Below are 72089 nucleotides of genomic sequence, written 5' to 3' on the forward strand. Positions count from 1 at the left end.
AGATCATGGCGTAAATTTTGAAATTGATTGTATGAATTAATACAAATTTGTACTAGGCGGATATACAGATGTCTCAATAAGATTCTTTACTGTAAATGGAAATATACCTTATTTAGGACTCCCCTCCTATATAAAAGGGACTCAATCATTTGTAAACACCATCAAATCATTGGCAAAGAATATACTACCTTACTTTTTCGTCCATTATTCATCATAATTGTTCTTTAGATTTATTGTTCTAGTCCGTCTCGAGATCACCAGGCTCGAGGTCAAGACTGCCTATCTACTAGTTTGATATCACTTATTTTCTTCATATAGACTTCATATTTCTTGATTAGTAATTGGTATTAAACTAAATTACGTATCTTTAAAACCACCATCAAATTTAATTGTTACTCGTATTTTTGAGGTAAACAGCTTGGCGCCCACCGTGGGGCTAAAGATAATAGTGATTATTTCATTACTAATTCTCATAACACACGTTATTTTTACACTTTTCTTGTCAAGAATTTTTTATTTTCAGGCTGAAATATGTCTAGCTCACAAAACACACATGTTCATAACAATGAAGGTCTTGGGTTCCACGGAGAAAATGACAACATAGTTTCTCCAAGGGTCGATGTACCACCAATAAATCCTGGGGAAGTGCCAAATGTAGAACCAGTGGATGTTAGTTCACACATAGCTTTGAATGAAGATCTAGGCGCAGACCCCGGAGCAAGTGTACGCAGGGAAGTCAGATCTGGTGGCCAGAGAACACAGGGTGTAGGAGATGGAGGAATCAACCTCCAAGTGATATCCGAGATGCTACAAGCTCAACAGATTCTCATTGCTTAACTTCAAAGTCAGAATAAAACTCCAAGTGTAGTCGAACTAGAGAATACTCGACTTACTAAACCGGTGCCAGAAAGATCAAACGAAAATGACTCGGGGACTGACCCCACTATTATGAGGATGATCGAGGAACTCACCAAGAGGATCAAGTTCGGGGAAAAGAAGATTGAGGATAATGACAAAAAGGTGGAGACTTATAACTCCCATGTTGATCAAATATCGGGGGCACCCCTAGTCTTGAAAGGTTTGGATGCAAAAAAGTTCATACAAAAGTCGTTCCCTCCGAGTGCGACTCTGATGCCCATCCCCAAGAAGTTCTGTATGCCTGATATACCAAAATATAACGGGACAATGGACCCTAACGAGCATATTACTTCATACACTTGTGGGATCAAAGGAAATGACTTGAATGATGACAATATCGGATCAGTATTGTTGAAGAAGATTGGGGAAACATTGTTGAAAGGAGCCATGATTTGGTATCACAACTTGACTCCGAACTCTATCAATTCATTTGCTATATTAGCAGACGCCTTCGTTAAAACAAACGTCGAGGCCATAAAGGTGAAAACAAGGAAATCGAATGTCTTTAAGATAAAACAGAGGAACAACAAGATGTTAAGGGAGTTCACGTCCAGGTTTCAGATGGAGCGAATGGAACTACCACCGGTCTTGGATGACTGGGCAGTACAAGCTTTTATGCAGGGTTTGAATGAAAGGAGTTCGATTGTGTCTCGACAATTAAAGCAGAATCTGATCGAGTAGCCAGATGTGACATGGTCGGACGTACATAACCATTACCAATCAAAGATTAGGGTCGAGAACGACTAGTTGGGAGCCCCCTCGGGCTCAGTTCATCCTAACATGTTGGAAGCTAAGCCCCCGAGGGATACAGACAGGGAATCAAGATCAAACAAGGAACGATATCAGCCATATATCGATAGGAGAAACAACGGTTTGGGTTGTAACGCTCCTCGGAATGATCGAAAAAACAATCGAGGTCAAAGCTCTTGGGGACTCATGAGTAAGAATGGGTTCGATAAACGTACCGACCTCGAAGAGCCACCTCGATTGTCGGAGTATAATTTCATCATAAATACATCGGGGATTGTGTCAGCTATTGGGAGAATCAAAGACACCAGGTAGCCCAAGCTTATACAAATTGATCCTTCTTAAAGGAATCCAAACTTGATTTGTAAGTATCATAGCACACATGGTCATAGAACCGAAGACGGTAGGCAGCTAAGAGAGGAGGTAGCTCGGTTGTTAAACGAGGGTCACCTTCGAGAATTTCTCAGCGATTAAGCTAAGAACCACTTCAGGGAGAGAGATGCAAGAAAAAATAAGCAGGAAGAACCACAACATGTAATCCATATGATCGTGGGCGATGTTGATGTCCCACAAGGACTTGTATTCAAACACACCAAGGTGTCAATCACAAGAGAAAAACGGCCCCGGAGCTATGTGCTCGAGGACATCCTATCATTCTATGACGAGGAAGCAGAAGGCATATCTCACCCGTACAATGATGCCCTGGTAATTTCTATTCTTTTAAATAAAATCCAGGTTAAACATGTTCTAGTGGATCCAGGTAGCTCAGCAAACATAATCAGATCGAGGGTCGTGGAGCAGCTCGGCCTACAAGATCAGATTATACCTGCATCTCGGGTCCTAAATGGCTTCAACATGGCAAGCGAAACAACAAATGGGGAGATAATCCTACCAATAAACGTAGTCGGGACCATACATGATACAAAATTCCATGTCATCTAAGGCGACATGAGGTATAATTCACTCCTCGAGAGACTATGGATACACAACATGAGGGCAGTACCTTCAACCCTTCATCAGATGATGAAGTTCCCAACATAAGACGAGATGAAAACTATTTACGTAGAGCAACACGCTGCAAAGGAGATGTTTGTAGTCGATAAAGTGACGCTGATACCAGAACCTTCGACCTCGGAAAAGTCGAACACTGAAGGTAAGCAAGTGGCCAAATAGCAATCACCGATCCTAGTCTCGATCGAGCCGGAAGAACAGGTAACCGAAGATGAAGAAGAGGATTTCCTTACTCCTCGAGCTTTCGTCATTCTCGAAGAGTCCGATGTAGCCAAGTCAACGGTCGAGGAACGGGAGTGGGTCATACTGATCGAATACATGCCCAAAAAAAAGGTATACCTGGGAACGGGATTAACCCCCGAACTCAGGAGAAAACTCATTCAATTTCTTATTGATAATATGGATTGCTTTTCTTGGTCCCATTTAGATATGACAGGGATTCCACCAGAAATAACAACACATCGGCTAAGCCTCGACCCCAGGTTCAAACTGGTCAAACAAAAAAGGAGGCCCCAGTCCGAGGTGAAGCATACATTCATAAAGGATAAGGTAACCAAACTCCTTAAAATAGGATCTATTCGGGAAGTAAAATATCCCGAATGGTTAGCCAACGTAGTTGTAGTTTCTAAAAAAGGAAACAAACTTAGAATGTGCGTAGATTATAAAGATTTAAACAAAGCATGCCCTAAGGATTCTTTTCCATTGCCTAACATCGATCGCATGATCAATTCCACGGCCGGCCATGAGAACCTAACCTTTCTCGATGCATACTCCAGGTATAATCAAATTCAGATGATCCCGGAGGACCAGGAGAAAACCTTGTTTATAACTAAGTCTGGAACATATTGTTATGATGTAATGCCCTTCAGGCTAAAAAATGTTGGAGCCACATATCAACGCCTAGTTAACAGGATGTTCGAGGAACATATAGGTAAAACAATGGAAGTTTACATTGACGATATGTTAGTTAAGTCCCTATGCACAGATGTTTATTTAACTCGTTTGCAGGAAACGTTCAAAATCTTGAGGAAGTATAACATGAAGCTTACCCAAAAAAATGTGCCTTCGGAGTTGGCTCGGGCAAGTTACTCGGCTTTATGGTATCTAATCGAGGAATCGAGATTAACCCAATAATATCAAGTCCATTAAAGATATCACCATCGTGGATAGTGTGAAAGTCGTACAAAGACTAACAGGACGAATAGCCGTCTTGGGTCGATTTATTTCGAGGTCATCAGATCAAAGTCATAGGTTCTTTTCCTTGCTCAAAAAGAAAAAAGGACTTCGCATGGACCTCGGAATGCCACCAACCCTTAGAAGAATTGAAGCGATACTTAGTAAGCCCACCTTTGCTTCACACCCCGAAGGTAGATGAAAAGCTTTATTTATATTTGGCAGTGTCCGAGATAGTGGTAAGTGGAGTACTAGTTCTAAAATAGCAAGGTACGTAATTCCCTGTTTACTATGTAAGTCGAACTCTGGGAGATGCTGAAACTAGATACCCTCACTTAGAAAAATTAGCACTTGCATTAATAAGCGCATCTAGAAAGTTAAAGCCATATTTTCAGTGTCATCCCATATGTGTATTAATCACTTATCCTCTCTGAAATGTCTTGCAAAAGCCCAAAATGTCGGGTTGATTGGCCAAGTAGGCAGTCAAACTTGGCGGGTACGATATCGAATATTAACCCCGAATGCCTATCAAGTCCCAAATCTTGGCTGACTTCGTGGCCTATTTTACAACTACTCTCGTACCCGAAGTGGAAAAAGAACTTCTGCTGGGATCGGGTACATCATCGGGGGTATGGACTCTTTTCACAAAAGGTGCCTCGAATGTGAAAGGGTCTGGGCTCGACATTATTTTGAAGCTACCAATAGGTAGTACTATTAGACAATCTATCAAAACTTCAAGATTGACTAATAATGAGGCCGAGTACGAGGCCATGATTGCAGGTCTCGAGCTAGCTAAGAGCTTGGGGGCAGAGGTCATCGAGGCCAAATGCGACTCTCTATTGATGGTGAACCAAGTAAACAAGAGTTTCGAGGTTTGAGAAGATAGAATGCAGAGGTACTTAAACAAATTATAGGTGACGTTGCACCACTTCAAGGAATGGACCTTGGATCATGTGTCTCGAGAGCAAAATAGTGAGGTCGATGTGCTTTCAAATCTGGGATCATCGGTCGAAGAAGACGACATTGTCGTAGGGACAGTCGTTCAGTTATTGAGATCTGTGGTCAAGGAAGGTCATGCCAAAATAAATTCCACGAGCTTGACTTGGGATTGGAGAAATAAGTATATAGATTATTTGAAAAATGGAAAGCTCACATCGGATCATAAAGAATCGAGGACTCTGCGAACCAAGGTTGCTAGGTTCACACTAGGTGGGGATGGAACATTATATAGGAGAACGTTCGATGGGCCATTAGCGGTATGTTTAGGGCTGGGGGATACCGATTATGTTCTACGAAAAATCCACGAAGGTACCTGTGGGAATCACTCTGGCACCGAGTTTTTGATTCACAAAATTATCAGAGCAGGGTATTATTGAGATAACATGGAAAAAAACACCAAGGAGTTTGTTAAAAAGTGTGACAAATGCCAAAGGTTCGCACCAATGATCCATCAGCCCGGAGAGCAACTACACTCAGTCTTGTCCTCGTGGCATTTCATGAAATAGGGAATGGACATAGTCGGCCCTCTACCGACGGCCCTAGGTAAAGCCAAATTCATTTTGTTTATGACTAATTATTTTTATAAATGGGTGGAAGCACAGACCTTCGAGAAGGTCGGATAAAAAGAAGTTATTGACTTCATTTGGGACCATATTGTGTGACGATTCTGGATACCTGCCAAAATTGTATGTGACAACGGCAAGCAATTCATCGGCAGCAAGGTAACAGAGTTCCTCAAAGCGCACAAAATAAAGAGGATTCTATCAACGCCATATCATTCGACAGTGACGGGCAGGCCGAGTCAACAAACAAAACCATCACTCAAAACTTAAAGAAGAGGTTGGACGATGCAAAAGGAAAGTGGAGAGAAGTTCTACCCAAGGTCCTTTAGGCATATCGAACAACATCAAAGTTTAGCACGGGGGATACTCCGTTCTCTTTAGTATATGGCTCCGAGGCCCTTATCTCTATCGAGGTCAGAGAACCCAGTGCCAGGTTTTGATATGCATCGAAGGAGTCAAATCACGAGGCTATGAGTACTAGCCTCGAGCTGTTAGATGAAAAACGAGAGGTAGGACTTGTTCGGATGGCTGCATAGAAGCAAAGAATCGAGAGATACTACAATAGAAGGACCAACCTTCGACACTTCGGAATTGGGGACTTAGTTCTACGGAAAGTCACCCTCAACACTTGAGACCCAAATGAAAGGGAAACGGGGCCTGAATTGGGAAGGACCGTACCGAGTCCTCGGAGTTGTTAGTAAAGGATCTTACAAACTTCGCACAATGGAAGGTGAACAATTTCCAAACAATTGAAATGTATCATTACGCAAACGATACTATTGCTAAGGTATGACTTTCTCTTTTTGTCCATTTGAATTTGAAACTAACCCATTGCAGGTGTTCGATCGAAGATATCGAAGGCACCTTTTTACATGAAGGCCTTAGGTTTTAAAGCATGCGTTGCACTCTTTTTCCCTTAGATCGGATTTTTTCCTAAATGGGTTTTACTTGCGAGTTTTTTAATGAGGCAACAACTATGTGCTACCTAAGGAGAACTCAATAGTATCCAAGGCTTCTTTTTAATCAACCTCGAATACTGGGGGCATCACCCTCGGAGGTTATATTTTCGAGGAAAATATTTCATGCCAAAGAGGGCCTCGACAGGAGAACTTTGTAATGGGCCAAACGGTCAGATAAACTGTGCCCATATAGAATAGTCGAGCCCTGACGGCAAAACATGTACGCATGTATCAATTATTCAAAGAAGCATTTTTTCTATATCAAAAAACTTTGTATCTCAAAGAATTCTACTATTACACGAGCTCTACACTTATAATTCTACGAGAAACGACCCAAGGGCCAGAATGCAAATACACCCCGAATACTCGGGGACTGTTATCGATAGTCAACACATCCGAGTCATCAAAAACTCGAACCAAAGAGGCATCCCCTCGATATAAAGGCCAAGGCCATCATACTCGGGGACTAAAAGTCTAACAAGTTCGAAAGGTTATCGGGAAACAAGTCCAAGAGATATACTCGAAGTCTACGACCATATTAAAGACTGCGGTCATATAAAGGCTACAACCATATTAAAGACTACAGTCATATAAAGGCTACGACCGAAATAATGCGGCACGGAGATGTCGACTCCCGCCATAAATTATAGGCCTTCAAACGCTTTGAAAAAATTGGTTAAATGTCACGACCCAAACCGAAGGGCCGCGACGGGCAACCAGTGCCTTACTCAACCGAGTACCAACGTAACATATCTTTCTTATCATGTTATCATGAGTAAATGAGCCAGAAAACCCGTCATGAGATAACAAGAATAAAACATAAAGGAATACTCAACATATGAAGACCCAACATGATATACAAACTAATATATGTGACATACGCCTATAAGGCCGACATGACCATTAGTAAACTCGAAACATAGGCCGACAAGGCCATACAATTATCCATACACCTGACATCTGTCTACAAGCCTCTAAGAGTACATCAACTCATAAAGGTCGGGATAGAGTCCCGCCATACCAATCAATATATATCCAAAGCATACTGACCAAATAGGCAACTCCGGAGCAAGTGGAGTACACCAACACCTTCGCTGAGCTGATAGCCTACTAGGAGGACTGTCAACCTATCAATCGGGACCTGCAGGCATGAAATGCAGCGTCCCCAGGCAAAAGGGACGTCAGTACGAATAAAGTACCGAGTATGTTAGGCAGGAAAGCATAAACAAGAACAGTAATGTAATGAGAGAGATAGAGGAGATACAACCTGTAACATCAGAGTGCCTCTGGGGGTTACTGATATGAAATTCATAATACATATATATACATAAACTTTTTAAAACATTCGCCTTTGTGGGCATCATCATCATCATATCGTACCCGGCCTCAAAGAGGACTCGGTAAAAGCGTACCTGATCATCATAAGGTTCGTTAGAATCGTACCCGGCCACGTGGAGCTCGATAAACCCAACTGATCAGTGGTTGCACAATAGGTGCCGTACCCGGCCAACTATAGAGCGGCTCGGTAGAGTAAAACAGATACTATATATAATGCATGCTAGACTCATGGAATCACCTTCTAAACCTTTTGGAGTGATTTAAGAGCACTATGGACATCCATACCCTCAATATGAACCTTAGTGGGATTTAAGGATCATACACACTTGTTTAGAACAACTTTATAAGGAAAGAAGACAACCTTAGTTGCTAGGAGTAGATCCATTATGAAGTAGCGTATTCATTTCACTTTAGATCATGCCAAAATAAAGAAGAAAGTGCCTTAACATACCTTAAACCCGTTGAGTCCCTAATCCTTTCCAAGCAACTCTTCAAACAAGTCAACTCAATCTATCATAGTATAAGGAGATTCAAAATCAGTGTTGAGCAAAGGCTAAGTCTATAACTTAAGCTAGTAGCTCGTTTACGTAAATTTGGGAAGCATATCCCTTGTAACAAGGGTCTCCTCTAATACCATATACCAACAACAATTACCAGAGCAATCCATCAATACATAATTATCAATATCAAGACACCATATAACAACAACAAGTCACAACTACATTACGACGAGCGGCAAGCTCCGATTGGAATCCGTATACCCCTTATCAATCCTTATAGACTTCTTACTTCAACATAAAAGTATCATTAACATGATAATAAAGTCATTAATCAATGATTCCAGCCTTATACCATATATTTATAACAACGAAAATAATCCACAACTTCAACTATCCTCAATTAGCAACTTTATTCACTAGTTCATGTCTAGCCCATCCATTTAACTTAATCAACATCAAGATACCCTTAGGCACAAGAAAGATCACAATATACATACCTTATACAGTAACTTCAAGTCAAAATCCAAGTTATATTCAGTTTACAACAACCCTTAATAGCAATACAACACCATAGAAGTGACTTAAGCTAATCCAAGTATTATCTTGTAGTTTATCATCCTAACAACTTAACCAACATACAAGCAAGCTTAAGAACAATTAGTAGGCTGTTATACTCACCTTAGACCGCAGAAACAACTTGGAATTTCATCCAAATACAGCCCACAACAATCCTCAATGACAACACAACCTCAAAGAGGTGTTGTTCTTCACTAGAACTAAGTTTTGATGTTGAAATATGGTGTAATCACTTTGGAATAACTTCAAACCCTTGTGGTATATGTTTAGGAAGGTTAGTAGAGGTTTGAAGACGAATTATAGTTGAAAAATGAGCAAAAATAGGCGTCCAAATCGTTTATAAATTGAAGTAGGTCAACCACCGCCTAAGTGGGTCCCATTGGGAGCTGCTTGCGCGGTCTCGCGAAAACGCAAATATCTCTCTACTCCGTATTGACGAACGGCTTAATGCGTTAGAAACTAGACTCGTAGACCTTCAATTTGGTAGGTAGAACACCCCATGATTCCAAGTATATTTGGAGAAATTCTCAGATACATTTGACCTAAATTTCAGCAAATTTATGAATGTAACTTGTGATGACCTTTGCCAACTCTTGTTCCACAACTTGCTTGCCTTCAAAATGTAGAAAATGAATATCATACGACTAAAATAACTCATAGAATAACCTCCTTATCATGTTAATAACCCTAACATGTGGTTGGAATTCTTCCAACATCGTAACATTTGATACCTTATGTCATGTAGTATGTACGATTGTGTCCTTGTATGAGCGCCTAGCGACTCATCTTCTCTTTTTCCTCCATCTTTTAGCCAATATCACTTTATGAACATATACATAATTATGACAAGTTGTCCCTCTAGGCATCTATAGGTGTACTGATGTCTTTCGCTTGGTACTTTATCGAACTTAAGACTATTTCTATCTCTTGTTTCATAGCCTTGTATATCTATCCTTATGGATTTACTACATCTAGGTAGGTTATACTATACCATAAAACTTACTTCGGTTTATTATTACTGAGGTTTGCTACCCAACTCCAGGTTACTCTCTTACTGCTTATCCTATATGTATAAATCTAAGTCTTTTAGTGCTTCCTCATTATTATTCATCTAAGAATAACAAACAAATCTCATCTCGAACTTTGGAACTTGTACCCATCTATTGTTTATTCACCTTAATGTTGATCTATAATCTATCACTGATAACTTGCAACCTCTTACGTAATACACTGTCACTAGGGCTCACATCTTATAGGGGAACATATGAAGTGATTTTCCTGATCCACCTAGGGATAATACTATACTTCAATAACCGTATTTCATTGCATCCTAACGCGATTCATCTTATGGGGGTATTCTAATCCCGTGCAATTAATAAAATCCCTTTCTCGTTAAATCATTACTCAATCAAAGGCCTAAGAATCATCCTCTTATCTATCATAGTTACACCCTTATTCTACAGCCAGGGCAGCATTCCATCTCTTCTAAATGCACCTAGTCTCAGACTCCTCTATGTTCATTCAGGCTGTACCGAGCTTTTTATTACATATGGAAATTATCAGCTCCCTTGTTTTGATGGGTTTAATCCCGAGGACATACATATTCTCGTCACCTTCTCACTCACCTTTTCATATCCTTACTCCTATCTACCTAAAACCTTGTTGCTCTATAATACTTTACCTTAGGACCTACACTGATCTATTTATACTACTCTCAACCTTCCTTTAACTTGATAGCACCATAAATTTCCTTTTGTGCCTTCTTAGTTGTCCTTAAATGTAAGCAATTACTTTTGCTGGTCGTTCTATCACTTGTTGCATGAATACTTGGCTTGTCTTTTTGCCCACGAATACTATAATTTCTTGTACCTCATATGATCTCAAACATCACCTTTGATGGCTTTTTTTTTACCATTCATTAGCCATGATAGGTGCCACTTTCTTATGGAGTGTATACAATATTGTAGTGAGACTGTTGTTACAGGATCATTTACTCTTTAGCTCACTATGCTTAGGTGGAAACCTTCTTCCTTATTTCCTCAGCTAGTCTTTCATTGTAGTACTTAGGGAGACCTTCTGGCTCTTGTAAATTTGCGAGCTTGATATATCGTACACCCGAAGGTAATTTTCGTTATTCTTACTCGCCCATAATAATCCTTAGTTACATAAATTTATGCCTTTGTGCTCGTAGGGTTACTTCTAAGCTCAAATTTTTATTGTCTCCTTAGTGGCACTCTCTCTTATTTTTATAAACCTTAAAAATGGTACCTTTAATTGCCTCAACTCCTATCTGAAATTTTTTCAAATGATTGCGATCTCGTATCTGCGAGACTGAATTCACTATGTTGCGGTTCACTACATTTATCTTGCATGATCTATTGATTTATCAATGACCTCCTGTCTAGCCATAACTGGGCACTTCCTGAATCAACTACTAATTACTCATTGGTCCATTCTCATATCTATCTATCTATATATATATATATATTCTGCATAATCCCTCTTGGGATATATCCTTTGTCTTAACTTATCTCTCGCCACTAGCTCCTGATGTATCAAGTGTCCATTCACACTTATTTATCAATAACATCCTGGCCGGAAACTTTTACTGCCTCTCCCTGGTGTCGTGCTTGTATAATGTTCTGGAGTTGCAACATATCTGTAGGAACTGAATAAATGCAACATCATCCCTTTCTCTTCTTTACCACATTCGTCCTTTACCATTCCATAGTTAACTGAACCGCTTAACTCCGACTTAATGCCATATCACACCATATTCCCCTCTTCAGGGGAGTACTAAGATTTAGTACTACGACGATCTACCTATAGTTGTTTTACCTCTTCATCTTTGGCGTCTTTTCACATTATCAATGAACCTTAATCACCTTATGGTAACCTTCTGTACCAGGGATAACTAAATTTCTTACGCACGAAGATGACACCTACGGTAACTGGCACACTTAGTCCCTTAAGATTAACTCTGCTCAGAGTGCTTGATTTAGGTAAGCGACTTCCTAAATAACCTTTAAAGGATATTCGTCTGTTGTCTATTCTATTATTGTTGGAGCACGATCTTTGAAATTCTCACGATGTCGACCATTATCAAATCCTCCGGTCCCTAATTCATGTTCGGTTTTATCTTGTTCACTAGCTCATACTGATTTTTATTACTCTGGGGTCTAACCTTTCCTCCTGGTAATCACGTTGAAGTCACCAACTCATTTCTCGAAATAAGAATATGACTTTATGGCTTATACTCTTTTATTGCCTTAAGGCTTGTCACCTCTTGTATTTTCCTTCACTTGACTATAGACTCTGTCATCGTGTCATATTTTGATTTACTGTTATCACCCCTATATCACATCTTACTCATGATGCTTTATTAATTTTCTTCTTATTCTCCGGATAATATTTTTTTGTCGATCACTTTATTCTAAAAACTTCAACAAAAAGTTCTTTCCCTTTAAGCTCCCTTAGCTTCATCTCACTGGCTCTTTGGAATGCCTAACATTCTTTTTTTTTTACTCGGGGCTAGTGTCATATTAAGGTAAATATTTGTCCCTTCTAGGATCACACTGCCTATCTTCTGAAATTTTTGAATATTCCAGTATTCGTATCTGATTGTACTACTCTAGAGTTCACTATCTGGGTGTCTTAGAAGGAGATCTATTACCACATTTGCACCATCTTTCGGAAACGTTAGTTAATGATAACAACCCATCCACAATTTTTGGGTTACTCTAACTCCAACTGGATCCTGATATCCCATCTTTCTCTTAAATAATATTTGTTAGCTCCAATAGAACATAACTGAGATGGGTGTGGCCAATTGTACTTACCTCTGTCATTGATGAAGGTACCAAAATACTTATATTTCTCTGCCTGATTTGAAAATATTGATAATCTTCATTATCTGGGTGCCTCGTACCCCTCTTCACCTTACTTCTTTTACTTGTTGAAACTTGTATCTAGCTTCTGAATCCCTCATAGATTTTCACCATATTCGTGAATAGATATCCTTGCCTTAAGGCTCCTTATTAAGAAGCATACACATCTTTGTACACACATGATCTGTTGAAAACCTCACATTTACTCATCATAAGCATGATGTGAAATCGAGTCCCTCTGACTCAACTCTTCCACATCCACATGCAATCTCTTACCAACTGTCGTTGTGGATGTAGGTATCATTACATTACGACTAAAGTCGAATTTAGGAGTTTGAATTCTTACAACTGAGCTCTACTGCACGATCTAGAGTAAAAAGAAAGAGTGACAGACCTAAATGACCTGTAGCCTCCTGCTTATAAGTGTGGTGCACAACACACCCATAAACTCTCTACTAGACACGGCTTGTAGACTCCTTAGGATAGAACTGCTCTGATACCACTTCTGTCACGACCCAAACCGAAGAGTCGCGACGGGCACCCAGTATCTTACTCAACCGAGTACCAACGTAACATATCTTTCTTATCATGTTATCATGAGTAAATGAGCCAGAAAACCCATCATAAGATAACAAGAATAAAACATAAGGGAATACTCAACATATGAAGACCCAACAAGATATACAAACTAATATATGTGACATACGGGCCTATAAGGCTGACATGACCATTAGTAAACTCGAAACATAGGCCGACAAGGCCATACAATTATCCATACACCTGACATCTGTCTACAAGCCTCTAAGAGTACATCAAATCATAAAGGTCGGGACAAGGTCCCGCCATACCAATCAATACATATCCAAAGCATACTGACCAAATAGGCAACTCCGGAGCAAGTGGAGTGCACCAACACCTTCGCTGAGCTGATAGCCTACTATGAGGACTGTCAACCTATCAATCGGGACCTGCGGGCATGAAATGCAGCGTCCCCAGGCAAAAGGGACGTCAGTACGAATAAAGTACCGAGTATGTTAGGCAGGAAAGCATAAACAAGAACAGTAATGTAATGAGAGAGATAGAGGAGATACAACCTGTAACATCAGAGTGCCTCTGGGGGTTACTGATATGAAATTCATAATACATATATATACATAAACTTTTTAAAACATTCGCCTTTGTGGGCATCATCATCATCATATCGTACCCGGCCTCAAAGAGGACTCGGTAAAAGCGTACCTGATCATCATAAGGTTCGTTAGAATCGTACCCGGCCACGTGGAGCTCGATAAACCCAACTGATCAGTGGTTGCACAATAGGTGCCGTACCCGGCCAACTATAGAGCGGCTCGGTAGAGTAAAACAGATACTATATATAATGCATGCTAGACTCATGGAATCACCTTCTAAACCTTTTGGAGTGACTTAAGAGCACTATGGACATCCATACCCTCAATATGAACCTTAGTGGGATTTAAGGATCATACACACTTGTTTAGAATAACTTTATAAGGAAAGAACAACATGGACAACCTTAGTTGCTAGGAGTAGATCCGTTATGAAGTAGCGTATTCATTTCACTTTAGATCATGCCAAAATAAAGAAGAAAGTGCCTTAACATACCTTAAACCCGTTGAGTCCCTAATCCCTTCCAAGCAACTCTTCAAACAAGTCAACTCAATCTATCATAGTATAAGGAGATTCAAAATCAGTGCTGAGCAAAGGCTAAGTCTATAACTTAAGCTAGTAGCTCGTTTACGTAAATTTGGGCAGCATATCCCTTGTAACAAGGGCCTCCTCCAATACCATATACCAACAACAATTACCAGAGCAATCCATCAATACATAATTATCAATATCAAGACACCATATAACAACAACAAGTCACAACTACATTACGATGAGCGGCAAGCTCCGATTGGAATCCATATACCCCTTATCAATCCTTATAGACTTCTTAATTCAACATAAAAGTATCATTAAAATGATAATGAAGTCATTAATCAATGATTCCAGCCTTATACCATATATTTATAACAACGAAAATAATCCACAACTTCAACGATCCTCAATTAGCAACTTTATTCACTAGTTCATGTCTAGCCCATCCATTTAACTTAATCAACATCAAGATAACCTTAGGCACAAGAAAGATCACAATATACATACCTTATACAGTAACTTCAAGTCAAAATCCAAGTTATATTCAGTTTACAACAACCCTTAATAGCAATACAACACCATAGAAGTGACTTAAGCTAATCCAAGTATTATCTTGTAGTTTATCATCCTAACAACTTAACCAACATACAAGCAAGCTTAAGCACAATTAGTAGGCTGTTATACTCACCTTAGACAGCAGCAACAACTTGCAATTTCATCCAAATACAGCCCACAACAATCATCAATGACAACACAACCTCAAAGAGGTGTTGTTCTTCACTAGAACTAAGTTTTGATGTTGAAATATGGTGTAATCACTTTGGAATCACTTCAAACCCTTGTGTTATATGTTTAGGAGGGTTAGGAGAGGTTTGGAAACGAATTTTAGTTGAAAAATGAGCAAAAATAGGCGTCCAAATCGTTTATAAATTGAAGTAGGTCAACCACCGCCTAAGTGGGTCCCATTGGGAGCTGCTTGCGCGGTCTCGCGAAAACGCGAATATTTGTCTACTCCGATGTCGTATTGATGAACGGCTTAATGATTTAGAAACTAGACACGTAGAACTTCAATTTGGTAGGTAGAACACCCCATGATTCCAAATATATTTGGAGAAATTCTCAGATACATTTGACCTAAATTTCAGCAAATTTATGAATGTAACTTGTGATGACCTTTGCCAACTCTTGTTCCACAACTTGTTTGCCTTCAAAATGTAGAAAATGAATATCATACGACTAAAATAACTCATAGAATAACCTTCTTATCATGTTAATAACCCTAGTCTTACCCCAAAGTACATGTTATAACATTCGAAACTTGTCGACTTTCGACGAAACTTATTTTCTTCAATTGGTTTAGCTTCTAAGATTTCCAACCCTCTTGGTACTCCTTATTCATGATCTTAAATATTTGTAACCTCCAAGGTAACATGATTAACTTACTTTATTTGCTTCCAAATAGAATCTTATTTCCGAGCTTACATCAATGACTTACGACGTACTCTCACGTATGAAAACTTGGGGTGTAACATTAAATTAGGCTACCCTCGGCAAAAGCAAACGTAAAGGGCTTCGATAAAATCAGCCCACGAACAATTTAAAGGCTTCGATAACATCAATCTTCGGGAAAACATCAAGAGGTATTCGATTATATTTACACAAATAAATTACAAATAAGGTACCGATCCGTTGAACCATTGAAAAACCCAACGGGTACAAAAAACATATGCTAAAGCATAGATAGATTTTCACTAAATCGTTTAGCCAAAAAGATGGAAAAATTGTAGCTGCTTTAGAGGCCATATTGGCCCAACCTAAAGAGCCCAAGGGCCAACCTAAAAGAGCCTAAGGGTCTATATAAAAGAGCCTAAGGGCCAAAATATATAGGGTTCGAGACTTTGCTCTCACGAGTCCCGACATCCCGAGCTAGCATCAAATCAATTTAAGCTTAGCTTGAGTATTAACAAAAACCTTAAGAAGTATTATATTGATCAATAGAAAACCTAAGGGTTTATTATGTTCTGAGTCCAAGCCAATATTCAGACTGATCATTAGAGTTATACAATCAAATTATTCACAAGTAAAGATGAAACGGAATTTAACACAAATCAAAGATGAAGCAAAGAGGTTCTTTATATTTATAAGAGATGTTTGCAAAATATATTTACAATGCCCATGAGGGGCCCTTGCACAAAAACATAAAAACAAAATAAAGGAACCTAAATCTACTGCGAGGCCACATCCTTGGGAGCTGCATCTTCGGGAGTCGCATCTTCAGGAACCTCCTCCTCGGGGACTTCATCTTCCCCCCCCCCCCCCGCTCTCGGAGCCACTAGCCGAATCCTTGTCATCAGAGAGCAAAGCAGCAGCTTCTTCCTCCAAAGTCTTTGCTTTTTAAATATCGGCTGAGTGGTCAAAGCCACGAGCGTGCACCTCCTCGAGGGTTTCTCTCCGGGACTTCTGCCTACTGTGGTCAAGAGAACATGATAACTTAACTTCGGCCACAGCGGAGATCTCCTTTGCCTGAGTATTAGCGGATTCGGCGTCAGCTCAGTATGAAGCACATCAGATTTGGCTTTTGCAAGCTCAGCGGCAGATTTAGCTTCGAGCTCCTCGATTTTGCAGCTTCGGGCCAGGCTTTCCTCCTTTACACTTTGAAGTTAGCGTTCAATCGAAGTCAACTTCTCCTGAAGTGTATCTTTCTCCTAGGCGAGACAGTCCATGTGTTGTTTCTACCCCAGGGTCTCAGCCTATTTCATCTTGAGCTCCTCTCGAAGCTGCTCCACCAACTCGCCCTTCTGCTGGATCTGCAAAGTTGAAATATTAGTCGCCAAATTGAGTAAATGTGTAACAGACCCACAAAGGCTATATTACCTTTTCAATAAGCTCGGTCTGTTCTTGACGACCCTTTGCCAACTCGAATTGGAGATCGCTGATCTCCCCTTTTTTTGATGTAGAGGATCTTAAGGTTGTCCCTCTCTTCCACGAGATTTTTGAGTTCGGCTTCGCATCGGGCAAGCTCAGCCCTAGATTTGGCAAATGTTTGTTGGTGAAGTGATACGACCTTCTCACAAAGAAAAGGAATTAGGCTTAGAAAGGTGAAAGTTAAATTCGAAGAATAGTTATGAAGACAAAACATACTTGTTTGAGAGGCTTTTCGGCCTCTTTAAAAATAAACGAGGCGTCATGTTTGGGGCCATCTTCGATCCCCGCGAGGTAATCCCAAAAAATATCACTCCCTTCATTGGTCGTTCCCATATCAGGAGTCCTCATGTCCTGGGCATCTCGGAATTGCCCCACGGAGAACACCGGGCCTTGCGGCAAATCATCCACATTGATTACCCTAAGTGATTCACTTGGGATATTGTCCTCTCTCTGAAGGGCCTCGGAATTAGTCTCTTCGAGCTCACCCACCAAGTGTCCCCCAAGACGAGGCACAATTTTTCCATCTGATGGCTCGGAGACTTTGCTCGAACTCCCCTCAAAGATTTCTTCAGTTCTACAATGAACCGTATCAGCCACCATCGGTTCGGCAGTCTTCGAAGCGTCAGTGCTTCCTCTTTTTTAAACTACCAACAGGCAGTCATCATCTTCATTCCGAAGGCGTCGTGCCATTTTCGGAGACAGGACCACAGTGTCGGCCTTAGGCTTTCGAGTCTTGCTTTTCTTTGGCTTCAAGGAATTTGCAGGCGACCCCCTCTTTCTTTTCTTTTCTTTGGAAGGTTTTAGGATCTCTTCTTCACCGGGCGGGGGCGGCCACATAGCAACAGCATCTCTGAGGCCTGCATAAAGATAAAGTAACTATTCCACTAAGAAACGTAAGTATGCAAACAAGGAGACTCACCATGGTTTTTAGCCTCCCGTCGACCTTTGGCCAAGTCACACCAGTTGCGCTCCGTGTATGAAGAAGTAGAGTCCAGTTTTCAGACCTAACCCTTAAGGTCTGGGACCGCACCGAGAAACCAAGCAACAGCTACACCATCGGAAAAGGATTAGGTCGAGAAAGAGTAAGAAAGGCGAAATATAAAATCACTATCGATGAACATGTACTTACGTTTCATGTTCCATTCCTCGGGGAATGGCATCCTCTCAGCAGGAATCAGGTCAGAGGTCCTGATTCGGACAAACTAGCTCATCCATCCTCGGTCCCGCATCGATGCTGGAGAAGAGAGATTTTGTGGATCGGCATTGCAAATTTATCAGGCCACCTCGATAAAGACGAGGGCTATATATCCTAATCAGATGGTCGAGGGTAAAAGGAATCCCCTCGACCTAGCTCGAGAAATATCTAATTAGATTGACATTGCGCCAGAATGAAGGATAGATATGGCCAAGCGTCACCTGGTATTGTTGGAAAAAATCAAGTATAACTGGATCTGTGGGACCCCAGAGATGGATCTGCAGGACCTAGCGTGAATGGGTAGGTATACACGCTTAAGTACCCTACCTTTTGAGTGGTAATGTCCTCTTCAGGGGAAGGGACCACCACGTCTTTGTTATCCTAGTAGCAGTATTTTTTCACCTGCTCGAGCTCACTTTCGGTTATCAAGCAGATGTATCGAGACATGGGCTCACATAGGCCTGGTGTTGACGCAGGTTTATCAATCTTGAAATCGGATGTTATTTCGCACGATAGGGGAAAGCATTCCTCTATACGAGGTGGCGCCACCGTTCTACTTCTGGCCGGCCGCTACGACAAAGAGGCTTTTTCTTTTTGGGGAACAGTTTTAGATGTTTTAGCCATTATGGTTTAGAAATCCAAGAGAAGAGAAAATGTTGAGGCTAAAGTAAGAACAAATTGAGAGAAGAGTGAACTCAGAGAAATTGAAGAAGCTAGTGAAATTTTAAGGGTGATTTGAGAAGTAAAGTTTGCAAAATTGTGAAGTTGGCCTATTTATAGAGGCCGCTTAAGCATGTTTGGGAAGCCAAATAGCCGACTGTCAATCTCCTCCAATTGATGGCCTTAGGAAACTATGCAGACTCAGCCTTTCAATCACTTTAATCGCTGACGTCAAGAGATTGACATCATGATTGAGGCATCGAAGGGTTGAGAATCAAATCGTTTCTTATCATTTTACTCTAAGAAATGTGGGGGCTATCTGTATACGGTGAAATCAGGTGCCCCCGATTTAGTAGGCTCGAGACATCGCACCGAGGGCAAAAGTTCGATAAAGACCAAGCTCAGGCTCAAAGGCAGAATAAGAAGCTTGAAGACCTAAGAGTTCGAGGAACCTCAGAGCCAAGTATGCCGACTCCGAGATAGTGTTGTTGTGAGTTTGTTACAGAAGGACAAGATTCTCGCCACGTCCCAAAGATCATGGCATAAATTTTGGAATTGATTTGTACGAATTAGTACAAATCCGTACTTGGTGGTGATACAGCTGCCTCAATAAGATTCTTTACTGTAAATGGAAATGCACCTTATTTAGGGCCCCCCTTCTATATAAAGGGGACCCCAATCATTTGTAAACATCATCGAATCATTGGCAAAGAATATACTATCTTACTTTTTCGTTCATTATTCATCAGAATTGTCCTTTAGCTTTATTATTCTTGCTTTATTGTTCTAGTCCGTATCGAGGTCACCAGGCTCGAGGTCAAGACTGACCTATCTACTGATTTGATCTTACTTATTTTCTTCATCTAGACTTCATATTTCTTGATTATTAATTGGTATTAAACTAAATCACGTATCTTTAAAACCACCATCAAATTTAATTGTTACTAGTATTTTCGAGGTAAACAGGTACAACTAGACCTCTCCATAACAATACTCTTATATAATAGCCATTAACTATAAAAGTCAAGTTTTCCTCAGAACCGATTTTTAAGTTATATTTTACCACTCTATAATAGCTTTTTACATATAACAGCAACAACCATATTTATAGCAGAACGCTCTTTGTAAAACTACCCCTCTATAACAACCATATAGAACCTTTGAGATTACTAATATTGATTCTAAAAAAATATGCACACAATTTTTTCCATTAAACAAAATTTCTATCTTGCATAAGATATAAGAGTTGAAGATTTACACATGATATCTTTTTTATTGGACAAATTTTCAAAAAATATTTAGGTAGAAAATTTAACTGTTAAGCTCTTAGACTGTCTTCAAGAAAAGCTATTGGATACCTTTTTATTGAAAATTTTAACACGAATCTTCGCCAATTCAAACGTTATATCGCTACTAAGAGAATTAAATCAACGAAACAAGCTATATTAGAAATTTCTTTCATCAATCTTGAAATAATTTATTTTTCTAGGTAGCTTTAAAATTTCTGCATTAGAGTTCAAATCTTTATACATTTAGTTATGAATTTATTAATAATGTATTAGCTTTCTTCAATATTTAACTAGTGAAATATTGCATCTTTTGAGATTTTAAATTTGAATATTTTTGTTATCTTTTATATGTAACATTTAAGAAGGAAAAATAATCAATTTTGGATAATTTTTATCTATAACAGCCAAAAAGTATTTAAACGTCAAATGATGTTATAGGTGTATACAGCCATTCACCATAAGAGCCAAAAAAATACCGGAATAAACGATGTCGTTATAGAGAGAGTTGACTGTACTTGAAAAACAGAATAGACAATAAATAAATAAATATGTGTAACCTAAAAAAATTGAAACAAGTAAATATGTTTTATGTTTACTTTGATTTGATTTATATGTTTAACAAACAATTTGGTAAGAGTTGAATTTTTTTAAATGTAAAAATCAAATTAAAGGAAACCACAAAAAACTCATTTTAAGTTTCTTTTTCTTTAACTAACGAAAACTAAATTAAATAACAACTCTCAAAATAAACGTGGTCACAAGGAACAATTAAAAAATTATTTCATGCGTTTCTTGTCAAATTTTTTGAAAAAGGAACAATGTTTTATTTCAAAGTTCAAAACCAAAATAAGAATATTAAAACTTTACAACTTCAAATTTTTAGTTTCTATATAGTATTAAATACGGAAAATGGTCTGATATATCCCTCTACTATTAAAAATTATTTAGAATTGTCCTCTGTTATACTATTGGCTCAAAAGAGCCCCTACCGTCATACTATTGAAACAAATATACCCCTAACTTGACGGAGTGCACACGTGGCATGCCCCATCCAAAGCTGTTGGTCCATCTCGTCTTGAATTAAAAGCGACGCCCATTAGCCAGTACCCATAACCCATCCCTCTTTTAATTTAACTAGTCTCTATTTCACGTAAAAATAGCACGGTATAGCCAGTTTTCGGACTGGTCATTCAAAAATAGCCAGCATTTACAAAGTCAATGAAAAATAGCCACTATTTTGCTGCAACAGAAACCGGTCCAGCATAATATACTGGAGTTCGGTGCACCTGTATATGAACTCCAGCATATTATGTTGGACCGGTATACTTTGCTGACTCCAGCAAGTATAGTTGTCCAGTATATTATACTGGACAATTATACTTGTTGGAACTCCAGCATATTATGCTGGAGTTCTAGTGTACTTATGCTGCAACTCCATCATATTATGTTGGAGTTCCAGCATACTTATCCTGGAACTCCAAATAATATGCTGGAGTTCAAGCATACTTATGCTGGAACTCCAGTATAATATACTGGCGTATTTTTCGGGCTTTGAACAGTGTTTTTGCTCAGATTTATCTTTACATGAAAAGTGGCTAAATTTCGATTACTTTTAAAACTGTGCTATTTTTGAACGATCAGTTGTAAATCTGGCTATTTTTGAATTTCTCCCCTATTTCGCGTGTCTCGCACGTGGGGCCTTAACTAAAAAGAGAACGATAAAATAATTAACCAACATAACTTGAATCTTAATAGATAGTGTGAGAATATTTGTTACTTGGATTTTAATTCTTTATATATCCCCAAATATCTACTTACGACATGAATTAAAAAAAAGATTAACAAAAAACCATCATGGTTGTAGGACGTGATTTTTTTTTTGTACTATTATAAATTTATGGTAAAATGTAGACCATTCCTTTTCTAACTGAGGCGTCTTTCCCTTTCATTTAAGGATTCTTTAGCCAAAAGTTTCTATAGCAGATAAAATATATTTATGTATTACTTTTAACGCAGTCTTTATTACAAGGAAAGACTCTTAAATTCAATAAAGTTTCACTTTTGCTTTTTAATCCATGCGACAATTTACCCATAATTAAAAGTTACTCAAAAGTTTTCAAATATAAAATATGAATTGAATTCAAAGTTTTCAAATTAGGAAAAGTTCTAAATATGATCATTTTATCAACAAATAATTATCTTTTTTTTAAAAAAAATACCTTTTAAAATCTATCATTTTATTCTCAAATCCACCATATACATATAGCGGTTAATTCTTCTTCTGTAAACTAAATTAAACTGGTAATCTTAAATATATGAACCTGCTATACTTACAAGAAAATACTATTATATTTGAGTCTAACATTAATACACAAGCAGTGAGACTTTTTCTTGATAATATTAGATCATTCAAAAGCCAAGCACAAGTAATAATCTTTTAACCCATAAAATATACAATATCCTGCTACACAATATTAAACTAAAGTGTAAAAAGGATTTACACTATTAAATTTAAAAAACAATTTGAATAACATTGGGAATAAAAAACTCAAACCAAAAGTTATATATACCGATAATAGGGAGACTTTGAGTCGTTTCAATGGTAAGCAAAAGTAGTCACCGGCTTTCTCCATTGATCAATCGCATTTCAAACCTTCTAAAAGTGTGGTGCTAGGATTACATAATCTAAAAAAAGACTGACAAAATACAACAAAAGTTAATGACTGCAATTTGAAACACTAAGAAAAATATAAAATTAATTTCACCTTCCCACGTTTTCCTTTTTTGCTCGGCGTATGTATAATTTAAATCGGAATAGAATTCTAGCCGTAGGTGATTTATAATTATATCCTTAAATTATACAAATATTTAAGGGCATAAAAGTCGATCAATATTTTAATGATATTTTAGTCATTCAACATTTAGCATGACTAACAAGATATAACAAAAGTTAGTGACTGCAATTTGAAACACTAAGAAAAATATAAAATTAATTTCACCTTCCCACGTTTTCCTTTTTTGCTCGGCGTATGTATAATTTAAATCGGAATAAAATTCTAGCCGTAGGTGATTTACATTATATCTTTAAATTATATAAATATTTAAGAACATAAAAATCGATCAATATTTTAAGAATATTTTAGTCATTCAACATTTAGCATAAATAATTCGTGCTTTTATAATAATAATATAGATAGATAGATAGTTTAAACTCCCAAAAATAAAGGTTCAGTTCCTCATCCATAAGCAAAATTAGGTTTTTACATGAAATATGGACACCCCCAGGAAATCAAACTGAAAAAGAATTTCAAAAAGTAAAATAACACTTCAAAAATAAAAAATTTAACTAAGAAAATATATAACCTTCAAGAAAAGAATACACACTTGCAAGTTTCATCAAAGCACCAATTTTTCACCTCTAGCACTTGAAATAATGAAAACCCACCAACAAATTTGAATTAGAACTCCAAAAATTACGAACACTCAGATGAAAAGTTACAAACTTGATTCAAAATATTGATCGAAATGTAAGAAAAAAGAACCTCACAATAAGAGCTATTTAATTTGTTATCACTCCTTTTTCTCAGTAATTAACGAAAATGGAAATAAAAAAGAAAGTAGAAAAAAGGCACATAGAGAGAGTATTTTTTTTCAACCTTAGATTGATAAAGGGAGCCGATCTTTGATTGAGGGGTCACACTTTCAATACAGGGGAAATCATCTTCTTCTTCACTGCTTTCCATCCTGATTTTTACTATAGAATTTTCCGTTTTGCAAATGTTGAAAATGGGAAATGAAGAGAGCGGTAGAGTTCCAACGGTAAATACTTACCGCACCAGGTGTTTACACCTATCCTACAAATAAATGACACATGTCATTTTAATTTACCACAATTCTTAGTATATAACCATAGTTAACTACCATATATATTTCACATAATTTTAAATATAATAGTATAAAAATACTTAATAATTTTTCTATTCTTTGTTATGTTCCTTATGTTAATGTTGTTTACCTCGAAAATGATAATTACAATTAGTTTTGATTTTGTGGTTTTAAAATACGTGATTTATTTTTATGCTAGTTGTTAGGCAATAGATGATAAGCGTGGGACTAGAAAATAAGGTAAGAGCTTGAAGATAGAATGCTATTTGAACCGAGTAGCCGAGAAACGGAGTCTCGAGCTAGCCTATACTGGGCCTCGAGGTCGAGCTAAAGCGTTAGACTGTGGATAGTCGATGAAGGATTAACGGTTCTGAGAGCTTTGATGATGGCTCTTTATGATCAATGATTAGTAATAAATGATGAACAATCAATGAAACACAATAAATGTAAGCAATGAATCAAAGGAAAGACAATAGAGAGTGTTTGAGTTAGAGAGCAGAGAATATTCTTGTTCTTGTGTTGAATATCGTGTGTGCAATAAATGACAAGGGTCCCCTTTATATAAAAGGGGAAATCCAAACATGGTACATGTATAATTATTACAAAGGAAAGTAGTTGCTACAGCTACTTAAAGGTCCGGTACGGACTTGCACTATTCTTGCAGGCGTTGTCAGCTTTGATCACGCGCCTTGGGAATTTTCCACTTGTCCATGACAGCAATAGTCGATTTGTGTTGCCCCAAGATCGAGCATAGGGAATCCTCGGGGTCAGATCTCGAGTTGTACCTCGAGCCTCCTAGGATATTGAATGTCATGTCGACCATAAAATCGGAATCTCCGATTTTAGCCGTATAGTCCCCGCGTTTCTTATAGTGAAAATGATAAGAAACGATCTTGAATTCTTGCCTCTTCGATACATTCATCACGACGTCAGTTGCATTATATAAAGTGATTGATGTGACAAAAGAGTGTTTAAAGGTCGCACCCATACAGCCTTTGAAGAGCCTTTGAATTGATTGCAGCGGTTGGCTACCGTTCGGCCGACTCCAATGTACATGATTGGCCTCTATAAATACTCCTTCCTTCGCCCCTTATTTCCACTGCATCTAAGCATTTGAAAGAGTTTCTTACTTCTATATTGTGTTCTTCCTCTGATTATAATTTTTTCTCCCCTCTGAAATTTTTTTAACAAGAATGGCGAAGACTTCCATCTCTGTCCCTCAGGAAGATGTGCCTCCCTCTTCTTCACGCTCTTCTAAGGGTAAGGCAACAAATGTCAACTTGAACCAGCGGCAAGTTACCGAAAACACAAGAAACCAACTGGAGAAAACTCAAGTTTTTTAGCTAGATGTTCATTTATTCAAAAATTGTTCCATAGCTTATACGACAAAACAAAGATGAGGTTTATTAGGATTTATTGATAAGGAAAAAAAAAAGGAGAGGAGGCAGACTATATTTCTTTCCTGGTACTTTCATATATTCAATGAAAACATAAAGATAACTCCACATTTATTCAAGTTATATTTGTAATTTAGTTTTGCTTACTCCTAAGCAAAAAGTAACATATGCGTACTTGCAAAACTTGTCTCCCACGAAATATTCTCAATTGTGTTTTCGCATAATATTATACATTAATTTTGCAATTGCATCATTGAAAAAGTAAATTTCAACTTCTTGTTAAATCAGCGATGAAGAATGAAACCAATGTTAGAAGAAAAATTGAGGGAAATAAAAGATAGAAATGTGCCGACACCCCTAAGTATGCCTTATTAGAAAAGATAGAAATGTGCCTTATTAGATTTACTCCATCTTTAAAAAATTTATTATTTAAAGATAGGACTCCTAATAAACTTTAATTTGTTGTTTATGGTTAACATAACTAAATTAGGTGTATACACCCGGTGCGGGTAAGTTTTTACCGAGTTCTAACTAGTGAGCTGGGTTATGGGTACCGGATAATGGGGCGGGTCGCTTTTAATTTAAGACTAGATGGACCAACAGCTTTGGATGGGTGCCACGTATCTAGTTCGTCAAGTTAGGGGTATATGTATTTTAATAGTAATACGGTAGGGATTTTTTTGTCCCAATAGTATAACGGAAGACAATTCTAAACCATTTTTAATAGTAGAGAAATATTTCAGACCCTTCTCTGTATTAAATAGCCTGCTTAGCAAGCTCCAAAATATACTTATTCTTAAAAGTAACTTTTGTCATAACTGCTTTTTAAAAAGATAGTATTGGAGAATAATAATTTGTACTAGGTCAAGGTCCTAAAAGTATTTACTTTTTTCTACCTTTGAAAACACATTAAGCTATTACTTAAAAACTTTTCCCCATACAAGCTTAACAAACACCTAACTATGTAAAATAAGCATATTTTAGAAAAATAAAAAATTACTAATCACTTTTGGCTTCTTTGGCCAAACAGGCAATAAAACATGCAATCGAATCACAATTATCAAATTTAGCATCAATTCACAGGGATTTTCCCAGTCGAATTTAGAGTTAGCAGACGAAGAATTCTGTTAGAAAAACTTTCAGTGTCAGACGAAGAAAAGTTTGAAAGAAAAAATGGGGGAAGACGATGTGCCGCTGGACGATAAAGCAAAGAGAATGAGAGATCTGTTATCAAGCTTCTATTCTCCTGATCATCCTAATTCTACTTAAATGTCGCCTAAAGCTACTTCCAGATTCGCTACATTGGATACCATCAACACCACCTCATTCGACGCCGATCAATACATGAACCTTCTTGTATGCATCTCATCCTTCTCACACTTAGTGTATTATTTCCCCCATAATACTCTTATGATTGTTTGATTGTCAGTGAGTTTAAAATTGTAGTTTGACGTATGCATTATGTTAGTGGTAATGGACGAAAATATTAAAGTAAAAGAATATACTATTACCCCTATTAATATAGAATGATGATATATATATCTAAGAACATCCCAAAGTGGAAGAGTGATATATACATTCTAATGGAGGGAGAGTTATGAGAGATATTTTTTTTATGGTGACACATTTCTTCATTGTCTGTATTATATTTGTGTAATCACAATGGTATAATTCCCTATACTACCGTGCGACCATACTATGATCCCATGTAAAGTCCACTTTATTACGATTCGCAAGACGTCTTTCAATGTACCTAGCTGCATCTTAGTGTAGCATATATGTAACCTTATCCAAACAAAACCAAAAAAAAAAAGGAAAAGAAAAGAAAAGAAAGAGAGTGTAACATATATGTTTGGAAACAAAACTGTTGTAACTCTTTAAAGAAATGACATAAAACTTTATGTGGAGATCATGGTTATTTTCCTTAACTTAATGTGTTCTTCTGAAAGACTTCTGGCTTCGTATATGAAATGCTTATGTTCTATTTTATCAGAGAGATTGTCACTAATCTTTTTTCTGTCCTGGAGTTAGCTATTCTCTTAATGATGCCATTGTCTTTGAAAAGATGATTGACTAGATAACGTGATTTTTCTGCATATATAGGTGCAGAAGTCCAATTTGGAAGGTTTGCTTCAGAGGCATGTTGAAATGGCTGCTGAGATTAAGAATCTTGATACTGACCTGCAGATGTTGGCATATGAAAATTACAACAAGTTTGTAAGTGCCACAGACACTATTAAAAGGTAAACCTTTTCTTTTCAAGTAGCTTTAAGATATGAGCTATTTCATCATGTTAGTGGCAGATACTTGGGTACAATCGCAACTGAATTCTAACTTAGTGCGTCGAGATTTTTATGGCATTATCAGCCGTGCCATGATTCCTGAATAATTGAGAAGAAATGAAGTAGCTTCATCAGTCTTGCATTGTTATGCTTGGCCTCAGATCGGATGTTGATATCACGATTGACAGGGTTTAATTTTTTTGCACTCTCTTTTGGCATGTTGGCGCATAACTTATTTAATGATTTCTTTTTCAGGATGAATAACAATATTGTTGGCATGGAAACAAATATGCAACAACTGCTTGAAAAGGTTTTATTTTCTTTCTTTCCTGTCTTTTAGTTGTCCAAAGAATTAGTTGCTTTATTTGGTTTTACTTTTGACTCAGGAAGTAAAAGCTGAAAAGGAATTGTGTGCAATGTATTAGATGTCTTTCAATTGTTTGCAGATAATGTCCGTTCAATCTAGAAGTGATGGGGTTAATACTTCGCTTTTTGAGAAGAGAGAACACATTGAAAAATTGCATCGGACCCGCAATCTTCTACGGAAAGTTCAGGTACTAAAGTGAGTTATTAAGCTAGAAGATTTTAATTTGATGCATCTCTACGGGTGTTCCTATAGCACTCTTCAGAACTAAATGAATCTTGCTCTTTCTGATTATTGAAAAAGGAATAAGCCATTTCCATTTCTACACTCCAGATTTGCGAGCTGGTTTATTATCAAATGTTTATGATTAAAGTAAGGGCATGAGATGGTGACTGGCAGTGAATTTGTATGTTAGAGTGTCCCACATTGGTTGAAATAATAGACTGTAATACCACGTCGGTGGTTTAGCCATTTGGTAGGGAATTTTTCCCTATAAAAGGAGGCCTAATGTTTAGGATTTAGACACACCTCTCACTTGCCTTCTTATCTTCTTAAGGCATTTGTATCTTCTCTCTTTAGTATTATTTCACTTGTATTTTTGGAGTGGAATAAAATATTGGTTGTGTTCGAGTAAGTAGGCAAAATTGGCCGAACCTCGTAAATTTTGGTGTTCCTTTTATTGTTGCTTTATTGTCTTATTTATTATTTGGTGGTTGTCATAATTTTTGGTATAGTAGTTGTGACTCATACACACTATATACATTTGGCTTCCGCAACAATTGGTATCAGAGCCAAGGTACTGTCTAAGTATGCTCTGTGATTCCATCATAGTCTGATCTTCCACATCAGAAAAGATTTATCTTGGTAACTGAGTTAAGGTTCTGTCTGAGTATGCTCTGTGGTTGCAGTTTAGTCTGATCTTCCACACCAAAAAGGAAATAATCTTGATTTGTGTCGTCAGCTATTAAATAATATTTGTGTCAAAGATGGGAGACAATAAACAAGAAGAATCTACATCAAGTGTCAACAATACATCATCATTGGCATCTTCGCTTATGACAAGAATTGTGTCAAATGCGAAATTTGAGGTAGAAATTTTTGACGGATCAGGACATTTTGGGATGTGGCAAGGCGAGGTTCTAGATGTCCTTTTTCAACAAGGGCTAGATCTTGTCATTGAAGAAAAAAGACCACATGTTATTGGAGAAGAAGATTGGAGAATTATCAACCGTGTTGCTTGCGGTACCATTCGATCCTACCTTGCTAGAGAGCAGAAATATCCATACACAAAGGAAACTTCTGCAAGTAAATTATGGAAAGCACCGGAGGATAAATTTTTGAAGAAAAATAGTCAAAATAAATTGTACATGAAGAAGAGACTGTTTTGCTTCACCTATGTTTCTGGTACCACAATGAACGAACATATCACCAGTTTCAATAAGTTGGTCACAGATTTGCAAAATATGGATGCAACTTTTGATGATGGTGACTTGGCCTTGATGTTGTTGGGGTCACTTCCTGATGAGTACGAGCACCTTGAAACTACTCTACTCCATGGGAATGACGAAATTTCTCTCAGAGAAGTTTGTTCGGCTTTGTACAGCTATGAACAAAGAAAGGGAGAAAAACAAAAGGGCAGAGAAGGAGAAGCACTGGTTGTGAGGGGTCGTCCTCAAAATCAAATGAGGATAAAGAAGGGAAGATCCAAGTCAAGATCTAGACCCAGCAAAGATGAATGTGCCTTTTATCGAGAAAAGGGACACTGGAAGAAAGACTGTCTGAAGTTGAAGAATAAGGCCAAACATAACAATGGAAAGGCCATTATGGATTCAAATGTAGATGATTGTGATGATTCAGACTTCTCATTAGTTACAACTGTCACACCTCCTTTTTCCGCACCAGCGAGGGTACAAGGGAGTTTTTCCAATTAAAGGACAATCAAAACGGGATTTATTTATTTATTTCAGAGTCGCCACTTGGGAGATTTAGGGTGTCCTAAGTCACCAATTTTAATCCCGAATCGAGGAAAATAATGACTCTATATTACAGTCTGCGTACCAGAAATCTAGATAAGGAATTATGTTAACCCGGGAGAAGGTGTTAGGCATTCCCGAGTTCCGTAGTTCTAGCACGGTCGCTCAACTGTTATATTCGGCTTGATTATCTGATTTTATACAAGTATGACCTTATATGCAAATTCTAACTTTCAACCGCTTTATTATTATTGTTTTTACAAGAATGTGAACATCGCTTAAAATATATCTTTGGACTGTGTCACATGAAATGCACCCACAATCCGAAACATATTTTATTTGATGTTTTAGGATTTAGATTTGGGTCGCATGAAATGCACACCCGAGTTTAGGAAAATTAAATTATTAAAGACGTGCCTAAAGCGACTATCGCGTTATTATTTTGCGGAGGCCGTGAAATTCGCTAATCGACCCTCCTGAATGCTAAGTAATTTTAAACAAGTATTTACTGAGGGCCCCGCAGTTTGTATTTTTTTATTCGGCGAGGCTCATCTCATTCTTATTTTTTTTAAAGAATTTGCAACGTCATGGAAATGCATCCCGGGCCACGCCACAATCAATGCGCCCGTGACTAGAGACATATTTCGACTCCGTTGAGATTTGGATTTGGGTCACATAAATGTGCACCCGAGTTTAGGGAGATAACATTATTAAAGGCGCGCCTAAGACAACTAGCGCATTATTATTTTTTGGTAGAGCCGCGAAATTTGCTAAACGGCCCGTCCCAGAATCTAAGTAATTTAATACACATATTTTGTGAAGGCTTTGCACTCTGTACATTTTTATATATTTTTTTTTTTGGCGAAGCTAGTCTCGTTTTTTTTTATTTTATTATTTATTTATTTTAGAAAGAAAAAAACAAGGCTAAAATAACTACATTTTTTTTTTGCTACTTTTGCGAGGTCATGAGTTGTAGATTAAACTTATTTGATGAAACGAATATTTTTCAGTGGGATTAAAATTAGTCCTATGATTTTAACATTACTACTATACGTACAAACAACTCTTAAGACAAGCATGTAGATAACAATAATCTTAATATGAAGAAACAAATTGCGGAATAGCTACTTAAAATAACGAAACAAAGGAAGAGACATTCAACAAGTCCGATACACAAATAGTACATAGGAAATCCATATCATTTCATTCCATTTAAGCAAATATAACAAGTTTGGAAATGTATATGCACCTGTTTGAAGCAAGAACAACAACCAAACTGTCTCGACAGCTATCGGAAACCTCTCCAATGACGGAACCTCGATGTCGAACTCAACGATATCAGACCGGAAGCCACGAGCACAACCCGACGACGACCTCAGACGGTGTGCGCGACGATAACAAAGAAACGGCGGCAGCTGGGCATACTAACGCTAATGGCGTTACTGCTGGTTCGTGACTGGGGTGAGGAGGAGGCCTGGGGTTCGACTGGATGGGTTGTTGTCGTTGGTCGTGTTGTTGGGTTGCGACGGGGTGGTGTTTGGTCGTTGGTTATGGTGGTTATGGGTGGAGGTGACGGGGTGGTGTTTGGTCGTTGGTTATGGTGGTTATGGACAGTATGGAGATGGTGTTTCGACGTGAGGGAGTCGATGGGGGAGCTGGTCGTCGTTCGGGTGATGGAGGAGGCTGGTAGGAGGACGAGATGGTGGTACGAGGAGGACGACGAGTGAAGCAGCGACGGGGACTGCCAGGGTTGTAGCGATGGGGAAGGTGACGGGGAGGTCTGTGTGTTTTGACGCTGCGATGAGGAGGGTCTCGTGGGTTTTGACGCTAGGGCTTCTTCTTCTTCTTGTTGAAGAAGAAGACGATGAACAGTAGTTGTTTTTTTTCAAATCAAAAATCCCCCGTTTTTTTTCGTTTTTCTTTTTTTTCGCACAAAGAAGAACAGTAGTATCTTGTTTTTTAAAAATTCTCCCGTCCCCCCTCTCTTCTGTTCCTTTCTTTCTTCTTTATGAAGAAGAAAAGGGAACAGTACCCCTTTTTCCCATTTTTTAAAAGTCCCCCCGTCCCTTTTCGTTGTCCGTGTTTTGTAATGCTTTGCCCATGAAAATGAGCCCCACGCGTGGTGGGGTTCGAGGCATATGTCCCCCACGCGTGGTGGGGTTCCCCACGTGTCCTGGACACGGTTAATTATGGGCTCGGTCCGAAAATTAGGCCTAAAACCGGGTAGTTTAAACCCGAATATTATTCTTTTGTCAGGACCCGAGAAATAGGAACATGTTGCTTAACTAGTCCTATGTAAGCAAAATAACTACAAAAAATAAGACTAGTATTTAAACAAAACTATATCTTTTTGAATATTTTTTCAAGATTTAAAATAGCTACAAAATACTAATGAAACTATATATATTTTTTTTTTTGTAATTTTCGTTTTAAATATTAAGATAAAATATGAGGTAATATTTTTGTATTTTTTTCAAAGTTAAAATGATATAAAACCTTAATAGAACTATATTTTATTTATTTTTTGTAATTTTCGAAATTATATAAAGTACAAAAGTAAAGTGCAATTTTTGTATTTTTCAAATTTATGAGAGATACATAAACTAAAATTTATATATATATTTTTTGAAATTTTTCTTTCTGCAACGAAATAAAGTAAAAATAGTTAAAATGGCTATACTAGTCCTAAATTAGATATTTAAGCTTAAGAACGTAAAAATTCCCGGGGAGGGTCAAAAATCACGTGCTTACAACAACAGAGTCATCAATATCATCAGACATATGTGTCCTAACAGGGACTGGTTCGTGGATTTTCAAGAAGGAGAATATGGAGTCATCCACACAGCGGATAACAACCCTTTTACCTCATATGGCATTGGTTCAATACGATTAAGGAACCATGATGGAATGATCAGAACATTAACAGATGTTCTATATGTACCGGATTTGAAGAAGAATCTCATCTCTGTGGGAGCCCTAGAATCAAAAGGGTTCAAAATCATTGCATAAAATGGAGTGATGAGAGTATGTTTCGGTGCACTAGTGGTAATGAAGGCCAATCAGAAGAACAATAACATATACCGTTATCACGGTAGTATAGTTATTGGGACAGCGACAGTAACATCCAGTAAAGAAAAAGAGGCAGAAGCAACCAGGCTATGGCACATGCGCTTGGGACATGCTGGAGGTAAATCCTTGAAAACTTTATCAGATCAAGGATTGTTAAAAGGAGTAAAGGCTTGCAACTTGGAGTTTTGCGAGCATTGTGTCAAAGGGAAATAGACAAGGGTTAAATTTGGTACAGCAATCCAAAATACCTTTGGTATTTTGGATTATGTACACTCTGATGTTTGGGGTCCTTCCAAAACACTTTCATTGGGTGGGAAGCACTATTTTGTAACTTTGTTGATGATTTTTTCCGAAGAGTGTGAGTATATACAATAAAGAGCAAAGATGAAGTGTTGGGAATTTTTCTCAAATGGAAAATGATGGTGGAGAATCAAACAGGCAGGAGGATCAAGTGTATTCGCACAGTCAATGGAGGTGAATACAAAAATGATCATTTTAATAAGGTTTGTGAAAATGATGGCATCATCTGACACTTCACTGTCACACATACACCACAACAGAATGGAGTGACAGAACGTATGAACCGGACCTTGCTGAAGAAGGTACGGTGTATGTTGTCCATGCTGGCTTGGGCAAAGAATTTTGGGTTGAGGCAGTTACATATGCATGTCACCTCATTAATCGTCTACCATCTGCTGCTATTGATGGCAAGACACCATTTGAAAAATGGTATGGAAAGTCTGCTGTAGATTATGACTCTTTGCATGTATTTGGTTCAACTGCATATTATCATGTGACATAGTCAAAATTAGATCCAAGGGCAAAGAAGTCTATTTTTATGGGGATTACTTCTGGTGTCAAAGGATATCGCTTATGGTGTCCTATGACAAAGAAAGTAATATTCAGCAGGGATGTTACCTTTGATGAATCTGCTATGATAAATAAGGTAACAGAAGATACCAAACAAAATGAGGGTACTTCTAAACAGGTGGAGTTTGAGGGAAAATTTATTCTTCCTACACAAGAAGCAGAGGAGGAAACATATGAAGATTATCCTCTGGAAGAAGAGCCAGTAGAGAGGGAGATTCCAACTAGGGAACCTCAACAACAACTTGAATCAATAGCAACCAGCAGGCCAAAAAGGACAATAACAAAACTTGTTCTTTTTATAGAGACGGTTGCTTGTGTTGCCTCAATTGTAGCTGATGATGTTCCTACCACTTATAAAGACACAGTCCAAAGTTCAGAAGAAGATAAGTGGAGGACTGCCATGAATGATGAAATACAGTCCCTTCATCAGAATCATACGTGGAGATTGGCCAATCTCCCGAAGGGAAAGAAAGCAATTGAGTGCAAATGGGTATTTGCAAAGAAAGAAGGATTTCCTAACCAAGAAGATATTCGCTACAAAGCAAGATTGGTGGCCAAAGGATATGCTCAAAAGAAAGGAATTGATTACAATAAAGTATTTTCTCCACTTGTAAAACATTACTCCATTAGAATTATGTTGGCTTTGGTAGCACAATTGGATTTGGAACTAGTTCAAATGGATGTAAAAACTGCGTTTTTACATGGAAACTTGGAGGAGGAAATCTACATGACTCAGATAGAAGGATTCAAAGTTGCTGGAAAATAAATATGGTATGCAAACTTAAAAAATCATTGTACGGATTGAAACAATCTTCTAGACAATGGTACAAGCGATTTGACAAGTTTATGTTGCGGCAAGGGTACAAGAGAAGCAAATACGATCATTGTGTGTATTTGCGCAAGCTTGAAGATGGTTCCTTTGTATATCTTCTCCTATATGTTGATGATATGTTGATAGTTTCCAAGAATTCGAAAGAAACTGATAAGTTGAAGATTCAACTGAAGAAGGAGTTCGAGATAAAGGATTTGGGTGAGGCAAAGAAAATTCTTGGCATGGAGATAATAAGAGATAGACGTTCAAAGAAACTTTGTTTATCTCAGAAAGAATATTTGAAGAGAGTACTACAGCGCTTTGGCATAGATGAGAAGACTAAGCCAGTTAATACTCCACTTGCTCCCCGTTTTAAGCTAAGTACTACTATGTTGCCAAAAGATGAAGCTGAACGAGAGTATATGTCAAAGGTACCATACGCAAATGTTGTTGGTAGCTTGATGTATGCAATGGTCTGTACGAGACCTGACATTTCACAAGTTGTTGGAGTTATTAGCAGATATATTCATAATCCAGGAAAGGAGCATTGACAAGCTGTGAAGTGGATTCTACGGTATATTCACAATACTGTAGATGTTGGGTTAGTTTTTGAGCAGGAAGACAATCAGTCTGTAGTTGGATATTGTGACTCAGATTTTGCGGGTGATCTGGACAAACGAAGATCAACTACTAGTTATGTGTTTACTTTTGCAAAGGCACCAGTTAGTTGGAAGTCTACTTTGCAGTCAACAGTTGCTTTGTCTACAACAGAGGCAGAGTACATGGCTATTACAGAGGCTGTGAAGGAGGCAATTTGGCTTCAGGGGTTGCTAAAAGAGCTTGGTATTGGACAAAAAAGTATCACAATTTTTTGTGATAGTCAAAGTGCTATTCAATTAGCAAAGAACCAAGTTTATCATGCAAGGACGAAACACATTGATGTTCGATATCATTTCATACGAGAAATCATAGAAGAAGGTGGAGTCATGGTGAAAATTCATACTATAGAGAATCCTGCTGATATGCTGACAAAAGTGGTGACTGCGGTCAAGTTTCAACATTGTTTGGATTTGATTAACATTGTTGAACAATAAAGATTGAAGATAAAGACACAACCAAAATTTATTATTGAGAGAAAATTGAAGATGTGGAATTTTGCCAAGGTGGAGATTTGTTGAATTTGGCAAATCCCACATCGGTGGTTTAGCCATTTGGTAGGGAATTTTTCCCTATAAAAGGAGGCCTAATGTTTAGGATTTTGACAAACCTTTCATTTGTTTTCTTATCTTCTTAAGTCATTTGTATCTTCTCTATTTAGTATTATTTCACTTGTATTTTTGGAGTGGAATAAAATATTGGTTGTGTCCGAGGAAGTAGGCAAAATTGGTCGAACCTCGTAAATTCTGGTGTTCCTTTTATTGTTGCTTTATTGTCTTATTTATTATTTGGTGGTTGTCATAATTTTTGGTATAGTAGTTATGATTCATACACATTATATACATTTGGCTTCCGCAACAGTTTTCTCGTATGCTCATCCTCAATTCTTCACTCCATGAGCTAGCTTGTTAGTTGAGTTAGACCAAGTCCATGGTATCAGAGCCAAACTCATCTACATTGTTGTGTTTTCCAATGTTGGGCTTACATTTTTTCATTACATTAAATAATTACAGGGAAGGGGAAGAGGAAAAGAGGTGGCAAGATTTCGTTCCCACACCGATTGTATAGAAAATTTCTCTATGTTCCACTTGTCCAGACGTAGGCATGCCGCATATGGGGGAGAATCGTACCGGCACTGATTTTATGGAAAATTTCCCTACGTCCCAGTTGTCCTGGGCATGTCGTTTAGGTGTGGGGGGGGGATGGGGGGAGTGCGGAGGGGCGTGCGTGTTCCCACATTAGTTGAGGAAATGAGTTGTCTCTTAATATGGTCTTGAACAATTCTCGCCTCATAAGCTAGCTTTTGGAGTTGAATTAGGCTCAAAGTCCATTTTCTTAACATTGTAATTAGATTAAGATATTAATTGAAGAATAAAGGAATAAGCCATTTCGTACCCTGATGAAAAGTGGAACAAAATAATGAGCCATTATTTACCGGCCTGATCTTTGGAGCTGTTTAATTGTTCATTATATGTGATGACATGATTGTATGAGGGGCACGTGAAGGTGATTGCCGATGAAAAGATTGATGAAGTTGTAAACTATATCTGTTGTTAATGGAAATACAAAATACTCTCTCAATCTCATTTTATATGACCCTATTTAACGGGAGTTTAAGATGCTAAATTCACTTATTTATTATATTTGTATTAGCGTAATGGAAGAAACAATAAGTTTGAGAGAAATTATCATATCACAGTTAACATTTGAATAGTGTAATGTACTTGAATTCTTATAAGTTGTGAAAGTTGTATAGAAATAGTATGGTGTCAAACATGCTGTGGCGTCCCAAAATCAAATGAACATCATATAAATTGGAACGAGAGAGTGCATTATTATTTGGCAGCAGAATAGACTTTTGATTCAGCTCATCATATCACTTTCTTTGGTGAGACAGATAAATTTCAGTTTTATGTTTATGCTGCTATAATGTAAGTATTAGTTCCTGGCCATGATTGAGTGACACAAATTTTCTCTTCTTTGGAAAAAAGCAGTTCATATACGATCTACCTGCTAGGTTAGCAAAGTGCATCAAATCAGAAGCCTATGCTGATGCAGTAAAATACTATACAGGAGCCATGCCCATTTTCAAGGTTTGTAGGGATCCTTGGGTCCATAACTTTACCCTTTTCATGATATCATTGCGTTTAAAAATCTTAGTTTTGCTGATGGTACTTATTTGTACTAGGCATATGGGGACTCTTCATTTCAGGAGTGCAAACGAGCCTCAGAAGAAGCAGTTGCTATCATTATTAAAGCCTTGCAGGTCTGTGAGTGATCCAATTTCTTGGTTGGGAGTGGCCACTTGATTCGGTGTTTGTATAATTCCTATGCACCAAGTAGATCCCTGCGACTACTTTTGAAGGAGCATAGGATAAACATAAAGTAGGGAATGCAATTTTCTGGACATGTACCCTACTTGTTTGGTTTTACTGTTAAGAAAACACAGTTGGACTTCAGATGCATATTACTTCTTGTTTGCTTTTCAGGGCAAGGTATTCTCGGATTCCGAATCCATACAAGCCAGGGCAGAGGCTGTTATGCTCCTTAAGCAATTAGATTTTCCGGTCTGTATCACGCCTCCTCCTTTTCCTGCCGTGTCCATCTACTTCTTGTCTTATTGTCTTCTGGTGCATGTGGTTCACTTTGGTCTAGAACTGATTTGAGATGAAAGTTTTGATTTTTCATAAGAATCTCCATCTCCTTCCATAGAAGCAAAATATGTATTACAAAGTTCCCTCATTCCCATTTTTATGTCACAGTCACTTTACCTTTTCGTAAATTTAATTTCTTTGATTATGACATTCACAAACATTTTGCAGTATCTACAAACAAATATTTGGGTCTTTGTCATGCCTCACCCAGTCATTCGGAGGGTGGTGAAGTCAACATTTTAGCCTTATTTATTGTGGCAGTAATTAATTAGAGTGGTGAAGTCAACATTTTAGCCTAAAAGTATTGTTTAACCACTCTTCAACACCTCAAAGGGATAGTCCAATGCACTTAGCTCCGGCAATGCAAGGGAGCCCGGGAAGGGCCATACCACGTTGGGTCTATTGTGCGCAACTTTACTTAACAATCTTGAATTTCTACAAGAGGTTGTTTCCACAGCTGAACCTGTCACTTTTTGGTCACACTGCGACACCTCTTGCTGTTGCAACTATGCTCCCTTCAGTCCTCAACACCTAAAAAATTAAAATATGCTTTCTTTGTGTAATATACTACAAATGACTGCATTTCTTTTTTGGCTTTGTCTTTTCCAAGTAAAGGTTGGAGAATGTGAAGAGTGTCTCAAATAATAGTAAAGGACATATCAGAATTTCTCAATTTATTTTGAGGTCAATTACTATAGTTGGAGACTTGGGATAAGGGAAAACGCAACCATTTCGTATGCTGGTCTCATAACATGGAACATGTTGCAGGCTTCTGATAAATATAAGTTCTCTAACGGCAAAAGGGAGAAATAAAAAGAAGAGTAAACTCACCCAGGTTTGGTCTTCAATCTGGTGGACACAACTCGAGAATAACTATCCAAGTTCGTGTAAATATAAAGATTGAGGGACATAAAATTAACTGCATCCCTCTAGATACAACAACTCTGCTATCCTATAATCTTCAAACTTGTAGTGCAATAAAGAGGAGTGGAAGTTCAAATTTCTTGTTGTTGTGACTTTGCCTTTGGAATTATATGTCTATGTTGCAGGTTAATAATTTGAAGGTGCAACTCTTTAAAAAGTTAGAAGAGTTCCTTGTGGACCTTCATCTAGAATCTCAGGAAATAAGACATTCTTCATCAGACCTTGGGGGGATTCCGTTATCGCCTTCTTCTTGTGCTCATGAGGTATGTCAAAGCAATATAATTAATATGCTTGGAATTTTTCCACTTTAAACCTATCAAAAGAAAAAGGGAAGGAATGCAAGATTAAGAGTGCATTTAGTACTTAAAAAAGAACTTCTAACCATCTATAAACAATTAATAAACTTCATCTGGCATGACCTTCACATTTGTATGAAAGAGAATATACGTCACTAAGAGAGGTGGCATCTGCTCATGCCGGTATCACATAAAAAAGAAATGGTGATTTTCTGTCAGTGGGTGGCAATACCAAAGAAAACAGATATGATAGCTTAAATATGCTTCTGCCAAACTTTGGAGTATCACTTATTTTTCTCCTTTCCAGTTCTCGAACTGTACTTGATAAATTGTCCTCTTTACAAATTTAGGCTTCTATTCGTGAATTTGCTGAGGCTGTCCGCGCTTACCGAGTTATTTTCCCTGATTCCGAACAACAGCTCTTTAGACTTGCAAAAACCTTAGCTACAAAGTATGGGTGCACTTCTTTTTTCCTCCTCTTCGCTTCATGGCTGAACTTGATCTTGCTTTCTGGATATTATTTGTGCATTAATTTCTAAACCTGATCAGTATAACAGAGCACCTCTGTTGAAAACTTTAGGCACTTTGAAGCCACACAACAGTACATCAAGAAGCAGCTTGCCTCAGCAGACCTTGTTGGCATGTTGCGTAAGTTCCACTCGCCATTACTTCCATCGTCACATTTAGTGTTGATCTTTACTTTGTTTTCTAAGTTAGGTGCTTCTCTTTCGCCTTTCTCCAGGGATTCATAGCCATCATTATCTTTCACCATCTGCCATCTGCTATTTTTGTAGCACTTGACAAAAACACATTAGTTCAACTCGCTCTATGCTTGGTTAGGTTTAGCATCTAGGACAGCGGGCTGAAGGTTTTAAATTCTCTATGTGCTTTGCTTTTTGTCAAAACGAACTGTTGTTGCTTCTCTCATATGACCATAAATGATACTGCCTTACAGGCCATCTTACCATCTTCCAACTTGCAAGGCAGCTCAGTCCTATTTGACTTGTACTTGTTATTATTGTTCTATCTTTGGCAAAATCCTGTCCACTTGTCATTTCAGAAGGAGAATGATGCTTATGCAAGCTTTGTCTCAAGAGCACTTTTGGAAATGTTGATCCATACATGGCTGAAACGCAATGTCTCTAGGGAGGATACTGTCTTCTTTTCTTGGTTAATTTCATGCAAGGTTGCTAAACTTTATATGTTGTATTAGTAAAGTCACAAAACTATTTTTTGTCTCATTAAAGTCACTGAACAATGTGTTAGTTGCGCAGAAAATACAATTCATTGAAGTATTTTTTGTGACTTTACTAATACAACAGGTAAAACTTAGTGACCATGTGTGATATTACCTGGGGTTTGGTTCGGAAATATTATGATATGCTAATGCAGAAGGACAATAAGAGAAGCTAATACCAAGAGGAACACACGCTCATATTTTGAAGAATTGTGATTCTCCTTTCTAGTTGATACTTTCTATGTTTCACACTTGGTTTTGAGGATCATTTAGGCCTTGATTAACTCTTGATTCTTTTAGTTGGTTTTATCTTATGTAAGTATTTAGCTTTTTAATTGTCACAAAAAACTTTCTAGTGATATGCTACTGTAACCTAGCTATTAGTTTTGTCGAAGGTGTGCTTGAACCCCAAAGTGAGGTGCAAGGCATGCTACAGTATGCGTCTCACCAAACCCTGTCAATGACTACTTTTTTTGAAAGGTCAAAGTTTTATCAGGCTCATGATCACGAAGAGACAGCACTAAACAATAAATTTAGCCAAGAAAGCAAGTTTTTGATTGATTAGGAACGTTGTGATGAATATGATTGTAATTACTAAATTAGGTATATGTAATACAAACTTTAGTACAAGAAAATCAGTCCACAAATCTTTATATCCCCCCCCACCCACCCACCCACCCCACCCAAAAAAAAAAATTGACTCGGTTTTTAACTTCATATATTTCTTTTAATTACAGTCTTCCAATTCTTCTACCCTTATAATTGTTGTTTGTTTTCATGGTTATTGATTGACGAGCGTGTGTGTGTATGTATAACTATTAGTTTTTCGTGCTTTATTTAAGCTTAGCACTTTTCGTTTTACTTTTCTACCTTTTCATTTTTGATCGCAATACTAACGCTTTTGCTTTGCATCTTTCTTCTGGATTTTATGTTTTTCCTATTTTTTCTATGATTTATGTGGTATTGCTAATATTGTCTTCTTTTTTCTTTTTGTTTTTTTGAGCCGAGGGTCTTTCGGAAACAGCCTCTCTACTCCTTCGGGTAGTAAGGTATGCGTACACACTACCCTCCCCAGACCCCACTAGTGGGATTTTACTGGGTTGTTGTTGTTGTTGTTGGCTCTTTGTAGACACCACTTATGCACGTAGTGACTGCTAATTATGGTCTGATGCAAATTGTTCTTTTACACACAATTTTTCCTCAGGGGTAACTTGGACAAATGTGCTTCTGATGGATGAAGTGCTGCCAGAGGCTGGTCTACGTGATTTTACATTTGAGGTTGCTTATAATAGAAATGAACACTATATGGATTCATCTTGTTCGACTGAGGTCTGTTGTTACAGTGATGGGTTTGGTATATCTGATAAATCCTGTGTGTTTTAGGCTGCTCATGTTGCTATCAAACAATATGTTGCTAGCAGATTTAGTCATCTTCTGCTCGATTTTTCAGGTATATCCTTTTAAACTGGCACTGCTGGATAAAAAATCTAAAACTTGACTCATACTAAATATGCTAGTTTTTAGGTTTAAGAGATGTAACGGAATTTTTAAGAAGGGTGTGTAAAACGGAAAACTACTAATTTGCACAAAGTAAATCCAGAACCTCATTATTTCTTCTTAGATAGCTACTCTGTCCTATATTGGATCTTGTGAATCGTGACGTGATTTAGCAAAGTTTATCAAGAAGATAACCAAAATAATTAGATTATCATTTGTCTTTTAGAGGATAAAAACTGGCAAATATTCTTCAGAAGTCTGAGGTCCATCTTATATGTTGTATCATCTGACATTCAGAATTTAATGCACAAATTGTGACTATCTTTTTATGATATTATTTGGGTTAATCCAAAATCTTAACTTCCTTTAGATGGTACATTAGTTCTATCAAAGAAAATGACCTTTAATATTAAACCACTTGTTTGACATGAGCTCTAAACCAGTCCGAGTTTGACTGTTGCTTTACTTTCTTTTAAATTGGCAGGCACTCTTGTAAAAGTTCATGATAATCAAAAGGGTGTAATTGAGGAAGAGTATCCTTTGCAGGCTGCCCTTGAGATCAGCAAAAATGCATTAGTTCAAGGCAGCATGGATGCCTTACTGGTAAAAGTAGTTCTGTGGCTTTATATGAATTAAGAACTAATCGTGAATCTCTGTATCAAAAATTCATAAGTAGGTTCAAAGATTATCAAAGCTGCTGTCCTTTTAGTTTTCAGTGGGACTGGTTCTTAAAGCTGGTTTCTGATGATTGGTTTCGTACCCTAGCCTCCGTATTTCTTTTCTTTCACCATTTGATTCTACCCAGAGAATGATTTAAGAATTGTAGAAAACATGTGGAATTACTAGATCAAAGAGGATTTCCACCAAACCTATGAATGGAGCTATAGTGTTGGCGAATCCCTTGGGAACTAAAATGATATTGTTTTACAAGGTATAGGTAAGAACCATGTACCAGTAACACCGAGTGAGTTCTTTTTCATGTGGATTATTCTGTGATATGCATCTAGAGCTTCTTGAATAGTGGAGTACTGTGAACCAAAGTCTTTACTGATGAAGTTATATTACTACATGACATGAGGGCGCATTAAAATTTTCTGCCGCTATAACTACTGACCTACTTCGATCTTTGCTGTTATAAAGGGTCACTCTAAGTTTGATCTCAAGTAACAGACAGAAAAATTTTATGATGCCAAAAATATCAGGAAGGTGACACAACTGTACTAAAGATGCTGCGAAAATGACTGAGCATACCTCCTAAATTTTTTTATTCTGGAAAAAACTATAAGATCAGAAAGTAGCAATGGTTAAAACTAGCACCATTGCATCTTGACTTCAGATACACTCTATCAGAGTGCAGCTTCTAGATTTCCAGTTAATTGTGTACTTATTGTACTTTTACTTTGATTTTTCGTATAACAGGATTTTCGTCGACTTCTTGATGAGAACTTGGAAGTGCTATCAGCGTTGACAGACTTTATCATTGACTGGGTGCAAGAAGGATTTCAGGACTTCTTCGGGAAGCTTAATGATCAATTTCTCGTGCTGTCGGGAAAGAAATATTCAGCTAATCAGGACCTTATCTTTGGGGAGGGTGATAAAGTACTTCCTGGGCTTGTTCTTTTGCTGGCTCAGCTCTCTGTTTTCATTGAGCAAAATGCCATTACCAGAATTAGCGAGGCAAGGAGTTGTCTAATCATTACCTCAGTACAGTTACCTTATCTGCCCCATCTAAATGAGCTTTTTGAATTTCTCAAAATTTCAGGAAATATCTTCTTTGTCTGGTGGTGGGTCTCGGGGCCATGACAATGGTCCAGCTTTTATTCCTGCAGAAATCTGTCTTATCTTTCAATCAGCTGGTGAAGAACTCTTGCAGCATGTATGTATCTGAATTCTGAACATTTTCGTACTTCCACAAACATCTCCCTGTTTTTTGTTTTACTGGTTGACTTTGCCAGAGGTGTACGGATTAATTTATTTGATCTATAGAGGAAGTTTACTTTGTCTAGTTTTTGCTGTTTCATAATTGTATTTAGTAGCTTTGATACCCATTTAGGCCTTCGATGATAAACTTATGTCATTGCAAATGTATACTGCCAGAGTCTTTCATTGGGACAGAGAGGTTATTGCAGTATACAAAAACAGCATTTCCATTGTTTTTGCTTTTCTGATAAGTTACAAAACCATTATTCTTATTTCATTTGATTAGTCACAAAAACAATATTTTTTTGTTTTGGATATATGAATTTATTTTTTCTGGGAATCAATTTTAGGTCTAGCCTGCAAACTTTGTCAGTCATTTCCATTTAAATTACTATTCTCCATTTTATTGTGAAAATTGGAGCACCTGAATCATTGAGCATACGGTGCTAAATTTTTCTGTATGAATTATGTTATTTATATTAATGAAAATGAAGCTTGTGATATTTTTTTATTACCTTCGTTGGTAGATAGCTAATAGAGTTTAATCTTTTTTTTCCTCATAACTTTGAGTTACTTTTTAACTAGAGTTTAATAAAAAATAATAATAATTAAAAAAAAACTGAGTTTTAACTCTATTTCAATCTCCTGCTTCAGTATATAAGCATGAAAACTCGGAAGATACTGATTCTGTTGAAGAAGAGGTTTGCAACACCCAATTGGGTTAAGGTAAGCAGACATCGTCAGCTAACACTAATCACTGTTAAGCGCATTATAATGATGGCTTGTGCTAATTTTGCCCTACATCCCTATTTCTATTCCCTCTTTGTATAGCACAAAGAGCCCAGGGAAGTTCATATGTTCATTGATCTGCTTCTCCAGGAGGTAAGTGCTGCGTGTTTCGTCTTCTCTTCCTGTTCCAAGATCAGGTTTTTGTAATAGGATACTGAAGCACCAAGAGGGGCGAAAAGTGGCACCTTTTAACTTATATGACACACTACAGTTTCTTCTCCAATAATAGTACAACAACAATATGACAATAGTTTAGTTGAAAACTTAACCTTTTCCTGTTTGATCTCATTTTCAGCTGGATACAATCCTTAATGAAGTAAAGCAAATATTGCCTGAAGGGCTCCACCATAAGCATCGGCGTACAGACACCAACGGGAGTAATACATCTTCTCGTAGTAATCCATTGAGAGATGATAAATTGGTACGTTCAAATACCCAAAAGGCCAGGAGTCAGCTTTTTGAGTCCCATTTAGCAAAATTGTTCAAGCAGAAGATGGAAATTTTTACTAAAGTTGAACACACACAGGTTTGGTTCTAGTGTTTGTAACTTAACAACCTGCAATAATTTTAGAAATCATTGAATAAGAATTACTTAATGTGCAGGAATCCGTCGTAACTGCTATTATCAAACTTTTCTTGAAGAGTTTACAAGAATTTGTCCGACTTCAGACTTTTAACCGAAGTGGATTTCAACAAATTCAGCTGGACATTCATTTTCTTAAGACCACTCTTAAGGATACTGCTGAAGATGAAGCTGCTGTTGATTTTTTGCTTGATGAGGTAAAGACGGAATGTCCTATGCGTTTGTACTTAAAAGCTACTATGTCAATGATTTATACCTGTTTTGCCTTCTTCAGTGACCATCCCTCCCTAGCTCCCTTCCCGACCTCTCCCCCCCCCCTCTCCTTTGTAAATTGTAGTATAAATCATCCAGTTGCTTGTCACTGCATATACTGGAAGTAGCATGCTCCAACCATTTTTATCTAGCAACAAATGATAAAGAGTGTTTCTTGCTGAACAGGTAATTGTTGCTGCTGCTGAACGTTGTCTTGATCCCATTCCTTTGCAACCTGCTATCTTGGACAGGCTTACTCAAGCAAAGTTGTCTAAGAATTCTGAACAAAGTCCTACCTCATGATAATGTGGGAGGCTGGGAGCTCAAATGCATCGTGCCGCGACTGTTGGCCTTGCTGTAATCAGAAAGCATGCACATGATGCTAAGTACATATTGGAAGGAACATCCACGCTGCTTTGAAGTCTTTGTAGGTAGAGGCAAATTCAAGATTTAAAGTTTGTTGAGTGCCAAAGTCTCAACTTCACCCTATGAAAGAAGGCCTAATGTTTAGGATTTAAACACACCTCTCATTTGCTTTCTTATCTTTTTAAGGCATTTGTATCTTCTCTCTTTAGTATTATTTCACTTGTATTTTTGGAGTGGAATAAAATATTGGTTGCGTCCGAGTAAGTAGGCAAAATTGGCCGAACCTCGTAAATTCTAGTGTTCCTTTTATTGTTGCTTTATTCTCTTATTTATTATTTGGTGGTTGTCATAATTTTTGGTATAGTAGTTGTGAATCATACACACTATATACATTTGGCTTCCGCAACAATTGGTATCAGAGCCAAGGTACTGTCTAAGTATGCTCTGTGGTTGCAGCATAGTCTGATCTTCCATATCAGAAAAGATTTATCTTGGTAACTGAGTCAAGGTTCTGTCTGAGTATGCTCTGTGGTTGCAGCTTAGTCTGATCTTCCACACCAGAAAGGAAATAATCTTGATTTGTGTCGTCAGCTATTAAATAATATTTGTGTCAAAGATGGGAGACAATAAACAAGAAGAATCTACATCAAGTGTCAGCAATACATCATCATTGGCATCTTCGCTTATGACAAGAATTGTGTCAAATGCGAAATTTGCGGTAAAAATTTTTGACGGGTCAGGACATTTTGGGATGTGGCAAGGCGAGGGTCTAGATGTCCTTTTTCAACAAGGGCTAGATCTTGCTATTGAAGAAAAAAGACCAGATGTTATTAGAGAAGAAGATTGGAGAATTATCAATCGTGTTGCTTGCGGTACCATTCGATCCCACCTTGCTAGAGAGCAGAAATATCCATACACAAAGGAAACTTCTGCAAGTAAATTATGGAAAGCACTGGAGGATAAATTTTTGAAGAAAACAGTCAAAATAAATTGTACATGAAGAAGAGACTGTTTCGCTTCACCTATGTTCCTGGTACCACGATGAATGAACATATCACCAGTTTCAATAAGTTGGTCACATATTTGCAAAATATGGATGCAACTTTTGATGATGGTGACTTGGCCTTGATGTTGTTGGGGTCACTTCCTGATGAGTACGAGCACCTTGAAACTACTCTACTCCATGGGAATGACGAAATTTCTCTCAGAGAAGTTTGTTCGGCTTTGTACAACTATAAACAAAGAAAGGGAGAAAAACAAAAGGACGGAGAAGGAGAAGCACTGGTTGTAAGGGGTCGTCCTCAAAATCAAACGAGGACAAAGAAAGGAAGATCAAAGTCAAGATCTAGACCCAGCAAAGATAAATGTGCCTTTTGTCGAGAAAAAGACACTGGAAGAAAGACTGTCCGAAGTTGAAGAATAAGGTCAAACATAACAATGGAAAGACCATTATGGATTCAAATGTAACTGATGGTGATGATTCAGACTTCTCATTAGTTACAACAGAGTCATCAACATTATCAGACATATGGTTGATGGACTCGGCTTGTAGCTATCATATGTGTCCCAACAGGGACTGGTTCGTGGATTTTCAAGAAGGAGAATATGGAGTCGTCCACATAGCGGATAACAACCCTCTTACCTCATATGGCATTGGTTTAATACGATTAAGGAACCATGATGGAATGATCAGAACATTAACAGATGTTCGATATGTACCGGATTTGAAAAAGAATCTCATCTCTGTGGGAGCCCTAGAATCAAAAGGGTTCAAAATCATTGCAGAAAATGGAGTGATGAGAGTATGCTCCGGTGCACTAGTGGTAATGAAGGCCAATCGGAAGAACAATAACATGTACCGTTATCGCGGTAGTATAGTTATTGGGACAACGACAGTAACATCCAGTAACGAAAAAGAGGCAGAAGCAACCAGGCTATAGCACATGCGCTTGGGACATGCTGGAGGTACATCCTTGAAAACTTTATCAGATCAAGGATTGTTAAAAGGAGTAAAGGCTTGCAACTTGGAGTTTTGCGAGCATTGTGTCAAAGAGAAACAAACAAGGGTTAAATTTGGTACAACAATGCATAATACTAAAGGTATTTTGGATTATGTACACTCTGATGTTTGGGGTCCTTCCAAAATACCTTCATTGGGTGGGAAGCACTATTTTGTAACCTTTGTTGATGATTTTTCCCGAAGAGTGTGGGTGTATACAATGAAGAGCAAAGATGAAGTGTTGGAAATTTTTCTCAAATGGAAAATGATGGTGGAGAATCAAACAGGAAGGAGGATCATGTGTATTCGCACAGACAATAGAGGTGAATACAAAAATGACCATTTTAATAAGGTCTGTGAAAATGATGGCATCGTCCGGCACTTCACTGTCAGACATATACCACAACAGAATGGAGTGGCAGAACGTATGAACCGGACCTTGCTGAAGAAGATACGGTGTATGTTGTCTAATGTTGGCTTGGGCAAAGAATTTTGGGCTGAGGCAGTTACATATGCATGCCACCTCATTAATCGCCTACCATCTGCTGCTATTGATGGCAAGACACCATTTGAAAAATGGTATGGAAAGCCTGTTGTAGATTATGACTCTTTGCACGTATTTGGCTCAACTGCATATTATCATGTGACAGAAACAAAATTGGATCTAAGGGCAAAGAAGGCTATTTTTATGGGGATTACTTCTAGAGTCAAAGGATACCGCTTATGGTGTCCTATGACAAAGAAAGTAATATTCAGCAGAGATGTTACCTTTGATGAATCTGCTATGGTAAATAAGGTAACAGAAGATACCAAACTAAATGAGGGTGCTTCTAAGCAGGTGCAGTGTGAGGGAAAATTTATTTTTCCTACACAAGAAGCAGAGGAGGAAACAAATGAAAATTATCCTCTGGAAGAAGAGCTAGTAGAAAGGGAGATTCCAACTCAGGAACCTCAACAACAACTTAAATCAATAGCAACTAGCAGGCCAAAAAGGACAATAACAAAACTTGTTCGTCTTATAGAGACGGTTGCTTGTGTCGCCTCAATTGTAGCTGATGATGTTTCTACCACCTATAAAGACGCAGTCCAAAGTTCAGAAGAAGATAAGTGAAGGATTGCCATGAATGATGAAATGCAATCCCTTCGTTAGAATCATACATGGAGATTGGCTAATCTCCCGAAGGGAAAGAAAGCAATTGGGTGCAAATGGGTATTTGCAAAGAAAGAAGGATTTCCTAACTAAGAAGGTGTTCACTACGAAGCAAGATTGGTGGCCAAAGGATATGCTCAAAAGGATGGAATTGATTACAATGAAGTATTTTCTCCAGTTGTAAAACATTCCTCCATTAGAATTATATTGTCTTTGGTAGCACAGTTGGATTTGGAACTAGTTCATATGGATGTAAAAACTGCGTTTTTACATGGAAACTTGGAGGAGGAAATCTACATAACTCAGCCAGAAGGATTCAAAGTTGTTGGAAAATAAAATATGGTATGCAAACTTGAAAAATCATTGTACGGATTGAAACAATCTTCTAGACAATGGTACAAGCGATTTGACAAGTTTATGTTGTGGCAAGGGTACAAGAGAAGCAAATACGATCATTGTGTGTATTTGCGCAAGCTTAAAGATGGTTCTGTTGTATATCTTCTCTTATATGTTGATGATATGTTGATAGCTTCCAAGAATTCGGAAGAAATTGATAAGTTGAAGATTCAACTGAAGAAGGAGTTCGAGATGAAGGATCTGGGTGAGGCAAAGAAAATTCTTGGCATGGAGATAATAAGAGATAGACGTTCAAAGAAACTCTGTTTATCTCAAAAAGAATATTTGAAAAGAGTACTACAACGTTTTGGCATAAATGAAAAGACTAATCCAGTTAGTACTCCACTTGCTCCCCATTTTAAGCTAAGTACTACTATGTCGCCAAAAGATGAAGCTTAACAGGAGTATATGTCAAGGTACCATACGCAAATGTTGTTGGTAGCTTGATGTATGCAATGGTCTGTACGAGACCTGACATTTCACAAGTTGTTGGAGTTATTAGCAGATATATGCATAATCCAGGAAATGAGCATTAACAAGCTGTGAAGTGGATTCTACGGTATATTCATAATACTGTAGATATTGGGTTAATTTTTGAGCAGGAAGGCAGTCAATCTGTAGTTGGATATTGTGACTCAGATTTTGCGGGTGATCTGGACAAACGAAAATCAACTACTGGTTATGTGTTTTCTTCTGCAAAGGCACCAGTTAGTTGGAAGTCTATTTTGCGGTCAACAGTTGCTTTGTCTACAACAGAGGCAGAGTACATGGCTATTACAGAGGCTGTGAAGGAAGCAATTTGGCTTCAAGGGTTGCTAAAAGAGCTTCGTGTTGAACAAAAAAGTATCATAATTTTTTGTGATAGTCAAAGTGTTATTCAATTAGCGAAGAGCCAAGTTTATTATGCAAGGACGAAGAACATTGTTGTTCGGTATCATTTTGTACGAGAAATCATAGAAGAAGGCGGAGTCACGGTAAAGAAAATTCATACTACGGAGAATCCTGCTGATATGCTGACAAAGGTGGTGATTGCGGTCAAGTTTCAACATTGTTTGGATTTGATCAACATTGTTGAACACTGAAGATTGAAGATGAAGACACAACCAAAATTTGTTATTGAGAGAGAATTGAAAATGTGGAATTTTGCCAAGGTGGAGATTTGTTGAAGTTTGGCAAAATGCCCACATCGGTGGTACCAATTTTGGTTGGTACTTCACCCTATGAAAGAAGGCCTAATATTTAGAATTTAAACACACCTCTCATTTGTCTTCTTTTCTTCTTAAGGCATTTGTATCTTCTCTCTTTAGTATTATTTCACTTGTATTTTTGGAGTGGAATAAAATATTGGTTGTGTCCGAGGAAGTAGGCAAAATTGGCCGAACCTCGTAAATTCTGGTGTTCCTTTTATTGTTGTATTATTGTCTTATTTATCATTTAGTGGCTGCCATAATTTTTGGTGTAGTAGTTGTGACTCATTCACACTATATACATTTGGCTTCCGCAACAGAGTTAACAGGTTCAGAATGAATATGATCTGTCATATCTTTACATTTTTTATTTTTTTAAAACATATGTATAAGTGGTTCGAGCAGAAAATAGTGAGTTTAGTTAAACCCCAAAATTTGCTGTAGATTTGCCTCTATTTACAGGCAACATGGCATATACATCTCTTTTATAGAGAATAGAAGCGTTGCCAATTTGCCAGTCAGCTCCATTGGTTTTCTTTTTAGGGAAATTACATAAGTTGTCACCCGAACTATAGCCCAAATCCCGCTTACACACTTTCTGTGGACCATAATAACCTTACACACGCAACCTTTCTAAAGCGTGCCTAGTACACACCTCCTTTGACCAGGTCTAAGCGCGTGTAATACAAACTGGACCAAGCGCGTAGACACTATTTCAAGACAATTTCTGTCTTTAATAAACGGTCAAAAACACATTCCAACGACCCTTTTTAAAAGATTAAAAGGGCCTTAACCCATTTCTATCTATACTAACCCGATTTTCATCCTCTTCTTCCTCCTTGAAAGCTCTAAATTAAAGAAAATTTTATCTTCTTGAAGCCAAAATTTATTCCTCTTCTTGAAGCTCGAAGCCAATATTGCAATCTTCTTCTATTTCTTCCTTATATTTTTTGACATAAGGGTTAAATTTCTAGGGATCAATTTTAAGGTTTGGGAAAATGCATAATCTGAGAAAATTTTGCTATTGTGGTGAAGAAGCTGTAGTGATACAGTCATGGAGCGTTGATAATCCAGGTCGTCGATTTTACGGATGTCCATTTTATGAGGTAAATATCAATTGTACTTTTCTAATCAATTTTATATTTCGTAATAATTTTCTCTCTTCAATTTTTCAGAGGGACAGACGATCGACATGTAATTTCTTTATGTGGTTTGACCCCCAACTCCAGAGCACTTGAAAATGGTGATTTTGGGTCTGCTGAAGAAGAAGAGGGCATTTGATGCATTGTTGAAGGAAAATAGAAACCAAATAAATTGGAGGAGATTGTGTGTGCTGATTTTAATTGCAATTGTGTTGAAGTTGATTGTGTTAGGTAGTTCTAAAGATTGTTATATAATGTAAGAAAATGAATGAGGTTTTTTGGTAGATTTTGTATCCCTTTGTTAGAAATGAATGAAATCTTTTGGCAATTGTTAATGTTGTTTTGTTTGAGTTTGTTGCTGTGTGAGTTGAATGATTTTTTTGGCAATTGTTAATGTTGTTTCGTTTGACTTTGTTGCTATGTGAGATGATAGTGCAGTTAAAACACAACTCAAATTATGACTGATAAAACACTGAAACACAGTCAAATAGTGGTTGATATACAACTCAAATGCTGAAATTTTCCAGAAATAACAACATACAAAAATGACAGCAAAAATGCTTAACAACATACCAAAATAACAGCATTCATACAACACTAAAGACACATCTGCCCAGAAATTATCAAACAATACTAAAAATATATTTCATCATAGAGTAAAGGTGTTTATTACAGTCACCTAATAGCAGCAGCCTGCCTTAACAAAAATATACGCTGCCAGTTTTACAGCATACCAAATAACAACAGGCTGCCTTAACAAAATAACAACACTAACAGCAAACCTAAATAGCAGTTCCGAATTAACCTAACATCAATTCCAAAATAAATTACAGTTCCAAAGGGAAATTACAGCAGTTCCAAAATAAATTAACAGTGACAATAACAGAATTCAGTGGTTGTTCTGGGATGGCTGGGATGATGAACTTGCTTGACTTAAATTGGATTGAGATGAGGTAGTTCTGGAACGAGTTGCAGTAGTTCTTTCAAGTTGTCTTCTAGTAATGACTGGTCTACCATTCCATTTTACACCACTTCTTGGCTTGTATGCACACTCCAAAATATCTGCCGAGGACCTCTTTTCACCACCATGAGAGACCACTCTTGGCTTACCTCCACCAGACTGCCAAAAACAAAAAATATTCAGTAAAGTTGTTAAAGCAAACAAGATATAAAATTAACTTTGAACTACTTACAGAAAAACTTGTGAACCCACTGCTTGATTGAAATAGTCCAAACCCAGAACTTCCCCTACCACTACCAGTTCCTCTTCCTCTACTAGCAGCAGTTCCTCTTCCTCTACCAGCAGCAGCAGGGGCAGAAGTAGTTGGAGTTCCTGTTCCTCTTGCTCTGCCTCTTCCTCTTCCTTCACATCTTTGGATATATGAAGCATTTGCTGGAGTAGAATCTGCAGGCCTTGCTTTCTTAGGGCAGCTCCTCTTGTTGTATCCATATCCACCACAGTTTGAACAAGTCATCTCCATGCCCCTTCTTGAAAGCTTTCCAGAAGTAGGATGTTTAGTTTCTTCTCTTCTTCTCTTCTTCTTTGGTCTGCCAGGCATCTTTTTAATTGGTGGGGGTTCAATTGGTGGATTGGTAGATGTTGGCCACATCTGCATGTTTGACACAGGCTGGATGAATGTTGAATATGCCTTCAGATAGGTGGATTTGTGGTACCAGTGAGATATGTAGTTAATTGGGTCAAGGTTCTTGAAATGCATAGCAGCAATGGCATGAGCACAAGGGATACCCTTCAGCATCCATGACCTGCATGTACAAGTTTGAGCTTGCATATTCACACAATACTTCAGCACCACTCTTAATGAGGTATCCTCAACCTCATAGCCATATTCACCATTCCACTTGATTGTAAACCTCATAGATTGGGCCATATTATCCTGATACACCTTCATAGCAATTGGGGATATATCACATATCCATGTATCTGCAAACTCCCTCAACTTTCCTATTCTCTCCATCATCTTCACTATAATTTCCTCCAACATTGTGATAATTGTCTTGTGTCGAGCAGCAAGTATCCAAGCATTAAATGTCTCGCACATATTGTTGTCAATTATATCACATTTCCTGTCACAGTTGAAGTATGTTCTACACCAGGTTTCCTTGTTATACCTCAAGAGGCTCTCACATATCCCATTCCCAAGCATATTCAAACTGTCCAGGTGAAAATTTAATTCTGCTACACATGATGCTCTAGCACACCTCCAGAAGTTGTTTCTCCTCTCTAATCCTCTCCAATCTTTGGACCAGTTTGCTAATATATGTCTGGCACACCACCTATGTTCACTTTCAGGCAACACTTCTGATACAGCTTTAAGCAATCCCTTAAACATAAAAAGAATTGAATTAGTTGCCAACAGAAACAAAAATTAGAAAAAATAAATATTGATAGAAAACAGAAACAGAAGAATATATTCACCCTTTTGCATATCAGACATGATAGTAAGATCCCTTCCATCTTGAAGCTCTAAGTCATGAGTCACACACTTCAGAAACCATGTCCAAGTGAAACTGTTCTCAACCTCTACAATGGCCCAAGCTATAGGAAACATCTGATTATTTCCATCCTTTGATACTGCTACAAGAAGTTGACCCTTACAAATGCCTTTTAGAAAACAACCATCAAGGCCAATTATCCTTCTGCAACCCTCAGACCATCCTTTTTTCATAGCATAGAAGCAAACATAAAATGAATTGAAGACAAGCTTGCCTTCACCTTGATCTTCTACCTTCACAACACAAGTTGTACCTGAATTTGTCTGTAATAGAATATCTCTATAATCATAGAGTCTCTTGAACTCAGCATGCACATCACTTATTATCTCCTTTAGAATTTTTTCTCTAGCTCTATGTATAGTAGACCTACCAACATACATGTCCAGTTCATCCTTAATGAGTTTCTTTAGCTCCCAAACTTTCATATTTGGTTGACACACAATCTTATCCCTGTAATGTTTTTCTAGGTATCTGGAGTTGCAAAGCTTGTTTTTATTTGTTTTGTAATATTTGTGGACAGGGCAATACCTTTTTACCTTAAAATTGTTGGATCTGCCATCTTTGCTTGCAGCCAAGATCCATGGACATTTTAGATGCATGCATCTTACCCTCACCCTACCAGGTTCATTAATATACTTTTCAATTTGAACTCCTTTATGAATTGCATACTTACTAACAGCAAACCTAAATTATTCAACACTCTAAAAAATCGGCCCCAACTCCCAGGTTATTTTCTTGACAGTTGGATCAAATATCAGGGCTTTCTTCCTCCTCTTGGCAACCATTTTCTCCTTATGTTCTTCATCAAATTCATCTTCAGCATCTGAAGGAAAACTTTCAGCATCTGAAGACCCAAAGTAAGGCTCATCTGTCCCTACTAAGCCTGTGTACCTATCTTGCTTGCTACCAGTTCTTAATTCATCAAAACCAATATCAACTCCTGCATCACCTATGTTAATATCACCTTTATCTTTTGGCCTTTCACTCATTTTCCTTCTATACTTCCTCAGTTCATCCCTACACTCTACAAATTCTTCATGAACATCAGATCCATAATCCTTATCATCAGGAACATGTAAATCTACTCCATCACTCTCATCACTATCACTATTGTCAAAGTCTGAATCATTCTCATTGTCATCCTCACCTTCACTATTATCAAAGTCTGATTCACTATCTACTCCACTCTCTTGTTCTCTTGAAGGTGCAGGGGCAGGAGCAGGTTCAGGAGAAGGGGAAGGGGAAAGGGAAGGGGTAGGTTCATGAGCAGGGGCAGATTCAGATTCAGATTCACTATCTTCCTCTTCTTCTAAGACAGTTGTGCTCTTAAAAATTCCACTATTAGACCCACCAACCCCTTTACTAGCCTCATTTATGTCAACAACACATAAAGGGGCAGCATGAGTCACATAAATATCTAAGGTATCCCCATCTTCCAATTCATTACAAATGTCTAAAATATCCTTGTCTGTGAGAATATTTACCAATTTATCTGTCCTATCCATTGGACAAATATACAACTCAGCCACACTTTGAAAATCATAGATCCTAGTGTAGTTCATCAGTTCAATAAGAGACAGTAAATCCACATCTACATCTAAAGTTAATGCTTGACTACCACCCACATAACGAGCAAAGTTACCAGGAACTAATATCCCATCATGGTACCACCTGAGGGTAATGATTTTAAAAGACATTATCTGCAAACAAAGAAGGGACAAATAAATGGACTTTCCACATGCAACAATTGAAAATAAAGAACTACAAATGAAATATAAAAGTGGAGACAAAGACAAGAGCATATCACATTGTTCAAAGCAATGCTATTACAATAATCAGTTAAACCCTAACTTTACACACGGTTTGCAAACACAAGACAAATCTTTTTTATAAAAAAAACTATCTGTAAAGGCAACAAGACGACAACTTCACAGTCATATCGACAATGACAAAAGATTCCCCTTTTAAAAGTCTGATAACCCTAAGCAAAATAGAAGAAATTTCAAAAAAAAAAAAAAACCTAGGTTCAGACCCACCCACTACTAAAATAAACGGGTAATGCAAGGAGAAGAAAATTACTAACCTATTAACTGCATAAATCCACCGAAAATCCACGATGGTCGCCGGAATCGCCTTTACAGTAGCTCCTTCTAGATGTATAGGATTTTGAGTACTGACTTGGGTAAGTTTGTTTTTAACGCTTTTACCTTGTGGGTCGGGTAGGGTCGGGTTAGTTATTATAAGGTAATGGGTTAAAATTATGTAAATTCAAACGCGTGACATACACGGATGTCTTATTAACAGGATCTGGTCAAAGGAGGTGGGTACTAAATACACTTTAGAAAAGTTTCTTGTGTAAGGTTATTATCGTCCATAGAAAGTGTGTAAGGGGAATTTGGACCAAAGATTGAGTGGTAAACTATGTATCAAGCCTTCTTTTTACGAATCACGTTGCAGCTGAGTTTATGTGCATCACTAGTTTGGTGAGGAGCCAACCATGAACATGGTTGTAGAATTTTCCAAACGGAAGTAGGCGTAGAGTGAATTTCGTAATTTGTAAATTCATTTAATCAAGATGGGTCATTAGTTTTGTTTATTTCCTAAATTAACTGGCTAGGTTGACTTTCATTGTCAACATTGCCAAATTTGACCGTCAAATTGTTATTAACATCTTTAGGGATCCTTTGGTTTGACGACAAGTTATGTTGGGATTAGTTATTATGGGATTACTATTCCATCATCTAATATAAGTTATTCTGGTACTATTATTAATCCTGATATAATTTATCCCAGAATTAGTAACCAAACAAGGGATAAAACGTTACTAAATTTTATCCCAAAATTATTTTTGCTTATCCATCGTACCAAACGATACCTTAGTCTTTTTGCAGCTAGAAGTTAAATTGTATTCTATACTCTCTTGCTAAGACTTTCAAATTTTTTGTCTAAGTTCAGACTTCAAATTTTTTGTCTTAATTCAGACATCAATTACTCGTTTTAAAAAAAAATACGTAATTAGAACCTAGATTAAAAAAAAGGATTAGTATAAATCACAACTTGTTATAACAAGATATTTAAATATATATTATGAAAAAAATTGTTTGAATAACTAAATAATAATGTTATATGAAGAGGAAGATGTGGAGTGATACTTTTGTTATCGTTTAATAATTGGCCCCTACTGCAACGAAATTGGTCAAAGTGAATAATTAATTTGGTATGAGTTACACATTGCTGCCCAAATTGCAGCTATGATTTCTTTCTTTACCTGTTTCCATTGCTTCCTCTTAATGTTGCCCATAACAAGTTGCATTTCTTCAGCTTTACCTGAACTCCAGCCCATTGCATTTGGGAATCCCTAACTGTTTTTGACCATGAACATTCCACAAATAAATATCGACTCGTTTCCACCACTTGATCATCACACATGCATCATTTATCATCATCCACCTGTATGTGTAGTTTGTGTAATCTCTCATTAGTAAGCAATCTAGCTTGAGCAGCTAACCAAGTTATTATGAATCTATGCTTTCGCTGAGCTACTTCACTCCAAATAAGATTAGTTGTCTCCAGTCTTCTTTGAGGCTCAATGATGGCAATGTAGCTCCTTGTAATTGAATACTTGTTGTCACACTTCCTTTTTCCGACCCCGCGAAGGGCGTAGGAGTTTTTTCCAATTAAAGGACAATCGAAACGAGATTTATTTATTTATTTCAGAGTCGCCACTTGGGAGATTTAGGGTGTCCCAAGTCACCAATTTTAATCCCGAATCGAGGAAAAGAATGACTCCATATTACAGTCTGCGTACCAGAAATCCAGATAAGGAATTCTGTTAACCCGGGAGAAGGTGTTAGGCATTCCCGAGTTCCGTGGTTCTAGCACGGTTGCTCAACTGTTATATTCGGCTTGATTATCTGATTTTATACAAATATGAACCGATGTGCCAATTTTAACTTTTTACCACTTTATTATTATTATTATTATTTTTAAAAAAAAAGAATTGTGAACATCGTTTAAAACATGTCTTTGGATTACGTCACAGGAAATGCACCCGCAATCCGGAACACATTTTTATTCAATGTTTTAGGATTTAGATTTGGGTCGCATGAAATGCGCATCCGAGTTTAAGAAGGTAAAATTAATTAAATCGCGCCTAAAGAGTCTAGCGCGTCATTATCTTTGGGGAAGGAAGTGAAATTCACTAAACAATCCATCCCAAATTCTAAGTAATTTTTTTAAAAATAATTAAATAAATAAATGAGATTGGAGAATCCTGTAAATTTTTGTATTATTTACATCTATTTATTTTTAGCGAAATCCTTCCTTATTTTAAGAATATCCTTTAATGACTACCTTTTTATTATTACTAAGTTTGTCTATAAATATAAAATCAATATCTACATTCTTGAAAATAACATATTAAATAGAAGAGAAAAACAAATATTAACAGAAAGTAATAAAAATTATAATCATAAATACAACATGGAATAGTCAAAAATAAAATAAAAAAAATAAAATAAAAAAAAAACTAATTATCCCATAGTTGGATTAAAATTCAAATTGTTAGTAAGACTTAAGCTTATTGAAACTAATTATTTACAAATACTGAAAATTGAAAGAAAAAAAACTTGATTACTAAACCATATTTCTAAAAAATTTAAACAATTTAACCTTAACTAACTTTGTTTTAATTCACATCATGTCCTAATACTTGATTCACAAACTAATTCATGTTTTAACTGAAATTAACTACATGATTCCGATTAACTTATCGTTGACGAAAAACCTTATGAATAAGGAACTTAGTCAATTTTTGCCAAACTGATTCAATAACGCCATTTTTTACGTTATTTCTTCTATTTTTTATTATTAAACAGTTTTAATTAATAATCAGGCTTAAATATATTTCCTAATAATCTGGTTAAGGCGTTATTTAATATGTCGCTATAATATGCCTAGTTATGCCAAATGACAGTGATTTACAGAATAATAATACATGAATAACCTAAATACAATACAAAAAAAAAATTAAACTAAATTAAAAATTTAACACTCCATTCTTCATTTCAGCTTACAAAATGCCAAAATTACAGTTGTGTACCTGATATTGTCAATATAAGAAGAAGAAAGTCGGCAACGTAATACGTAACACAGCAACAACAACAATAACCAGCAATAACCAGTCAACGAAAATCCCAGTGACAGATTTGAAAAATTCAAAATAAAATCCAGGAATGCCGAAAATAACGAACAGAAACCAAGGGAAATTTTCAGATTTTTGAAAGGCTAGTTAATCTTCAACCCTTAATTTCTACACCTGTATACCAGAATATTTGTCAGGTGTGTACTACTTTCTCTTCTAATTTTCAACTTTTTTTTTTATTTTCTTTGTAGGTTTTTTTTCTTTTCTTGAGAGTTTCAATATTTTTTCGGAATAAATGTTCAGCTCCTTTTTTTCTCTAATCTCTCTTCTTCTTTTTTTTGTCTGTCCCTCTATCTGATTTCAAGACTTCTACTTATATCTCATCCCATAAATCTTTTAATCAATTAAAATCAACCCATTTTCTCTACCAAACCCATTATCTTCCCACTCATCCCCATTACATTAAATAAACATATCACACCACCCCATTATATTTTGTCCCCCATGCCTAACATAAAATAATGCAAGATTCCCCCCACTAAATTTTGTCTTGTCCCCCCTTTATATTAAATAACCATATCACAACCCACCCCATTTCATTTTGTCCCTCATGCTTCAAATAAACAACTACAAAATGTACAATTCCTAAACTACCCCTCCGACCCTATTGCAATTACCATTCTACCCCTGAATGCAATGCAATTTACCAAAACTACCCCTCAGCTCTAAACAAACAATTAATCATAACTCAACCAAAATATAGTCAAGATGACCAATTTCTCAACAATCTTCAACAACAAATCATATGAACATGATGAACAACACAAACTCCAAATTAATGGAAATAAATCAACCATATTGGGAACCAATCCTGGTTAATTTAGACCATCAATGGATGAACAAAGAGACAACAATACAAACAACAATATGCATGATTCAAATTAAATTAACAAATCACAAACAAACATAAACTCACATTAAATCACTGAATTTACATATGAACTTCAAACAAAGATGAACATGGATTAAATCTATTTTTAAGCAACAAACATTACGGACTCTAACGATTCAAACAACATTAATATTTTCTGGAAAATTCATAACATGAAACAAATTGAAGAAATAATTAATTAAATTTCAATTTGAATCTAACAACATTAAACTAACAAATATTCACTTAAACAACAATACAAACATGAAATAAACATGAAAAACAATTAATTAATCTTTCATTTGGAATCTGAAAATTAATTCAACAAACAACACATGAACATGAACTAAAAATTAATTCAAACGATAAACAACACAAACATTTGTTGATTTTAGATTCGAAAATATCAAAACAAAATACGGACAAAATAAAACTTAAAAAAACTACTAACCGGAGATGAAAAACGACGGATTCGATTGTATGGACTGTTTCAATGAACCTCAGATGGGAATAAATCTGCCCGGACTCAACGACGAACTCAACGATGAACTCGACTTCCTTGTAAACTTGGCGAACTCAAAACTACGCTCAACGACCTCGACTAAAACTCAACTGAACGAAATGGTGGACGATGAAGCAACAGCGCGAGCTTGAAGCAGACGACGAAGAAGATGAAAGTGAGGCAGCAACTTAGAGAGAGAAGCAGCTGTTCGTTGAGGCAGCAACAACACAGCCAAAACGACTGGTTGACGAGCTTGGCCATGGAAACGACTGGGCGTAACGGTGGTGACGACGGGGAGGCAATCGACGCAGCAACAATGGTCGACGAGGTCTGTTTGGAGGTGAAGAAGCAGCAGCTGGGGGGGGGGACTGGACGTCGGGCAGTGACGGGTTATAGTGGATCGCCGGAAGGGTCGCTTGGTGGTGGCGATGGCTGGAGCTTTGTTCGTGGTGGATGATGGTGGTGTTTGGTTCGCTGCTGGGGAGTGCGGGGGGTGGTCTTGACTGGTTGTTAAGTGGTGGCGGGGAGCTGGGGGTTTGACGTGAGCTTGGTGGTGACGACGAGGGTGAGGGCAGCCATGGACGTCGAGCTCGAACTCGAGCTTGACGAAGGACGAAGAAGACGAAGTGACGACGCAGACGAACTGTTTGTGAGTGGCGTTTGGACGTGAGGGAGTGGGGTCGAGGGCAGCCATGGAAAGCAGCCATGGATGGCTTGGGATGAAGGTTTTGGGAGAGAAAGAAGATGGAGGGGGGCGGGTAGTTAGTTTTAGGTTTTTAGGATTTTTTGTTCTTTTTGTTTTTTCTTTTGTTTTGTTTATTGAATGAAGAGGGGTGTTGGGTTAATGAGGCGGACCGGGTCGACCCGTGTGAAGTGGACTGGGTCGTGGACAATTGTTTGGGCCTGGGGTTGAAAATTGAAGAAGTGGCTCAATCCGATTTTTATTTGTATTTTTGTTATCTTTTCTTCTTTTATTTTCTAAAACTAAATTATAAAAATACTTAAATTATTATTAAGAACTAAATTAAGTTATAAAAGCGCAAATTAACTACCAATAACAATTAACGCACAATCAAGTAATAATTAAGCATAAAATTGTTCAGTTGGACATTAAATGCTAAAAATGCAAAAGATGCATATTTTTTTGTAACTTTAATTTTTGTAAAACTAATTTAATTACTAACAATTATAGAATTAAATCCTACATGCAAATGCGACATATTTTTGTATTTTTTATTAATTTAGCAAATAAACAAACACAGACAAATACAAATAATAATCCAAAAATGTCACAAAAATACTCAAAATTGCACACCAAGGAAAATCATTTTATTTTGCATTTTTTGGGAATATTTCTCATATAGGGCAAAAATCACGTGATTACACTTGTCATTTAAGCTCAGTTTATATTTATTTATCAGATTGATATCAGTTCTGATATAATTCATCATATTGAAGTTCATCAAATGATGGTCCATCCGTATTTTCATTCGACTTAAGAAGTTGATATATTTTCTAATAATATATTTTCCTTCCCACGATTTAAGTAGATTTATCTTCTTAAAACTTTTGGCACTTCAGGCTTCCCAAATCAAGTTGACCAGTAACTAGAGTAAAATTTAATATGAATACATTCATTCTACGAGTATACTAATAAGTATCACATTCTTAGAAACTAATGAAAATCAGAAATGAATTAAAATATGAAAATATACTTAACATTTAGTTGATCTATAATGTAATTAATGTTCAAATGCGAAAAAATGATAAATTATACTGTATGCAACATGGAGTGCAACATTAACTACTAGTACTATGTTGCGTTATTTTAAATTTTAATACTATGACATCTTCTTAACTTCTTTAATACCTTCAAACAATTAAGAGCAAAAACCACAAAGAAATTATTTTCAATTTTCCATAAGAGTCCACTTAGCTAGCGTTTGGACATAGATTTGCTGAAAACTTGAAAATATAATTTTTAAAGTTGTGCTGAAAAATAAATTTTGGAAGTTGAAGTTTTGTTTGGACATGCATTTTATTGAAAAAGTTGGAGCTTTGTGAATGAAAAAAAAAATTCACAAAAAAACTACCCTAAACTAGATTTTAGAAACTTGAAATAAAAATTTAAAAACTAATCATATTCCATGAACAAATAATGTTTGTAATTTTTTTTTAAATAAAAAAATTGCCCAAATCTAATGGTCAGACGAGTGCTTAATCAATAATCAGTAATCACTGATACCATTTCGTCTGGTCTTCTCTTTTTTTTTTTTTTGTTTGGGTCTGGTGTAGACGTACACCGTAGGCCGTAGCGCAGGCGAGCATAACCTAGCTCAGTCTTTCCCGCCAAAACACCTGCACAGTTTTGCCGCCAAAATCCCAGTGTCTATCAATTTCCTCCAAACCCTACCCCTCAAACCCTCATTTTTCTCCAACTGTTCTCGCTTCTCTCTCTGCTTCCCTCCAAACACAATGGACTTTGATTACAACCGCGACAAAGGTAAGAGGTCCCCCCCCCTTCTCTCACGCACACACAGAGACTCGTCTCAGCTTCGACCTCATTCCTAGAGCTCGTCTCTGTGTGTGTGTGTGTGTGCGACTGCATCGAGTGGTTTCAAATTCTTGATCTGCCTTTAGGTTCTGATCAAATTATCTTTTGTTGTAATTAATCGTTTTTCATTTACAGATCTGGCGAAAGATTTTCTGTCAAACTTTGCTGATTCTAATGGTGAAGCCAAATACATGAACATTCTGGTGAGTTCCTTTCATTTTCAGTCCATCGCTGTTTTTCAGTTGAAAAACACTGCTTCCATTTTAGTGAATATATTCGTCCAAAAAATGTGCTTTTTTGGCCTCAATGGAACACACTTGCTAACTGTTCTCAATTTCTGTTTTTACTTAGCAAGATGTTGCTAATCGTAAAATCAAGGCTATTGAGATTGAGCTCGAAGACTTGGCTAATGTAAGGTCCACTACCTCTGTATTAATCTTTTGTTGTAGATTTTTGGACTTTACACTTTTTGTCTTTTCTTTTGAAGTACGTAGCTCTTAGACTGCATTTTCACTTCTCTTTAAGTACAAGGATTTGGATGAGGAGTTTCTACGTAGAATCGCCGAGAATACTCGAAGATATATTGAAATAATAGCAAGTGCCATTGATGAGCTCATGCCAGAGCCAACGGAGGCAATTCCAGACGATGATCATGATATTTTGATGACCCAGCGATCGGAGGAAGGAACTGAGAACACTGATGGTTCTGATCCAAAACAAAAGATGCCCCCTGAGATCAAGCGATTCTAGTAAGCAGCATAAAATTATCCTCAAGGATCTAACTTTATGGATTGATTTGCTATCTCTTTTCTCTGCGTATAAATATCTGTTGTTCTCTCTCTCAGCATTGTTAAGAGTACAAGTTTTGTTAACTGTATGCCATGAATTAGATGGACTTGTTTAGTTCATCTCGAAACAACATGATGATATGCATGATCATTTGTTTGTTTTAGTACACTAGGCAGTCAAGTTCCCAGGCGAAAACAGCTTGTCCTTTAACTTAAGCTTAAAGACAGCTTGTGGGTGGAAATTCAGAATGAGGTATCCACCTAACTGTTTGTCTTTGTTGAATCCAGTGAAGTGTACGTCAAAGCATCTCCAAAAGGTCGGCCATTTACAATTCGGGAAGTCAAGGCTTCATATATTGGACAGCTTGTAAGGACATCTGGTATTGTGACACGCTGTTCAGATGTCAAGCCGCTGATGCAGGTGGCTGTATATACATGTGAAGAATGTGGTTTTGAAATCTATCAGGTATGAATTTTATTTAAGCTTATCTGTAACTTAATTTCTCAATACTTTGACATGCTAAATGCAATTGCGCCACAATGCTAACCTTAAATTGAGCCACGACAATGTTAATTAACACGTCAAAGCTACATTGCTTTAGATCTAATGCGCCTATCTTAATTCACTTGATGAACAGGAAGTAACTGCTAGAGTATTCATGCCTCTGTTTGAGTGCCCATCCAAACGCTGCGATGTAAATAAAGCAAAAGGGAACCTCATCCTTCAACTTAGGGCATCAAAGTTTTTGAAGTTTCAAGAGGTTTGTTTTTTGCATTAAAGTTTGATCACAATGTCAAACCTGTAGCACTGTTGTTTTACATTCTTGAAATTGAATCAGGCCAAAATTCAAGAGTTGGCTGAACATGTCCCCAAAGGTCACATTCCCAGAACAATGACTGTGCATTTCAGAGGAGAACTTACAAGGAAGGTTCGTGATCTTTGTCGTTTGTTTCTTCTTCTAAAGTTGTATTTGAAAGGAGCTTGTCTAGACGTATGTCTCGGTGCAGTAAATGATAAGAACAGTGAACTGATTTTTTTAGATTGAGTTAATCTGTGATATCAAATAATTACTACAAACCTAAAGCTCACGGTGAGCATCTTCTTATAGGGGTTCCTCTAAAGCTTTTACTACCAACTTAAGTGTAACATATGCTGCCGCTTTTCTAAAAATTGCAGGTATCTCCTGGTGATGTTGTGGAAATGTCAGGCATTTTTCTGCCTATGCCTTACACTGGATTTAGAGCTATGCGAGCTGGCTTAATTGCAGATACTTACTTGGAAGCGATGTCTGTTACCCACTTCAAGAAAAAATATGAAGAGTAAGCCATTGTTATTTTTCTCCTCTTCTACTGAACTTCTTCGTCTTCCTGTTCTGCTAGTAGTCCTTTTCGAGATGAATTCTGTCTTGTACTAGCAACTGAAAGCTTAACTGAATGAAAAATGTATCAGATTTTTCTTGAAAGGATCAAATCTACTTTTAGCACATTGAGGAGTCAAACTTTGATTCCACATTCAGCTTAAAGCCTTAAATCCAAAATTTGAAATCTTGTAATTTAGCCTGTTTCTTTATTACTTTTTCTCTTTAAATGTTGTTGATATACTATGTTTGGAATAGGTTCAGACTTCTTTAGATCAAATTTATCTCTTTTCTGGGTTCCTATTTAGAATGTTAGGGTAGTAACTTGCTACACATAACCCTTTTCTCAGAAAGATACATTTACTTGTTCACTACCGAAATGGAAGATTAAAGTTTTTATACTTGCTAAAAAATTTAATAATGAAGATATGATCAATGTGTTTTGAATGCAGTTATGAACTTAGAGGAGATGAGGAAGAGCAGATTGCACGGTTAGCTGAGGATGGAGATATATATAACAAGTTGTCTCGTTCCTTGGCTCCAGAAATTTTTGGGCATGAGGATATTAAGAAAGCTCTTCTTCTTCTTCTAGTAGGTGCTCCTCATAGGAAGTTGAAGGATGGTATGAAGGTAACTGCTCCAGCCTGCCTAAATTGAAATTCATCTTCTGACTATCTCCTGAGATTAAGAAAATATGATTTGTCTTTTATGATAAAAAATCAGATCAGAGGAGATTTGCATATATGTTTGATGGGTGATCCTGGGGTAGCAAAAAGTCAGCTTCTCAAACACATAATCAATGTTGCACCAAGAGGTGTCTACACAACTGGTAAGGGAAGCAGTGGAGTTGGTCTAACTGCTGCTGTTCAGAAAGATCCAGTAACTAATGAGATGGTTCTTGAAGGCGGAGCACTGGTGAGAACAAATTACTTTTTTTTCCTCTACTGCATCTAGTTTTGTACAACATCATAGTATGTGCAATGTGCATTAGGAGTTTGGACTGTATCAGGTATCTTTCAGTGATGCAGTATCCTCACATTGTTGATCTCAAAATCATCTATTTCCTAAGTGTTCTGGGACAATGTTTCTTCTCAGGTATTGGCAGATATGGGTATATGTGCTATTGATGAATTCGACAAGATGGATGAGTCTGATAGAACAGCTATTCATGAAGTAATGGAGCAGCAGACTGTTAGCATTGCAAAGGCTGGGATCACTACATCTCTGAATGCAAGGACTGCAGTGCTTGCTGCTGCTAATCCTGCCTGGTAAACATATTATTTCCCCTACTCTGAAGTTTGACCTTCCCTGTATGTAAAACTATGCTAAATTTTGAATAGATGGTCATCCAATTTATTTTTGGTGGCAGCTGACTGGGAATTCACAAACTTTAAAAACACTCACTATTTTTGTTCAAAACATTTTTAGGGGAAGATATGATATGAGAAGGACGCCAGCTGAAAATATTAATCTTCCTCCAGCTCTTCTATCAAGGTTTGATCTTTTATGGCTAATCTTAGATCGAGCAGATATGGATGCCGATCTTGAGATGGCTAGACACATTGTTTATGTGCATCAGAACAGAGAATCTCCTGCTCTCGGGTTCACTCCACTTGAACCATCCGTGCTTCGGTAAATACAAGAATACCTTTCTAGTGTTTTAACCTCCGAGAGAAAATCTCTCTTAACTAGTTATTAGTGAGACTTAGAATTGACATAGCAACCTACATCCTTATTTTTTCAGGGCTTATATTTCAGCTGCTAGGAGGTTGTCTCCCTCTTGCCCAGAGGAGCTAGGGGATTATATTGCTGGTGCATATTCTAGTATTAGGCAAGAAGAAGCAAAATCCAACACTCCTCACTCTTATACAACGGTCAGAACACTGCTAAGCATCCTGAGAATATCAGCTGTAAGTTTCTGCATCAATTTCCAGAGTAAAGTATCTAATTGCATCATAGTAAGAGTTGGAACTATTTTTCTTTCTTCAACTCTCACTTGAAAATGGGAACTTTTACTGAATCAAGTGTGACAGTTGGCAAGTGCCAGGTGGAAGAAAAAGAGGGATGAAGTTTTCTTGTTTTCTCCCCAGGCTAAAAAGCAGAAATTGGGGCTAGCTATCAGTAGGACAATATGGGTCCTTGAAAATATAAGGCTTTACTTTCCAAGACAATTCTGAACCTACCTGTCCTGATCATATGTTCTACAACTCAAGTGGTGATAATAAGTTGTAAATATAGTTTGGTCTCCTTATAATTATGAGGTCAAATAGACAATGATAACGGGAAATTAATCAAATGAATTTCATAACATCGCCTCCTCTTTAATTGCTGCCTTTTACACTTTGTTGATGACATTTTACTGTGTTAAAATAGGCACTAGCCAGACTACGTTTCTCAGAAAAAGTTGCTCAAAGTGATGTGGATGAGGCTCTTCGGCTAATGCAGATGTCGAAGTTCTCCTTGTATTCAGATGATAGGCAAAAATCTGGTCTGGATGCAATATCTGACATTTATTCAATTTTGCGTGATGAGGCTGCTAGGATGAACAGGCTGGAACTAAGCTACGCCCAGGCTCTGAACTGGATTTCCAGAAAGGTTAGTTTGTGGGTAATTTATGCAGATCAGGCTGGAAGCACTACCCTAGTTGGTAGCTTGATATATACTTGGATCTAATGTACATGTTACATTTCACACTTATACATTATCTGATGATATAGTTGATAAAAAAACAATGGTGGATAGTTGTGATTAAAACAGAAAAGAACATGATCTGTTAAGCTAGTCAAATTGTTTGTGCTATGATTTCTCAATGAAGTGGTGGTACCACTGCATTGACTTTTCATACTTTCGGGAAGGAAGCATGCAGAATGATAAATATGGCGCCTTTGTTAGAACATCCTTTTGCTATTTGCAAAAGTTTTGCTTGGTGCAAATTCAAAGTATGCTAGTTCTGAACTTCCCTCCAGCCACCTTGTCATTCCCCCATACAAAAGAGAGAAAAGGAAAGAATAAATCAGATTAAATAGCTCAATCTGGCTATTGCTAGACTACCAGTATATCCCCAAAATTATTCACAGGGAGTCCTCTTATGGTGAACAAAGAGATTGATGTAGCTTCTTCACTCATACTCAGCAAAGATTAGTTGGGATGTATATCTAGCTTTATCAAATAATTTTTGAGGCTACCTCACTTGATTCTTTGTTTTCTCCTTTGACTTTTTTTTAATATCTGTTTGCTTTGAATTGGTGATTGTTTTGCTATGGGTTTTCTCGCCTCTGATATGTTGATTATCTTGGAACAGGGATACACTGAAGCTCAACTAAAGGAATGTTTGGAAGAATATGCAGCCTTAAATGTGTGGCAGATTCACCCCGATAGCTTTAACATCAGATTCATTGATGCATGATTGGCAATGGAACAGTGGAATCAGTACTTTTATTCACGGTGTCTTCCCTGCTATTAGGTTACCATTTTTTGTTTGTAAGGAATTTGCTAAAGTATCATTTTCTAAGAAGTTTCTATGCCCTCGTGTACCTTGGTCATGACAATGTAGAGCAAATTCTTCCTGTTAACAGAAACATCGTTAGCAGAAGAAAAACTTGGCACGATCAATTTTACTCTTCTAAGGACTTAAACCTAGATCTTGTTTAAGATGCAAACTAAAATTACCTTGTAACATAGTCAAATCATTCAATTGGTAGCAACATTCTATGAAACTTCTCCAGTCAGCTATTTGCATTGGTTCAGACTTGAGAAATGCTGCAACATGATAATGGGAATGTATATTGGTGTTTTTGCTTAAAATAATTCAGTTCTCAATATTGTCTTTATCATAAATGATCACACCAGGCATATGGTACGACTAATGCTCATGATTTATAGCAAGAACCAGACTTGGTTTGGGTAAGTGGGGCATTTAGAAATTAAATATACTTAAATGAGAAAGTTTTAAAATTGCATTGAGAAAAGTTATCTCAAACAATTTATATCTCTATGAATTAATATTGAATTAGCTAAAGAATAAACACATTCAATGCAAATTATCTTCTGCTAAAAAAGCAAACAGTCTATATAAGCCATGCAAATTAATTGAACTTAAGGCAAAAATATAAGTGGGAAAACTTTTAATTTGCCTTAAATTTACAAATTGGATGAAATGCCCAAATATGGCGAAATATAAATAATTTTATAAAAAAAAAAGAACAAAATATTTAAATAATTTATATCATCAATCTCAACTAGTTTGAAAGTAAAGTATAATTGATTGAATTAGTATAATTTTAGAGCTGAGTTTAACTATTCAATAGACTGCTTCTTAAAGAAATCGATAAATACGGTTTGATTTTTAGATATATTTTATTTTATTAAATTTAAAAGGAAAGTTCATATAAGGAGACTTTCGGAATATAAAAGAATTTATAGAAAGGCAACAGAAAAAATAAGTGCAACGAAAATAATCGTACTCTCAAATTGGTCTGATAACTACCAATATAATTATTTTTTTTGATAACTCTACAGTAAAACTAATAGGAGTTGTTGTATACGGTAGAAACCGGGCTCATCTATTGCATGACAGATCGGGATTGAAACGTGATGGGTTGAAGATCGACCCTGGATTATATCGAACCAAGGTACGAAGCTAGAGCATACGTCTTCAAGATCATCGAGCCCATGACTCCGGAACCGACCCCGACTCCGAACAAGATCGAGGAAACATTATTGGACCAAATAACAGAAGGCCAAAATATCCGCAATCGGTTGGATATCACGGCAGAAATCTCGGCATGTATCAAGGAGGGACCAATTAGTTAGCAAATCATGAGATTTTTTATATTTTATAGAATTGTATCTAGAGTAGGACTCCCCTACTATATAAAAGGGGGTCTAATTATTTGTAATACACATTGTAACATGCATTCCAAAGCAATACACTGTTATTTTTAATTACCTTATCATTCCATTCCGGCATCGATTGAGGCATTTTTAGACTCGAGGTTGACCAACCTTCAAGGCTAAGACTGTTCAACTTGTGTGGTTTGCATTTACTTTTCTTTCATTTATTTCAATATTAACTTGTTTTCTCAATTTGTATCAAGTTACATTATGTATCCTTAAACCGCAAATAAATTCAATTGTTATCCGATTTTAAGGGTAAATAGTTTGGCGTCCACCGTGGGGCTAAAGACAATAGTGGTTATTTGATACAAACTTTCATAACACACACTATTTTACACTTGTTCTTTGGAGTGTCTTTGATTCCAGAATCAAAATGTCGGACTCTCAGTCATCATCCCTACACATTGACAATGATTTCGGCCGTCACGACGAAAATGATAACGTAACATCAGGGAACGACGTACCCACGATCAATCTCGATGGAGTCCCTACTGTAGATCCAATCGACGTCAGCTCACATGTAGCCATCAATGCAAATTTGGCCACCGATCTTGAGGACATGTCCGTAAGGATGTTCAATCAGCCACTCAAAGCACACATTGCGATGAAGATGGCAGAATTAACTTGCGGGTCATCTTCGAAATGTTGTAGGCTCAACAGACGGCGATAGCCCAGCTCTAGAACTAGAGTCACCCACCGAGTAGGATTGAGCCCGAGCCGTCCTAGGAAGTTGTCCACATAGTTGAATCGGTCTCAAGGAGATCGAACGAGAAAAATCGGGGACCAATCCTGTAATCATGAAGATGCTTGAGGAACTGATAAAACGAATTGAGTCGGGAGAGAAGAAAATCAAGGCGAGAAGGTGGAAACCTACAATTCCATGGTCGATCAAATCTCGGGAGCACTACCGATATTGATGGCCTGGACTCCAAAATGTTCGTGCAGAAACCTTTTCCCTCGAGCGCGGCTCCCAAGCCGATCCCTAAGAAATTTCGCATGCCCGAAATTCCTAAATACAATGGAACGACCGACCCGAACGAGCATGTCACCTCTTACACATGTGCCATCAAAGGGAATGATCTAGAGGATGATGAGATCGAATCTGTCCTACTAAAGAAATTCGGAGAGACCCTATCAAAGGCCCTGTCAAAGGGAGCTATGATATGGTGTCACAAATTTACCACCTAATTCTATTAACTCATTTGCTATGCTTGCATATTCTTTCGTGAAGGCACACGTCGGGGCCATCAAGGTCGAGACCAGGAAGTCGGACCTTTTCAAGGTAAGGCAGAAGGACAATG

General features: G+C 37.2%; 3 protein-coding genes across 3 annotated transcripts; 2 read left to right on the plus strand and 1 right to left on the minus strand.

Annotated features, from left to right (window-relative positions):
• Window positions 1-36640: 36640 nt before the first annotated feature.
• On the plus strand, window positions 36641-46558 carry LOC107821090 (vacuolar protein sorting-associated protein 51 homolog). The gene is made up of 18 exons (XM_075243126.1): window positions 36641-36772; window positions 37557-37598; window positions 37705-37803; window positions 37899-37976; window positions 38200-38277; window positions 39414-39551; window positions 39935-40035; window positions 40165-40232; window positions 42026-42099; window positions 42205-42271; window positions 42803-42921; window positions 43738-43995; window positions 44081-44194; window positions 44893-44964; window positions 45070-45120; window positions 45323-45553; window positions 45631-45807; window positions 46049-46558. The coding sequence occupies exons 1-18, from the start codon at window positions 36641-36643 to the stop codon at window positions 46163-46165; spliced, it is 2016 nt and encodes a 671-aa protein (XP_075099227.1). The 3' UTR covers window positions 46166-46558.
• Window positions 46559-52991: 6433 nt separating this feature from the next.
• LOC142176066 (uncharacterized) lies at window positions 52992-55215 on the minus strand. The gene is made up of 3 exons (XM_075243127.1): window positions 54604-55215; window positions 53296-54444; window positions 52992-53222 (listed from the first exon to the last, which is right to left on the minus strand). The coding sequence occupies exons 1-3, from the start codon at window positions 55213-55215 to the stop codon at window positions 52992-52994; spliced, it is 1992 nt and encodes a 663-aa protein (XP_075099228.1).
• An 8357-nt stretch (window positions 55216-63572) lies between these two features.
• LOC107795499 (DNA replication licensing factor MCM7) lies at window positions 63573-69470 on the plus strand. Its single transcript, XM_016618159.2, has 15 exons — window positions 63573-63695; window positions 63882-63949; window positions 64098-64157; window positions 64272-64495; window positions 64823-65000; window positions 65173-65295; window positions 65374-65463; window positions 65712-65854; window positions 66345-66522; window positions 66616-66807; window positions 66988-67160; window positions 67321-67524; window positions 67637-67802; window positions 68266-68487; window positions 69194-69470. The coding sequence occupies exons 1-15, from the start codon at window positions 63668-63670 to the stop codon at window positions 69296-69298; spliced, it is 2154 nt and encodes a 717-aa protein (XP_016473645.1). The 5' UTR covers window positions 63573-63667; the 3' UTR covers window positions 69299-69470.
• Window positions 69471-72089: the final 2619 nt, after the last annotated feature.

Source organism: Nicotiana tabacum, chromosome 22 (genome assembly GCF_000715075.1).
Source record: "Nicotiana tabacum cultivar K326 chromosome 22, ASM71507v2, whole genome shotgun sequence".
Taxonomy (NCBI): domain Eukaryota; kingdom Viridiplantae; phylum Streptophyta; class Magnoliopsida; order Solanales; family Solanaceae; genus Nicotiana; species Nicotiana tabacum.

Excerpts from the sequence above, each read along its gene's own strand:
- LOC142176066 (XM_075243127.1), bottom strand. The coding sequence starts at position 55,215 with ATGCATCTAAAATGTCCATGGATCTTGGCTGCAAGCAAAGATGGCAGA. Across the intron at positions 54,445-54,603 it reads GGACATGGTTTCTGAAGTGT|GGATTGCTTAAAGCTGTATC; the intron begins GTGACTCATGAC and ends TTTATGTTTAAG. Across the intron at positions 53,223-53,295 it reads GTGGGTTCACAAGTTTTTCT|TCTGGTGGAGGTAAGCCAAG; the intron begins GTAAGTAGTTCA and ends TGTTTTTGGCAG.
- LOC107795499 (XM_016618159.2), top strand. The coding sequence starts at position 63,668 with ATGGACTTTGATTACAACCGCGACAAAG. Across the intron at positions 64,496-64,822 it reads CCTGAGATCAAGCGATTCTA|TGAAGTGTACGTCAAAGCAT; the intron begins GTAAGCAGCATA and ends TGTTGAATCCAG. Across the intron at positions 66,523-66,615 it reads AGTTGAAGGATGGTATGAAG|ATCAGAGGAGATTTGCATAT; the intron begins GTAACTGCTCCA and ends ATAAAAAATCAG.
- LOC107821090 (XM_075243126.1), top strand. The coding sequence starts at position 36,641 with ATGGTATCAGAGCCAAACTCATCTACATTGTTGTGTTTTCCAATGTTG. Across the intron at positions 42,922-43,737 it reads GCAGCATGGATGCCTTACTG|GATTTTCGTCGACTTCTTGA; the intron begins GTAAAAGTAGTT and ends TTCGTATAACAG. Across the intron at positions 44,965-45,069 it reads CAACACCCAATTGGGTTAAG|CACAAAGAGCCCAGGGAAGT; the intron begins GTAAGCAGACAT and ends CTCTTTGTATAG.